This window comes from Salvia hispanica, chromosome 3 (assembly GCF_029641045.1).
Source record: "Salvia hispanica isolate PSC_SH4W2 chromosome 3, Shi_PSC_v1, whole genome shotgun sequence".
NCBI lineage: Eukaryota > Viridiplantae > Streptophyta > Magnoliopsida > Lamiales > Lamiaceae > Salvia > Salvia hispanica.
Window position 1 is genome coordinate 15,368,938 of NC_142694.1, and position 71,488 is coordinate 15,440,425.

General features: G+C 34.5%; 8 protein-coding genes and 1 non-coding gene across 14 annotated transcripts; 4 read left to right on the plus strand and 5 right to left on the minus strand.

Annotated features, from left to right (window-relative positions):
* Nucleotides 1-3,487: 3,487 nt before the first annotated feature.
* Nucleotides 3,488-8,634, minus strand: LOC125210610 (uncharacterized). The gene is made up of 6 exons (XM_048110151.2): nt 8,560-8,634; nt 6,264-6,480; nt 5,889-6,079; nt 3,925-4,029; nt 3,783-3,854; nt 3,488-3,694 (listed from the first exon to the last, which is right to left on the minus strand). Exons 2-6 carry the CDS (start codon nt 6,409-6,411, stop codon nt 3,626-3,628), a joined length of 585 nt encoding a protein of 194 aa, XP_047966108.1. The 5' UTR covers nt 6,412-6,480; nt 8,560-8,634; the 3' UTR covers nt 3,488-3,625.
* On the minus strand, nt 5,540-5,630 carry LOC125217260 (small nucleolar RNA snoR128). Its single transcript, XR_007175677.1, has one exon. It is a non-coding gene; the product is annotated as a small nucleolar RNA snoR128 (small nucleolar RNA).
* A 495-nt stretch (nt 8,635-9,129) lies between the features above and the next one.
* Nucleotides 9,130-14,144, minus strand: PDE318 (P-loop containing nucleoside triphosphate hydrolases superfamily protein). Its single transcript, XM_048112853.2, has 15 exons — nt 13,999-14,144; nt 13,780-13,913; nt 13,520-13,640; nt 13,371-13,435; nt 13,168-13,281; nt 12,751-12,825; nt 12,331-12,369; nt 12,185-12,256; nt 11,688-11,801; nt 11,087-11,158; nt 10,970-11,006; nt 10,632-10,744; nt 9,849-10,055; nt 9,534-9,648; nt 9,130-9,453 (listed from the first exon to the last, which is right to left on the minus strand). The coding sequence occupies exons 1-14, from the start codon at nt 14,078-14,080 to the stop codon at nt 9,556-9,558; spliced, it is 1,338 nt and encodes a 445-aa protein (XP_047968810.1). The 5' UTR covers nt 14,081-14,144; the 3' UTR covers nt 9,130-9,453; nt 9,534-9,555.
* A 1,028-nt stretch (nt 14,145-15,172) lies between these two features.
* LOC125212638 (14-3-3 protein 1) lies at nt 15,173-18,467 on the plus strand. The gene is made up of 4 exons (XM_048112855.2): nt 15,173-15,749; nt 16,784-16,906; nt 17,358-17,474; nt 18,236-18,467. The coding sequence occupies exons 1-4, from the start codon at nt 15,273-15,275 to the stop codon at nt 18,254-18,256; spliced, it is 738 nt and encodes a 245-aa protein (XP_047968812.1). The 5' UTR covers nt 15,173-15,272; the 3' UTR covers nt 18,257-18,467.
* Nucleotides 18,468-24,433: 5,966 nt separating this feature from the next.
* Nucleotides 24,434-28,564, plus strand: LOC125212212 (coatomer subunit gamma-like). 6 transcript variants are annotated; one of them, XM_089066915.1, is made up of 8 exons: nt 24,434-24,556; nt 26,662-26,776; nt 26,866-27,066; nt 27,162-27,266; nt 27,359-27,568; nt 27,650-27,868; nt 27,951-28,058; nt 28,131-28,564. In XM_089066915.1, the coding sequence occupies exons 1-8, from the start codon at nt 24,528-24,530 to the stop codon at nt 28,245-28,247; spliced, it is 1,104 nt and encodes a 367-aa protein (XP_088923041.1). In that variant the 5' UTR covers nt 24,434-24,527; the 3' UTR covers nt 28,248-28,564. The 6 variants fall into 6 exon arrangements, with proteins under 6 accessions (XP_088923041.1, XP_088923042.1, XP_088923037.1 ...); XM_089066916.1 differs by having other exon boundaries at nt 27,423-27,568; nt 27,670-27,868; XM_089066911.1 differs by having other exon boundaries at nt 27,162-27,568; nt 27,670-27,868.
* Nucleotides 28,565-34,735: 6,171 nt separating this feature from the next.
* LOC125211607 (cyclin-D4-1-like) lies at nt 34,736-36,903 on the plus strand. Its single transcript, XM_048111478.2, has 6 exons — nt 34,736-35,227; nt 35,576-35,662; nt 35,765-35,863; nt 35,946-36,147; nt 36,236-36,324; nt 36,407-36,903. Exons 1-6 carry the CDS (start codon nt 34,937-34,939, stop codon nt 36,632-36,634), a joined length of 996 nt encoding a protein of 331 aa, XP_047967435.1. The 5' UTR covers nt 34,736-34,936; the 3' UTR covers nt 36,635-36,903.
* A 6,872-nt stretch (nt 36,904-43,775) lies between these two features.
* Nucleotides 43,776-45,502, plus strand: LOC125208968 (uncharacterized). Its single transcript, XM_048108517.2, has 2 exons — nt 43,776-43,884; nt 44,548-45,502. The coding sequence occupies exon 2, from the start codon at nt 44,576-44,578 to the stop codon at nt 44,996-44,998; it is 423 nt and encodes a 140-aa protein (XP_047964474.1). The 5' UTR covers nt 43,776-43,884; nt 44,548-44,575; the 3' UTR covers nt 44,999-45,502.
* Nucleotides 45,503-49,719: 4,217 nt separating this feature from the next.
* Nucleotides 49,720-50,730, minus strand: LOC125211426 (zinc-finger homeodomain protein 2-like). Its single transcript, XM_048111204.2, has one exon. The coding sequence runs from the start codon at nt 50,669-50,671 to the stop codon at nt 49,925-49,927; it is 747 nt and encodes a 248-aa protein (XP_047967161.1). The 5' UTR covers nt 50,672-50,730; the 3' UTR covers nt 49,720-49,924.
* A 16,852-nt stretch (nt 50,731-67,582) lies between these two features.
* On the minus strand, nt 67,583-71,453 carry LOC125215251 (putative GEM-like protein 3). Its single transcript, XM_048116618.2, has 4 exons — nt 70,900-71,453; nt 70,427-70,528; nt 69,206-69,477; nt 67,583-68,091 (listed from the first exon to the last, which is right to left on the minus strand). The coding sequence occupies exons 1-4, from the start codon at nt 71,279-71,281 to the stop codon at nt 67,903-67,905; spliced, it is 945 nt and encodes a 314-aa protein (XP_047972575.1). The 5' UTR covers nt 71,282-71,453; the 3' UTR covers nt 67,583-67,902.
* Between the last annotated feature and the right edge of the window lie 35 nt (nt 71,454-71,488).

Genomic DNA, 71,488 nt, shown 5'->3' on the forward strand with positions numbered 1-71,488 from the left:
AAAGGAACTACATGATTTATAAGTTGCCGTCCAATAAGTTATGTTCTTGCAACTCTGCCCCTCCGGAACTAACTGCGCTGCTGCTCTTGCGGGTTCGTCCAATAAATTACAGTATGTGTTAAGAGAGGACATGGAGTTGGGGCATAAAAAAACATACACCTATAACATCTTGATTGCACGTCTGGAGGTAGACGAAAATTCCAACTCCACAAATCTCATTTTCTAAATCCATCTTGATTGTTATGTTCCTTTCAGTTTTCAAGTTATAGAAATTTGTTGCAAAACCAAATTTAAATTACGATGGACTTGAATATAAACCTTTTTACGAATATATGTTTTCATGATCGATGGTATAATGAATAAGTTCATTACAACTTTATCATGTTTTCAATAATGACTAGCATTTAAATTGAGGAATAAATGTGGAAAGTTAGAATGAATACGTTGCCACTTTATCATCAAAAAAATACGTCAAATGTTGTGCTGTGTTTTCTAAAATAGATTCATTCTAGTCTATACGTAATCTCACCACGTTAATTTGCTGAGTTTTCTAAAATAGCTTCATTTCAATATATATACGTAATCTCACATTAATTTTCTGTGTTTCTAAATTAGCTTCATTTTATTCTACACGTAATCTCACATTAATTCTGATTACTAGTAATATAATTTTTGGTTTCTTTCATATATTTCAAATTTCCACTAAATTTCATTACTTTCTATTTTGGTCACATCCATCTTTTTTATCTTTTTCTAGTTTCAACTTAAAAGTTCTGGTTTTTGTCACATCCATTTTCTAAAATGAACGAGAGTGTTAAAAAATTTCACTTGCTGAAAAAGTGGAGAAATTGGGCACAAATGGAATATATGTATAATTAACTTTTAAGGCTATGAATGAGTTATATTGTAAAAAAATGTTTTGCAGAAAAATTACATTATGCTTATGTATTAGTATCAAAATATACTTTGAAATGCATTAATATTTTTTTTTTATTATAATGGTTTTTTGTATAGACATATGATATTGATTTTTATGTACTCATAATAATGCTCTATTTAATGTCAATTGTATTGTATATCGCATAAAAATCAATAATTCAAATTCAAACCTAGTTAATTATGGAAATTAGTGTTTATATGACCATCTCTCTTTAAATGCTATTGGCTGTTGTACAAATAAGTTGGTTACATGTCAATTGCATGTATTACAAGTATCATTTAATTTGGAGGAATGAAATCTAATAGAATATCTATAATAAGTTCTTAGTTTAAAATGTAGTCAAATGCTAGTACTATGGTAGGGGGAGTGATCAATTGCTAACTCATCACTTAATTGCTAACTACAACTAATTTAAGGCCATAGGATTTTAGAAAACGTGTGGTCTACAATTTGCCACGTGTAATTTTCGTTTTTATTAATAAAATAAAAAAAGATTAAAAAAAACGCCAAATTAGGGTTTTAGATGAAAATGTCAATATAGTGTTTCGAAAATATCAACACAATGCTTTGAGAATGTCAACACGATGCTTTAAGAATGTTAACCCATTGCTTATATTGACATTCTACATGTATCATATTGACATATTTTATATAGTATGTTGACATTTCTGCTTTACGAAAAAATTGAAAAAATTTCGAATTTTTTTTTCAAATTTTGACGTCGGAACATATGCATGTATGATATAGTTAGAATCCTTATAAATTATCTTTAATTTGATATATGTTATATGAATTTAACGTTTTGGGATTTCTTTTAAAAGTTAGTTATAACTAAACATGTAGTTAATTGACATTAATACCCCTATTGATATTTTATGGAATTAATCCTATGGCTTTATTGACGTTTTTTGTTGATCGTATTGACATTTCGTGGTTGATGATATGGGGGAGTGTTATATTGCTAACTCAATACCTAATTGTTAACTACAACTAAATAATAGCCATTAGATATTCAAATTAAGGGCCTAGATCATCAACCACGAAATGTCAATTCGATCAACAAAAAACATCAATAAGGCTATAGGATTAATTCTAATAAAAATCAATAGGGGTATTAATGTCAAGTTAGTTATAACTAACTTTTAAAAGAAATCCCAAAACTTTAAATTCATATAACATATATCAAATTAAAGATAATTTTATAAGGATTCCAACGATATACTACATGCATATGTTCCGACATCAAAATTTGAAAAAAAAAATGAATTTTTTTACTGAATTTTCGTATTTTTTACGAACAGATTTATGTCAATACACCTTACATAATATGTCAATATTATGCTTGTAAAATGTCAATATGAAACTGTGTTGATATTATTATGTCTTTGTGTTCATGTATTTTATACACTGTATTGACATTATATTTCTAAACCCTAAATTTGATAATTGCTATTATCTTTTTAATATTAAAAAATGGAAAACGAAATTACACATGGCAAATTGTAGACCACAAGATTTCTAAAATCTTATGGTCTTAAATTAGTTGTAGTTAGCAACTAAGGGATGAGTTAGCAATTGATCACTCCCCTATATGAGTGCGTATATTTGAAATAAGTATTAAAAACGAGAATAAAAGGTCTTTATAATCAGAAATGGATTATAGAAAATGTAATTGGATTCATTTTTAGTGTTTCTAGAAATCAATCAGCTACATTAGCAAATAGGGTTTACCTAAACTCGTTCTAAATTCGAATTTTTAAAGAAATTTCTATCCACGCCGACTGATTTCATTTAAATAATTAATATTGATCTCAATTGTTTTATGTTTATAAAAACATGTGTCTCATTTTATATATTATTAACATAAATATAGATTCATAATTACGTCGGTGAATTTATAAAATAATAAGTGGCATGTGCATCGTGCTATCAATTTGTTGCGTAAATTGTTGCATCATGTTCCTTTATTCCAGACCATATACTGCTCAAAGAGCCTTAATTTATTTGTAAAACTTTCTCATGTTCAAGTTAGTTGCAACTGATTAATTCAAATAAACAAAGTTAATTGTAATTGATCCCTAAATTGTAAAACTTCTCATGTTTAACTTAATTGCAACTGATTAATTCAAAAAAAAGTTAATTGCAATTGATACCTTAACAAACGAGTCCTATATTTATTTGAAACATTAGATTTTATAAACCTTTATTTGAACTAAAATAGTACTACTATTTCACCCATAAAATTGGGGAGCAATAAAATTGGACATAAAAGCGTCTTTAGGTGGCTTTTTAAGGCCGTCGTCAAACCCTAGGGCTTAGCCCGGGCCAAGAGAATTTCGGGGGGAGTGGTGAAACACAGAGATCGGAAAGAACACAAATAACGTAAGTAGTATCTCGATTAAAAAAAACACACACACACACACACACAAAAAGGACATTTGGCACAAAACAATTTTGAAATTGCTTTTTGGCACAATAAAGAACATCATGATCCGACAAAACAACACAATCTTCTTTAGCATATAGAAAAAAGAGAAAAAGGCAGAATAAAGATGAAACCTGCCTTTTTATTGAGGAAATTGTGAATCCATATATACATGTAGAAGAACTAATGTCACTTATTTCACCAAACACTACAAACTAAACTGCAGAGAAATGTTTAGAGCCTTTTATCCACCTTCAGTATTAGTTGTCCGAGCCAAGGACCTGCTGCTTAAGCTCTTCGACTCTGGCGAACAATTCATCCCTGTTTTTCTGCAGATCAAAGATGAAGAACAGCTTTAACTTGCAGCAGTGACGTGGAGGAGAAAATGATTTAATAGTGGATAACGTAGTTGCATACCTTTAAAACTAGATATCGGGAGGTGAACCAGAGAGTGTAGCCAAGGCCGACAAGTTCCAAGGCTTTTGGTAGCTGTTACAATGTTAGGCTCAGTAAAAGCATGACGCGAAAAGGCAAATATGGATGGGGAATGAGTGCTCACCACCGGGATTGAATCAATGGCACTAACGACAGCAGCTACTAACCAAAGTGCGACAGCGCCACCACTACCAAAGGCGAGAAATGAATATGTTTCCTCGTAATCCAACTGAAATCGGAGTGCAAATATCATAATTAGCGAAAACAACAAGTTAACTATATACGATATAATATTAAAAACAACTTCTAATATCAACTGCAACTGAAGGGACTTATTCTCCATTATCAGATTTGATGATTTGATCAGATAATGATTGTAATTTGAAAACCAGAATGTCAGATGCTTTCTACTAGAAGAAAGGATAGGGTATCAAATTACATGCGCTCATTCTCTTTTGATATGGTCATCATCTGATTTCTCAAGGAAAGCAAAATGTTGAGAGGCAGTTACTTTTCTTATGCCCTCTCTTGTTCCTTAGCACACCAGTGACAGAGACTGGTGTACTATATGTATGTGACCACTTTGAGCAGTCAAAATTCTTCTGTTCACATAGAATTGGAGTCCTGACCTTGACCAATACCAAAAAGCTTGATACTTTTTAAACCAAAACAAATGTGTGTCACAGAAGCTTATTTTCAGTCCAAGTCAAGCAGTTATATAAAGGTGAAGTTTTCGTAGTCGCCAATATAGAGAAACCGTTACATCGGATAATGCAAGATCTAAACCACTAATGAGTCGAACAGGCAACATAAGTGTCCGCTCAATAATCCTATTCCTAGATCCATATCATTCGCCCAACTTCAAAGACGAAAACTTTACCACAAAATCCATCATTCACTAAGCATGCAAACCTGAGGAGTTCCACTAATATATAAAAGGCAACAGTACTACTGTACGTATAACTGACTTTACATGGCCACTAAAGTCATTTGCATTTACAGGTCCCACAAGGAAGCATATATTGATTTCTATTCCTATACCATATAACTGTTTTATAGTTATATCAATTAATTGCATTCTACATGCCTTTTTAATACATGATCATTTCCCATGCATTATTAATGTAGAGTATTCACAATATAAAGTATGAACAAATGGATGACAAAATCATTGGGTTCACATTTGCATAATTGGAGATTGCAAATAACGTATGGAATATAAATATAGTAATAATATTAGGACAATTTTACCAGAAAGATGCATGGTTCATACAGGTAACTTAACTTCCCAAGACATATTCATTTCTTCCATCACCGAGTTACTTCTACAACCATGATTATACAATATACTAGCAGCCAAGCTATCATCTTAGATCGTGAACACAGACTATGTTATGGAGTCAGAAAAAATAACCATGTCCATGAGTGCAGAAGCAACCTCTTGCTATTATGGAGATCCAAATAACAATACAAAACTTTGATATACATACAAGTCTTTTTAAAAAAGGAAGCCGGAATTATGAATTGCAGTTACAAATCCAAGTAATAAACATGCATCCTTTTATAGTTTTATGTCTATCATTTCTTTGCATATTTCATTTGTCAAAATTAAACTTTTAACCCTTTTAGAAGCACAGCATATTGTTAAGTAATGAATTTTGCCATGATTAGCTAGAAAAAGACATGCTTCCCCAACAGTATAAAAAAATTACAGTTCTACAAACAAAAATACCACTAGGTTGCTCAGGTAACCGCTCAGGATCGACATTCCAGTCGATGCTTCACCAAGCATTTTAGAGCTCTCTGAACTGAATGTACTCATCACAGCAACCAAGTCAGCAAAAGCTCGTAAAAATTCAGCACCTTGTTAAATCCATATTCACAGATTTGACCCAATAGAGCCTTGAATAAGAATACAAAGAGATTATGCTAATTGCACACGCGAATATGCGCTTAAACTAAACCGAAGCAACCTAGTAGCTAATCAGGCCATTCATCTGTTAGAATAACAAGCCAATTCAAGTTAAATTCTATCAAATCAAGCCATTCCGCAATTGATAAAAATAGATGGACTGAGGAGAAGGAAACCTTTATATTGAGACCCTCCAAGAACTTAAACAGCTTCAGCGGATTATCAAACAATGAACCTTCTTGTAGCTCTTGATCAAGCCGAGACTCATAATCATCAGTATTTTCATCGACTGTCTTAGAATCGTCTTTCACATATATCTCCTCCGATGTCGTTGACCTCAGAGATGAACCTCGTTGGTGCTTCAATCCTGAAAATCGTTACCGCTACAGTTAGCTCTAAAATTCTCTAGCAAAAAAATCAGAACTTTTATGAAAAAAGGGCTAATTTTCCAACAATTAACTGAAATTCATTGCCTATATTTGAAAAGGAGAGGGGAAATTTACTGAATGAATAATCAAACAGTAGCGAATGCGAAACCTAAAATTGATTACCAAAGGTGAAGACTGGGTGATTGTAGAGTAAGGGAGAATGTGTATTGGAACGGAGGAGAGGTTGAAATTGAAGGGCGGTGGGGGAAAAGCGGTTGGGGTGTAGCGGCGGAGGAGAATTGGGGATAGGTGGAGGTGTGCAAAGCTCCATTGAAGTTGGAAAGTGTGAAAGTTAAAGAGAAGACTGAGATTTGGGGGTGACTTTTGTGTCTACTTAGGTTAAGAGCACTCCCAATGGAGTTCCCTTATTTCTCCCTTATTTCTCCCTAACTCCTGCCACATCAGCGCCACATCAGCATCACATTTTATCCCCAGTTTTTAGCCAACCCCTACAATGGTTTCTCCCTTATTTCTCCCTTATTTCTCCCTAACTCAACATTTCATTTTTACATCATCACTAATTTAATTGTTTTATTTTTATATATAATAAAGCTAGCTTATTTAATTTATAAAGATAAATCAAATAAATAGTAATAAAGTTCGTTGTATTAAACACGGGTACACATTACAACGAAGAAAATTAAAAAAAAAAAAAGTACACGAATGGAAATAAAAAATCAAAAAAAAAATTCAAAGAAAAAAAAATTCAAGGGCGGTGGGCGCGGTTTCTATTTGCCCACAATTCTTCGATGATATCGTGTTGTAGTGCTTGATGGGCCTCCTTCTGGTGTATGTCCATGAACGCCTGGAACCGTTCATGTTCGTTGTGCGGTACACCCTGGCGGGCGGACTCGGTTGAGACACCGTGACTCGATGATGCAACACTTGGGTCGTTGGTGACGTCGAGGACGCCTTCGTGTTCATCTTCGATGATCATGTTATGCATGATGATGCACGCATACATGATATCGGCAATATCCCCCTGGTAGAAAAAGCGCGTCGGACCCTTTACCAGTGCAAATCGCGATTGGAGCACCCCAAATGCCCTCTCCACATCCTTGCGCGCAGACTCTTGCGCTCGGGCAAAATACCTTCTTCTATCTCCGAGTGGGCATCTGATCGTCTTCAGAAACACGGGCCATTGCGGATAGATGCCGTCAGCCAGGTAGTACCCCATGTTATGCACATTGCCATTGGCCGTGAATTCGATGGAGGGGCCTAATCCGTTGATCCGCTCGTTGAAAAGGGGCGAGGAATTGAGAACATTTAGGTCGTTGTTCGACCCGGCTATACCAAAATAAGCATGCCAAATCCAAAGCCGTTGGTCGGCAACGGCTTCAAGAATGATGGTGGGATGCGTACCTTTGTAGCCGGTAGTAAACTGGCCTCGCCACGCGGTTGGGCAGTTCTTCCACTGCCAGTGCATACAGTCGATGCTGCCGAGCATCCCCGGAAAGCCGTGGGTCCTCCAGTGCCAATCCAGTAGGAACTGGCAGTCAGCTGCGTCCGGCGAGCGAAGGTAGTGCTCCCCAAATATCTCTCGCACGCCCTGACAGAAATTCTTCAGGCACTCGTTGCCAGTCGTCTCGCCGCATTGCAGATACTCATCGAACATGTCGGCGGACCCTCCATATGCCAACTGCCGGATGGCAACAGTGCATTTCTGTAGGGGCGATAGTCCGGGCTTCCCTGCTGCGTCTCGCTGGAGCCGGAACTCGGGGTAACGCGCGGACAACGCATTAACAATGCGCAGGAAGAGGGAGCGGCGCATTCTGAACCGGCGACGAAATACATCTGCCGGATAACGTGGTTCCTCCGCGAAATAATCGGCGAACAGCCGATCGTGCGCACCAGTGTGGTTGCGAGGGATGTATCGGCGCCGCCGGCGGATTGGCCGTTGGGGGGGTGGCTGCTGCATTCGAGCGATCTCGCTTTGTATGCAGCGGGAGATATAGTTGTTGATTGGGTTGTTGGCGAAACCCGCTACATCCCATCCGGTGGGAGCGGGAGGTACCTCTTCTTCGGAAGAAGAATGTGATATTTCCTCGTCGGACTGAGCACGAGACGATGAATCAGAACTCATTTAATAAAGATGGAGAGAAAAAAGATTGAAAATTTGTGTGAATGAAGTTTGTGGGTGATGAATGGAGGAAGAGGATGAAATATTTATAGGGGTGGGATAAAATAGCCGTTCGGCCAAAAAAAAAAAAAAAAATTTTAAAAATCGCCGATTATCGCCGAGCGTCGCCCACAGTGGCCGGCGATCGCTCGGCGATAATCCGGCGATAAATCGCCACTCGGCGAAGCAACGGTAACATTATCGCCGAATTATCGCCGACTTCGCCACAATGGCCGGCGATAATTCGGCGATAATCGGCGATTTATCGCCGAGAATTCGCCACCTCCATTGGGAGTGCTCTAAGCACGCCTAAACCAGCACCGTCTTCCTCATTCATCCGTTTCATTCAAACTCACCCATTTTTCTTTACACATTTACGACCAAGAAAATAATATTTTCATTTTTTATATGTAACGATATGAATGGAACATTCTTCAAAAAAAAGCATGTCACGAAAAAAATATAATTATAAATGACTTTATAGGGTCAAACACAATGAAGAATGTTGTTGTAGCAAGGCAGAAGTACAACAACGGAAGTGATTCTTAAATCTTTGAAGTTGGATTGTCGTATAGTAGAGCTGTTGTAATTGACAATGGCGAAAGTTAACCTTCGAGATTCGGGCAGGGCTGCCGCACATCGGGGATCAACGTTTGCTCCGAAGGTCATATTTAATGAACTTTTCTGACCCTCGCGAGAAGGTGGCAAGATCGATCATACCCTCAATCCTATCTGTTGGGTGCCGGCAATGTTTAAATGCTAAATTGGTAGATCCTTTTTGTATCAACTTCAACTCGATCGTTGTTATTTTATGTACTAATATTAAGATATTTACTGTTGATATTACTTTGCCAAAATGATCTCCTAGTATACGACATTTCAAATAAATTAGTCATTTAAAAAAAAAAGGAGAAGCGATGTAGTTACACTTACATCCATGTACATAAATAAAATACTATAGTACTAGTACATATGAAGTAGTACTATGTTACAATACAAATAAAATCAAAATTATGAATTTCAATCATGTAAAATGAGGAGCGAACTTTGCGTCGTGCAAGACTCCACTCGATGATCCTTCAAAGGAGGTTGGGCTGACTAGCCGGGTCGGATGAGCAGTCCTCTCGTTTTCTTACAGTTTCCGGCCAGTCCTGATCTCGTATACAGGCAGCCTCCGGCTCAGTAGTTCAATGTCTGTAAAAGACAAGGACGGCATGATGACCGGGAAGAACAGGTTTTTGGAAACAGATTGCAACTCGTAAATATCAACTTACATTCTGTAAATAGCAGAATGCATTATGTTACAACTTCATGTCCTTCTTCACTGCTTTCGCAGCTTTTTATCCTCTCCGACTGGGTCACTAGTAGCTCATGCACTCGAGCCTTCAACTGCGCGGGACATATATTGGTTCAGATATATACCAAAAATCATTATATCCATATCCCTCTGGTCTAACAAACTGAGGTGCAAGAATGTGTAAATCCGAACTGTATGGGAAACGTCAAACGAGAATGTGTACTTCCAGTAAATATCGGTAATGTCCACTAGATGAATGATAAATTCATGGAGAAGCTTATTAAGTGCATACCTCGCTGATGCCTACTTCAGTCTTAACAGATACATGTAGTGATCCATCAGGTCCCATTCTCCGATACTTTGCTAGATCCAAACTATCGGTGTTACTATCTTCAGTGATGAATACTACCGGAGAATCAGTTAGCAGATCAGATTTAGACACGACATCAAGCCAAAGATGGTTTGCGAACCTCTCTTTGATTTCATTGTAGATGGTAAACTGTTTAACACAAGAAAAATACTCTTCAAACAAAGATAAAGAAGATAGTAATCATAATACCAGCTCATAATATATAGAAGCATGGTTTGACTCGGTTGGATGTATAAGGGTCTCCGAATGAGGGTTTTCGGAAGGCAACTTCACTGCACAACTAGGCCTTAATGCTAAATGTTCCAGATTAAAAAAGTACACTGACATTATTTTTTGTTGCTTTCAATTGCTTAACAGAAAGTTGTCAATAATGAAATTAAATAATACTGAGATCTTAATGTAACACTAGTTACATGTTGGTTGATGGAAAGTTTGCTACTCATAGTGAATCAACCTATCAGCAATCTTGTGTCTACGGTCTACCTAAAGGCTAAAGCTGATCCGTCTCCAAGGAAGAGACACTGCATTTCCATGTACTTTTCGCTTCAGTTTGATGCAAGTATAGATTAAGGAAAACCTCACAAACTCAATATTAAGGGCAAGATTACTAGTTTGGACTAGATGTAAAAGCTAAGACAATCAGACGAGTCATCTGTTGTTATTCGTAAAGTGTGAGTTTTTTTAATTGAAAACGTACACAAATACCTGATCGGAAGGTGAGGTCCCACATTCTCCAGAGAGATCATGAACAAAGAGTACAGCAGTGGGCAGATGAGAAAGAACGGCAAGTGTCAACTTTTCCAAATTATTTCTATCCTCTGCAAATCCAAATAAGTGAAGTAGGTTGAGCACTAGTTAAAATGCAACTGCATGTGATTAAAGAAAGTAGGTATTCTTATTCTACAAAAATTGACAAAAACTTAAACTTTATACTACTACTCCATATATTTTCCACACATCATTTCATAAATGATGGTAGATTTAGTCACTCATTAATGAAACCAATATTAGTCAGTAAGACAAGATGAAAGAAAGCCTCTCACCATCATGTCTCCGTAGTAGACCTGGGGTATCTGTAACCTGAAACAAATAGCATTATAGCATTAAAGATTTAAAACAGCAAAGAGACTTTGCATTATGTAAACTTGGTAAATTTGAACCTGAAAATTCTGATAGCTCAAGTTAATATGACCCATCAAAATTCCTCTCGTAGTGAATGGATAATTGCATATCTGAACCATTTAGAGCAACAAAATCAGTATCAAATGGTATAGGCAATGCGCAAAAGTTGCTCTATATTTCCTGCAGTTACTGTCATGTAGGTTTCTTGTGAAGAGAACTTTAAGAAATTTTGAAATACTCTTCTTTAATCTTGCCAGGTCAGTATTATTAGGGTTATAAGTAGTTTAACAACTAAGCTTCTGGAGGCCAGTACAGCATCAAACAAGGTAAAAATCTACATTCAACAAAAACTTATGGCTATCATATATTATTGCAATGAAATTAAGAATACTGCATCCTATTATTATGGTGCAATGGATCTATGTATAGAAAGTAAGAGATATGAAGCCTAGCAACTCACAATATTGTACACAAGACTGCCATACAGAGATTTTTAAAGGATTACATTAGAATACTCATTATTTAATCCCAATTGTCACTAATGCCAAGTTCAAAGTCAATCTCACATAAATACTAGAGAAAAAAAAGTGCTTAACTATTTTGAACACAATGTGGAATATGATTGTGCTTAGTTCATACCTCAGGCTTTCCAGTAGATAGTAGACGAACCAAAGATGATTTTCCTACGTTTGGCGCCCCAACAAGGCACAAAGTGGGTGTTTCCAGATCTACGACTGGCATTGCCCGCAATGTCTACATGCAATTTGTCAAAAACATACTTACATACACCCCCCATCGCTAAGAAATTAGAACTTTTTGCCATCATGGTAGATAGTTTAAGAAGAGAGGAGTTAACAAACTGACTTAAGTAGTCATCAACTCAATCACGTCTTCTGGTTGATAACAATTAAAATGATGACAAAATAACAAAGCAATAGAACCATACAATCATAAGATGACATATCTTCATTCTATCTCACCAATAAAACCCAAAAGTATTATCCTTTAGCTGAGAAGCATGAATCAAAAAATTCAAATATCGATTTGTTTTTTACTTTTTAAAACTACTATACACAATTTAAGGTATATAGAAAGCACGTCCAATAAATAATTTGTTTTAAACAAGGACACTTTACCTTGGCAATGTTTAATAATTCATCTACAGCTTTTCCTTCATGACTGAAAATTTCTTCTATTTTTTTTATTCCCTGCAGGATACCAAGAAATGATGAGCTAGGGACACACATAAAAGTAAAATGCAGATGTACAGAGTAGTACTAGCCTCACTCAGTCGTTCCTCAGCTTCACGCTTTGTGACTGACTGCCCAAAAGATTATGAAATGTATTCACCGTTAATTTATGAAACGTATGGTATAACAAACCCAGTACCAAAATATAAATCCTAATATAAGATAGCAAAAGATAAATCCAGATACAGAAAGATAAATTCTAATATTACATCCCCTATCAACTTGTTAACATTTTTCTGAGAACATCAGAAAAGATATTACTCACAGTTACGTCTTTATGATAACTAAGAAAACTGCGAATTGATTCTATAAAGTGTGATAACAACTAGACAAGGAGTAAGAAGCTAAGTTAATAATTCAACCATCAGCTAGACTAGTAAAGTTATCAAATCTAACTACTCAAAACTAATAATAGAGGCAGATGCACGGACTAACTTAAACAAACTTACAACCTTGGCACAGAGAGAGGCATGCTCTTTTCCAACTGCCACCACTCGCTTCCGTAAATAATCAACCTTTCTCAACACCTATCAATCAAGAGCAGGTTATACACTGAAGTCTGAACAACTTATTGTCATATAACATCTTTGGATTAATAGCAAATTAGCAAACGACATTCATACAGTAAGCCAGGACACGCCAATAGTGCTTTTAAACCATAGTGAGGTGAATGAGTGGTGAGTGGGGAGAATATAGAAAGATAGGGTCGAAGAAGATGATATATTGAGCTGGAATAACTCAAAGTAAAACATGAAGGCAGCATTAAGATTCAGCATAGACGAAACTAGGAGATGTACCATACTTCAGCAGGAAAATGTTGGCCGTGTTGCAATAGGTTAAAAGAAAAATAGAGAAGCCCTAATGCTTACCTCTTCATAGTTCCCATCTCCAAGAGTCAACTCAACTAGAGATCTTTCATATGGGTGCAAACTTATTTTTCCGGGGAAGTTCTCCGTGTACTTTCTCAACGGAACAGCTATCTCCTGAAGGTAAATACAACAGGAAGAACATTAAAAGTTCTTTTTCTTCTTCATGAGAAGATAGACATTTTATTATTGAATGAAGAAATTACCTTCATCAACGCATCAAGTTGCTTCGCACCTTTATTTCTTTCACGTTTTGCAATATTGGCAATGCCTACGGAAACATTACGCTAAACGCTAAGTTAAACTAGCTATTTCAATACCGTTTGCTGTAAAAATAACACCTTGATCGAATTACCCTTTGTAGGTGACACTCTCCTTGCCTTCTTCAATGCCGAATACAAAATATCAATCGACGGCATCACCATTGGAAGCTTTTGAAATGCTCCAACTGCTTCAAGAGCCTTCACCACTTTATCCTGAAAACAGATGACAAATCTCAAATTCTCAATCAGTCCAATTTAGCTATCTGATTGTTTCCACAAAATCATCAATTCATTCCAATTAAATGATGAGACACCAAATTTCGTGTACACCAATCTCAAAAATATGCAATACCTCAACTTTTGTTGCTTGCTTGGTATCGCCAGCGGGAACATAGCTTCCTTTCACAATTTCATAGGTTTGCGTCTGCAATTGCTGACAGAAGCACATCGTCGGAAGCAAAAATTTCGCAGGAACGAATTTCGCAACTGCAAAAACCAGCCGGAGCATGTGAACTGGTAAAAAACAAAGGCTAAATATTTATCAGCGGAGGAATTATGTGACGGAGAGTACATTTGGGAAAATCGCGGCGACGGAAGAGCAGCGAAGACGGCGGCGCGTGCAGTAGCTGGAGTCGACTCCATGTGCTGGTCATCCTGTTACGACGTCGTTTAGAGGGTTTAAACCAGAATTATGAATTTATAGCTTATCCTAATATCTTCGGCTCACTATATACATTATTTAATCAAAATCTATCGGTTTTCTATCGATTTGAATTGAATAACCTAATTAAGAAAAAAAATCGTCTCACAGTAATTGTACAAAGCAAGAAATATTAGATGGAGGAATTTGAAAATATTTTTATGTGGTAGAAAAAAGAAAATATATTACTCCCTCCGTTCCATAAAAGTTGAGTCGTATTCCTTTTTAATCCGTTCCAACAAAGTTGAGTCATTTTATTATTTAACTAAAAGACAAAACATTCAATCACTCTTACTTTATTCCATCATTTACTTTACTCTCTCTTATCTTTCCTACTTTTTCATCTCTCCTATTTATTTAATATAAATTCTTAATCTCCGTGCCTAAAAATTTTGTCTCAACTTTTATGAGACGGGGGGAGTACTTACTACTGTCAAATCAAATCCGATAAAATAATTTATCTTTTAGTATGTTATAAAAAAAGTACAGTAGTCAAAGTAGTTTTATATGTGAATATACTAAAATGATTTTCCTAAGAAATTAGAACTTTTTGCCAATCATGAAATTGACAGATAATCTAACAAGAAATCTTTCACGGTAATACTATGAATAGCCACTTAGTTTTTAAATTTAAGAAAATAAGAATTTGACTAAATTTGTAATATTTTCGTCAATTTATCATATTATTTTTTCAGAAAAATATTGAAATTTGAGAAAATATATTATAAAGATGATGATAATGCTATTATGAATTGGTTTTCAGGCTAATGTAATCATTTTGTAGCTAATATAATGAATAGTTTTCAGAGTATATAGAGATAGGTAGAGCACTTGTTTTGTCAAATTCTAAATGACATTGAAATGGTATTTGGTAAATTAAGTAAATAATAAATATACATAAAAAAAGAGAGTAAATAAATGAAGAAATAAAATACTTAAAATGGATTAAAAGGATACTACTAATTCATTACTGTATACAGTATATATACGCTATTTGCAGAAATTATAATGAAAGTGATTTGAAGATAGATTTTTTCTACTATTTAAAAAAGAGAATCTCCAGTCTTCAAATCTTCTCCTTTTTTCCCCCAAAATCACACAAATCTCAATAGTCAAAAGCCCCTCTCTCTCTCTCTGAATTTCCGATGGCTTTGAGCAGAGAGCAGTACCTCTACATGGCGAAGCTGGCCGAGCAAGCCGAGCGCTACGAGGAGATGGTCCAATTCATGGACAGCCTGGTCGTCAGCGCCGCCGGCACCGAGCTGTCCGTGGAGGAGCGCAACCTCCTCTCCGTGGCCTACAAGAACGTCATCGGCTCCGTCCGCGCGGCCTGGCGCATCGTGAGCTCCATCGAGCAGAAGGAGGAGAGCCGCAAGAACGACGACCACGTGTCGCTCGTCAAGGACTACAGATCTAAAGTTGAATCCGAGCTCTCGCAGGTCTGCGCCGGCATCCTCAAGCTCCTCAACGATAATCTCATCCCCTCTGCGGCTTCCAGCGAGTCTAGGATCTTCTACTTGAAGATGAAGGGCGATTACCATCGCTATCTGGCTGAGTTTAAGGTCGATAATGAGCGCAAGGAGGCGGCTGAGAATACTATGCTCGCTTACAAAGCAGCTCAGGTTTGATTGATTTTTTATTTGATCAATTTCTCTAAGGGTTACTTTGGTAATTGGAATTGGAATTGGAATTGGAATTATAAGGAATTGAATTTGCAGGAATTATGATTCAATTCCAAATCTTTGTTTGCTAAAAATGATTGGAAATTGAATTTATACAAATTATGCACACACACTCACATCACATGAGTGTGCAGTGTGTGTGTGTGATGGTGTGTATAACTGTGTATGCTTTAAGTGTGTAACTGTGTGTGTGTATGTGTGTGCCTGTGTGACTCTGTGTTTGTGTGACTGTGTATGTATGTGTGTGACTGCAAGCATGTGAGTGTGTGTATGTATGTGTGTGACTGTGTGTGTAACTGTGTGTATGTATGTGTGTGACTCTGTGTGAATGTGAGTGTGCGACAGTGTGTGCAACTGTGTGTGTGTGACAGTGTGTATGTGAGTATGTGAGTGTGTGTATGTATGTAACTGTGTGTGTGTGACTGCACGTATGTATGTGTGTAATTGTGTGTGTGACAGTGTGTGAGTATGTGAGTGTATGTATGTAACTGTGTGTATGTATGTGTGTGACTGTGTGTGTGTGTGACAGTGTGGGTAACAGTGTGTATGTATGTGTTTGACTGTGTGTATGTATGTGTGTGACTGTGTGTTTGTGTTATGTTACTGTGTGTGTGTTTGTGTGTAACTGTGTGTGATTGTGTGTTGTGTGTGAAAGTGTCATTTTTTAACTATTTGGAATTCCAATTTTCTACTTTTGGTATGGAATCCATATTGTGGAATTGAGAGGAATTGGAGTTGTAATTCAATTCATAGTGTTTGTGTGACTGTGTGTATGCATGTTATTCTGTGTGTGTGTTTGTGTGTAACTATTGTGTTTTGCAGTATACAACATCAGATTTGAAATTGAAAGCTCCCATTCGAATTCCATACATCCAATTCTGTGGTACCGAAAAGAGCCATAGGGAAATTTTGCGTTTTAGGTCAATTTTGAAGTGTTAATATTTCTAAATGTTGATGATGATCGATGTGAATAGGAAATTGCACTAGCTGATCTTGCTCCCACGCATCCTATAAGGCTGGGATTGGCGCTCAATTTCTCCGTTTTTTACTACGAAATTCTGAATTCATCAGAGAAAGCTTGCAGCATGGCTAAACAGGTTTGTTGAATTGTTCAATGCTTTCTTTACAATGAAATAGAGTTTTCTAATAATGCCTACATGCTTCTTAAGTTGAGACAGAGTCGAGTATCGGATTGATTTGACCGAAAATTTGATGCAATCTTGATTATTTTGCAAGGAGAGATTGTTATTTCCTTCCCTTGTGCATTTTCATGATCCGCAATCCATGTATTTCACTGTCTGCTGTCTGCTGTAAAACTGATTCCATTTCCCCGGCTACCGGTTTGAAGAGAGATCAATCATATAGTTCTAATTAACTGAAACTGGCAACTGATACTGCCTTTCTAATCCTCAATTTAAGCATTGATATGTCATGGAATAGAGTGCCGATTGTAACTATTTGGCTTTGCCTTTTCCTTTTCCTAGTTCTTGATCTTGTTGAAAAGTTGTTTTTTGCTTAGAAATTACGTTGTTTATTAATGCTATGTAGGCTTTCGAGGAAGCTATTGCAGAGCTGGACACTTTGGGTGAAGAGTCGTACAAGGATAGCACTCTTATCATGCAACTTCTGCGCGATAATCTCACTCTTTGGACGTCAGATATGCAGGTACGAAACAACTACTGTATGATTAAATGCAAGCGTGCCAATTTTGAAGTACGCAGAAGTTGAAAATATGAACGCAGAGAGGATTTTAGTATAGTTCAGCTTTTTAAATCACTTAGGCTAACTTTCTTGCTTTCATCATATTCCAACTTATTTAACGATTCATTGTCTTTCAAAATCTATATGAATTTTGTACGTGACGACCTCTCTTGTTGTGTGCTTCCCTTTCGCACTTTATTAAGTACTAGTATAATTAATTTATCCGTGTCTGCTGTGACATCTAAATCTTCTTCTGTACTCGCATTATGGCCATAAAAGTTGTATGAAAAGATTTGACCGTCGATGATACAGTCAGTTGTTTATTCACCTAGAAAATTAGCAATGTTTTTCCTTGGAAACAAATACTGCATTTTCTTGAACATTTCGATAATGCATACGCCTACCTATTAACTTTACATAAAAGAAGTGTAAGGCAAAAAAGGCCTTTTGCATATACATCTTTCATGCTCATCCAATACTTGCCATGTTTGCTTCTATAGTTGTAATACTACTCTTAAAGGCAGTTGCAATTTGCTAGCTTCTCCACTAGGCAGTCCTATAAATTTTTATTTTTTTGCTTGTTTATTCATAATAAAATGGAAACCTCATTTTTTGTCACTGGCTTGCTTTCTTGCTGATAGATTCATACCTTTGTGTATTCAATATCTGGCACCTAATGCAAATCAATTAACTCGGTCCTATCGTTGTTTTGATGGGATTTGCAGGACCAGATCGATGAGGCTTAAACGAATGGCTTTATCTACTCCTCAAGGAGGTGGGCTTGAATGTCATAATCCATCTGTAATTTGCATATATAGCACCTGAAAAGGGGTTTGAAGTTTATAATGTATGTCGAGACTGATTTTATTCATTTCTGCCTTCCGAATACTTGTTAGTAAAATGTGATACGATCTAGTCCAATACAAGGTCGTCACACCTTTACGTGATGTTATTTTCCCTCGTGTCTTGAAACCTTTTAACGCGAAACCTATGCTACTCATGAGCCCGGAAATGAAGATGAATTTTCATTTTTATCTCTAGGGCATGTTTGATAAGTAGGATTTCAAAGGAAAAAGGGTCATTTTGTGGTCAAACACCATTCTTTGATGCCCGTGTGAGAGTAGTAGCTTTTCTTTCATTGTGTTGAATCTAAAAAGAAATACTAATGAAAACAATAAAACAATATTGAGAAGCAAAAATAGGAAGAACTGCAGTATAGAATATTAAAAGTTGAACAATGGACAAAAAATTCAAACAACGAAACACTATTGCTCATACCCAAGATTTGCATTGTTTAAAGTCTGAATCTCCATACATGCCTTTTTATAGAATGATGATAGTGCATTGATACATATGCCCATCAGGTTTCAAGCCAACCCTACTTGAGCTGCAGGTTAATTGGATGCGGGGTAATCGGGTTGTAGTTTTGAATTTTTGTTTGGGTTTTGGATTAGCCCGGTGGGCTAATCGAGCTGCTATCAATTTTAAAGTAACACGTGGTCATTTCAATGTACATAATAACAAAAATTAGTCATATTTGTAGAGTGTAAAACGTTTAAGTATGAAAATTTGAGATACATGTTTAAACTAAAAAAATATTTAAATACTACTAATTTGAAACATGTATAAATATAAAAAATAAACATATTTTGAGAAAGATTAATGATATTTTAGAAATTAGAATATTTCTTATAGTTAATTTGATTTTTTAATTTATTTATCTATTATTGTATTAATAAAATCATGTTTAAATGCATATAGCATTTCAATACATAACTACGACAAATCCTACACAATTAGATATTAAAATGAGTGGATGAGATTAAATCTCACAAATTTTAATAAATAGTTGATAATATATAATAAAAGGGTAAAATTGTCAATATGTCATAATATGATATGGTTTCTCTGATATCAACATAGTGTACTTAAAATATCAACAAAATGATATAGATATTTCAATACGATAACATGAAAATTTCAACGGTGGTATACCTTGACCACTGAATACTATCTCGTTGATGAAAGAAGTCATCTTCACCATCATCTCATACGTCTTTTGGGCCTCCACTAGCTGTTCCAGTTCCTTTTTCTCCCGAGCCTCATTCCAAGGAAAGGCTATTACGATGAATGCCGGTACCATAGCCGCAACCAATTGCTCGACATTGAGGTTGCCTACTTTGGTAGTAGGCTTGATCCAAAGGATTAAAGCCAACAAGAGAAGAACACTAGCAACCACCCGAGATGACTTGAAATTCACATGACGCTTGTGAATCGAGCTTAAAAATTGAAGTCATAGATGGACAATGGATTTTGGCCATCTAACATTGTTTAGGAGGTGAAAAAGATAATTTAGGGGACTATGGATTTTTGGATTTTGACCATATGATTTGAAATTTGCATGGTGCTTGAAATTCGATTGATTATAACTGCTGATACGTTACAATGCGAATTTCAAGTACCGTACGAATTTCTATAACCGTGCAAATTTCAAGCACCTTGCGAATTTTAAATCAGAATGTTTTGGTCCAATATTAACATTCTCCGTTAAATTTAACGGTCAAAACTCTTTTAACACAGCTGGTAAAATAATTTATTATATTTGATCAATACCAAGTTTACATAATTCAAACAGTTAAACACACAATATCTTATTGTTTACAAATTAATTCAAACGGTTACACAGACAATATCCTAGTATTAATTTCAAACCGTAAAACACACAATATGCAATATTTATAAACAAATTCCAATCCATCCCTAATAATACTTCAATAATCATCAGCTTCGGTATTTATGCCCAACCCTAACACTTGTTCGTTAATCAGCATCATCATCACTTGTTCACTGTGTATTAAAAAAAGTTAGAAAATGAATAAAATTGAAAGGAAAAAGAAGTTAAAAAGTAACGAAATTGTGTGTACCGATAAAATCTGTTCAAAGTAGGTGAGCATTTTCACTATCATATCATTCGTCTCCTTCCTTGATTTGTCGGTCAATCCGATTCTTAATCCATGTTTCAACAAACGGCGCGGTCAACCCGACAATAGTTGGGATAACAGGCGAAGCGGCTTGCTCGACGTGTAGAAAGCCTATTTTGGCTGCAGGTTTGATGACAACAATCAACATGCACATGACGATTGCAAACGCCACGGCCAGTGCAGTGTGACAACAGTTTCTGATCCATTGAGAGTTTGCCAGTCCTCGTTCGGATTCCGCCAGCGGTGTGATGGTCATCCTCTTTGCACAGAGTAACTGCACCATCAGCTCTGAGTTGTTGTTACGCAAGTAGACATGCCCACGGTTCGTAAACCGGCGGTTTCGGTTCGAAACCGCCGGTTCCGGTTTCGGGAAATGTGGAACCGAAACCGAACCGTGAGGCTAGGTTCCGGTTCCGGTTCAAAAACCGGCGGTTTTTAATGGTTTTTCACGGTTCCGAACAGCCGGTTTTCGGCGGTTTTTCACAGTTTCAGCTCGGTTTCACGGTTTTCCGACGGTTTTTCACGGTTCCGGTTTGGAACCGTCCGGAACCGACGGTTCCGGCACGGTTTCGGTTCGTAAAATTTGAAACCGGAACCGGCCCACGGTTCAAAATATGGCGGTTCCGGTTCAAGAAAAAAGTCACGATTCCGGTTCGGAACCGGAACCGGCGGTTACGGCTCCGCGGTTAACCGCCGGAACCGAAAACCTTGGGCATCTCTATATGCAAGTGCATCACTTGCGCCATCAGACGGGAGTTCAGAGTGTTGTAATGCTGCACTTCGTCTCTGATTCGTTGAAGTATCGTTGCGGTTGCCACAGAGGCTTGCAAACAGTTCCTCGAACGGTGCATGTCATCCAACATCCGTCGGTTCTCCAGAAGTCTCTCCGCGCGAGTGACCATCGCACAGAAGAGACGGACCTTCCTAGATTTCTTTCAATGCAATCGAAGAATAATCCTCTAATTATATCATTATACATCTCTAATTAGATTTCTTTCAATGCAATCTAAGAATAACCCTCTAATTACATCATTATTCATCTCTCTTTGGCAGCCCTACCATTTATGACGCAGTCAGGGGCGGACGCAGAAAAAATTGACTGTAAAGGCTGAATTTCAGTATGTATTTTTTCACGGTCAACATAATATATAATAAAATTATACTCCTACAATTTAAAAACCGCAAAAACTGTAAAATGCATATATATTTAATACGAAGTAGTCCAAAATATATCTAATAAAAAGAACACGTCATAGTTGCGGTTTTACATCTAAAGCGGTGGCAACTGAATTCTACGTGTTCTCATCAATTGAGAAGTACAATATTAGTTTATATACATAATTTCATAAGACACTATCAACACTCACTAATAAAAATTGTATTCATACGACAATCACAAATATTATCTTGCAACTAACCATTGTTATAACTTTTATTAGTTTGTAACTATTCTATCAAAATTTTATAAAAACTAAAAATAGAATATAAAATTAACAACTTTAATAAACTCCTTACCTCACACTTTGTGTAGAATTTGAATATTAATTTATCTAAAGTTTCAAAGACTCAACCCCACTTTTACAAAATGGCATTGTTTCTGTATCGCCGCAGAGGCCGCTGTAAACTTCAAATTGACAAAAACCCTTCTATTTCTCTTTTTTAATTTTTTAAAATCTTAAAAACGTAGTGCCAATTAAAATGTAATTTCCTTTTTTACTAAAATTTAATAACAAAAACGTGTGTCACTTTAAAAAGTGACAATTTTAGAGTATATAATCTTTTTTAACCAGTTACGAACTGGTCAAAGCATTTAAAGTGGGGTCCATGTGACTTTTACTTTTTTATTAATTTATGTATGAAAGTACGGAAATGGATCCTCTGGAGTGCAGGATTCCACAGCATACAATGTTGTGGTCAAAACGCAAATTTTAAAGCACCAAACGCAGTCCATTTTATTACTCCTAGTTAGTAATTGATTAATTCAAAATGCATATTTTAAAGAACCAAACACATGCCAATTGTTGATTAGTTGATTTATATTTTGAGTCTGCTTCATTTTTATGTACCCCACTATACCATTTATAAGTTTATTTCACAATTTTTTTATTTCATTTAGATAATTATTTTATTTTAGGGATTACTGTAAATTAAAATTTATAAGTTTTTTTTTAATTTATAGAGAGAGCTCATTTTTATGATTGGATTTGTAGTAGTGTTTTCAATTGAGGGCTAAAACTATTTAAAAAAATGTTTAGAAATATAAAAATAAAGCTTTTGTGACATACTCTACAATTAAGTTTCATGCACAACATGTAAGAAATAATGAAAACTCTAATAATCCACTAATCAAATAACAAAATATTTGCGTTTGTGCTTTAATATTTGCGTTTTGATCACAGCATTATGCTGTGGAATCCCCCACTACAGGGGATCCATCCCCGTGAAAATACTCTTCTTCTCCTTCCTTATGCTTCTCCAACGCCATGGTTATTTCTTCTGCAAATTTTTAAGTTTCCTTTCTTTAATTTTCAGCCCCATAGAGTTATTCATCCAAGATAATTTGTTCTTCACTAGCATTATTTGGTAAGGGCTTTAACATAATTTTTTAAAGTTTTAAAAATTTTGAAAGTAGAAAATTTAAAAACAAAAAATTGGGTAAGGGCTTCAGCCCTACCCTATATGAACGTGTGTCCGCCCCTGGACGCAGTTGTTTGCAACGACGACAATAACGAAATATTCACAACTGTTCATATAATTTGGGGACTGTCGATTTTTGGATTTTGTCCATCTGATTTGAAATTTGCATGATGCTTTACGATGCGAATTTCAAGTACCGTGCGAATTTCAATAATCGTGCAAAATTCAAGCACCGTGCGAATTTCAAGCATCGTGTGAATTTCAAATCAGAATGTTTTGGTCAAATATTAACATTTTTCCGTTAAATTTAACGGTCAAAAATCTTTTAACACAAACTAGTAAAATAATTCATTATATTTGATTAATACCAAGTTTACATAATTCAAACGTTAAACACTACAATATCCTAGTGTTTACAAATTAATTCAAACCGTTAAACACTACAATATCCTTCGTCCATTTGTCGTTCGTACTCCTCATCACTACTACCACTAATACCACCCACGTTACTCATTTCGCGTTGTTGCTCTTGTACATAAATTAAGAGAGAGAGAAAACTCGTTAAAACAAGTGGTGCGGATGAAAATGACGTGAAAATCGCGTATATATAGTATTTCGAAAATTTAATTAAAAAAAAATGCGCTGACCGATCGTCAGCCTACAATGGCGGCGAGCAGATCGGCGAGAGCCAGCGCCCGGGAATCGGCCAGCACTCGCCGAAATGGCCCTCGCCGATTGCAATGGTTCGGCGAGCGGACCGGCCATCGCCGAGAATCAGCTAGCCGGTCGCTCGCCGACCATTGTGGATGCTCTAACATAACAATTAAGACAACGAAAAAGTAAGAGACCAAGAATTGGTAAAGTGACAAAGATGAAAAAGAAAAATGTATAATTTGTAATTTACTATTACTATTAACTCATAAATAAATTTGCTGATGATATGCTTGGTTTGATTATAATTGTAAAAAATCTATATGATTCAATAATATAAATAGTTAAATCTGTATTCTTTTAAGAGTATTCATTTGCTGATAATTAGTAAATAAATTTATATTATTTAATTATTAAATTTATTCATAAATTTAAAGTATTACAAATTAAAAATGATTATTTAAAATTGAAAAATAAATATAGAGTAGTATATTTGAATCAATCTTTCAATAATAAATGATTTAGCTAAAATGTAGAAATTTTAGAAATAATGATAAATTTTGGTTAAAAAATTAATAATCTTAAAAAGTCAATACAAGAAAAAATAAAAAAGATAAATTTTGTATTGTAAATATAGTCACAAAGAAAATGTAAATTGCAAAAGAAAAGAAGAAGTGACAAAAACGACAGCGTATGGTATACAAATTAGCACCGGCTCCAGCCGCCGTCGCCACCGCCGTCTACCTCAATGCCGTCGGCTGTTTTTATAACTCACCGGTAAACAACACACATTCAATTTCCTTCTCAGTTTTTTATAGCCTAATTCAGCATCTGCATCGCGAAACTTCAAATGATTTGCTTCATACTAATATTCAGATTCAGAAACTAAATAATGCGATAATTTGAGCTGTATGTTTATACAATCTATTATGCCTTTTATTAGCTTTTGAATCAATTGAAACCGCTTCATTCCTGTGTTCTTCCTTTGTTTTTGTTATTCTCAATTTGAAATTAGGTGCTTATTTGGGGATCTTGTAGTGGATGGAGGATTGTGCTTGTGATTAGTGTTTTACTATATCATATCTGTGTAAGCTACAAGGATTCTTCAAGTTTATTAAAAAGGGTCATGTTTGTTTGTCGGGAAAGTAATGTTATTAGAGAAAATGATTAGGATTTTGATTTCTAAGATTTTAATTTCTGGCATTCTTGATTTTTAGGAATATGAATTCTAGAAATATAATTCCAGGAAAATATGATTTGGAAGAAAATTACAAAGAAAAATTGAAAAATAACAAAAAATTGCTTTCTGCAATATGAAATTCAAACACGAGAACCAAATATGCTTGCAGTTTGCAGCATTATATATGGTGAATTCAGATCAGGATGAAACTTACAATAAATTATTTATACAATCGGCGTATGAATTTGCATAGTACCACAAATACATTATATATGGATCGATTGAGGACTTAATTAAGATAAATCTCTTGGCTAGTTGATTGAAGTGTTGGAGCTATAACGATAAGCGTCAAAGAAAAAGATTGCAAAAAATTGAGATAAAAAGGTTTAGCGGGATTGAGAAGAAGAGAGACGGACGGGAGATGAACGTTCTTTCAAAATTACAGATTGGGGAAAAAGAATACCTAGGTTGAGTAGAGTAAAAAGAATCCTTAAATTCATACATAACATTCCCTTATTTTAGGAATCAGATTCCTTTCCTTATTTTCTTATAATTTCAAGTAAAAACTCCAAAAATTGATCTTGAGGTACTATTCTTTCTATAAATTTGTTGTTTATATGACTTTTATTTCATCCATTTGTGTTTCTGTTCTTTTCAGATTTTTTTTTATCAATGGTGAGATTATCCATTTGATTCCTTGTGTTTATCTCCATAAGAGTTCAGGATCTAATTAAATTTCTTGTGTATATCTCCTCAAGATATTAGGCTTTAAATTTCAGGTTGAGTTTATGTAGGATTCATGCATTTAGATTTACTGTGTTTATCTCCTCAAGTTATCATGCACAAGGTTATCTCCCTAAGAGAATAAGGTCTAATTTAATTTTTCGTGTTTATTTCCTCAAGGTATTAGGATTTAGTTTTCAAGTTGAGTTTATGTAGGATTTGATCAGTATCATATAATTAGGTGTAGTGTTGTTCATTTTTTGAATCAGCTACTTTCTTTGATTAGTTTAAATTGTCTCGAAAAGTTTCGAACGTGTCCTTGGATAGAAGTGACAGATTGTGTTCGTACAACTTGTATGTATGTTTTGGCCTTGTCTTCTGAGAGTGTCAGTGTAAGTTAAATACAATGCGGCGGCAGATTGTGAAGAGAGACGGTGATCATTTTACTGAAAAAGGTTGATTAATTCTGTATATTGTTTGATTTCGATTTAGTTCGTTTTATTTTGAAATAGAAAAACTAAATTTTGAATATTTTAATGTTTCTCCAGATTGCTCTTGGTTTGTGGTGATTGAGAAACATGCTGTTTTAATTGAAGTGAGGGGTCTTGGTGATCCCTATATTGATAAAACAAGATGTTTGCATGTACTCTTTTCTGCAATTTCAAATTTAATATAATTACAACAGTTTTTAGTTAAAATTGTATAATTATTTCGGTTTCTGTCTGCTTTAGATCATCAAAAAGCTTCTGTATCTTCTTAATCAGGGTGAAACATTCACAAAGGTCTCTTTCTCAACTTTGGTATTCGACTTAGTTCCATTTTGTTATTGGGCAATTGAGATTCATGAAACCCGAGAACTATTTATGACCGTGTTGCATATCTAACTGCACACAACATTCCATCCGAGAAGATGTTTTCAATTTTCACGTATGTGATAGGATTTGGATAGCATTTGAATTTAGTGTAATATGTTTTGTAGAGTGAAGCTGCAAACTATACTTCCTTCTGCTGTTAATGTGTATCGTTTCCAATATGTTCATTTGAGAAGATTGTTTCATCTAATTACAAGGGATCTTTGCCCTATTGCAGATGAGGTTCACATTTCCTCTTCTGTTTTACATTTACATGTTTCTCTTCTACCTAGTTAGGGGCTAATTTTTATTTTTTATTTTTTTCTAATAAGGTTCCCCTAGTCACTAGTTCGTTACTTAAAGACGTCAACACTGGTAATGTTGCATATCGGGCAAATGCTATCCGTTTGCTTCGTCATATCACAAATGACACATCCTTAAGTAAAGTCGTGAAATTCCTCGATGAGGCTCTATGTGACGACAATCCTGTTCTTCAAATTGCTTCCCTTGTGTGTGCAATCAATCTGCTAAAGGTATTATAACACCATACTCCATTTGAGGAATTACAAAAGTATCACCTAGCTAGTAGTTGAAGTCTTTATAGTTTTATAATTGTATATTCTTATAGAGAGATCCAAGGATGGCCATCACACTCAATCAAGTATACCATATATCAACTTTCTACGGAAAAGGAAAACACGTTCAGTTCCATGACATATATCTAAACTTTGTGGTAAGAATATGTTTCAATGGGGTACAGATGATGGCACTATTCTTGATTCGTTGCTCATTTTCATGTCTATATACACAAATATGTATGTATAGTTGGCATATCATGCATCATTATTGGGGTGGGGCCGTTGGATTTACATGTTACAAGAGCATGCAGATGGAACCAGTATACCGTCAACTGTTCATTCAATCAAAATGTCTCATGTTTACATCGAGCATGTTTCAAGGTGTAATTTTTCCGGGCATTCTTGTTGGTCTTCTTCACCGTTGGTGCCTTTTATCCTGGCTCGTGGTATTGCTCAGGTATCGTTGCTAGTGTAAAAATAATATTGATGGCAGGGGTGGTTGTCTCAAGTGCTGATATACATAGATTGAGATATGTAGAGCTACTATGTCCCTGATAGATTTACTAGAGACAAATACATAGAGTCTTGTATCCATGATAAAGATGAAATGGTGGCAATAGAAGGATTCCGGTCACTGCCAAGGGTGGTAGGCATGCGTAATAGTGATGTTAAAAGCGCCATAGATGTTATGCGCCTAATTCTTCATGATTCTCACCGGCCTGTGTCGAGGTTTAGTGCTGTCATGGCATTGCACAAGGTTGATTAATTATCTCTGTACATATATTCTCATTGCTAGTAAATCTTTGCTGATTAAGTAATGAATTTGATTTCTGATGTAGCAGGTGGGGATGGTGCATAATGTGGTATGGACAACTCCGGAGGATCATATAGCAATTGGTTTGGATTTGAATGTATACACGATACATATGGAGCAAGTCGAGCATCAAGTAAGTCATCATATTTATATATAAGCCTAAGTCTTAGTTAATGTGAGTATGTTTTTGTAACATGCTATGCAGGATAGTGAGGCAGAAGCTGAACAAGCATCTCGAGTCATCAAATCTCGATCATGTTCGTATAACATGCATGATGGCGACCCAGAAGCCGAGCAACTATCTCAATCATTTCCAGTCTAGGAAGCTGAAGCTGAAGCTGAAACCCATCACGTAAGCATTAGGAGTAGGCTCCTGCAGAAATCGTCCAACCAATTGGTCACGAGATAAATATTTATTTTAGTACAGTAATATATAGTGGTCACGAGACCACTATATGTTACATTATTACTGTACAAATGGCGGGCTTGTGATTGTTTACAGTTGTTTTTAATCCATTAATTTGTTCTTAATTGAGGATAACTCAATGACAATACAATTTGATTAAGTCACAACCTGATTAACCCGCATCAGCTGGCCGGAACCAACTCGGCTGGCCCGATATGCTGCCGGTTCTATCTTGATCTGCGATTAATTGCATATTTTTCCAGAATGCTATAATGCAAGGATTAGTGATGTTAAATTCAGTTTTATGTTGTACTACTAATTATAAAGATATGCAGAGACTAGGTAGTTAATTGTCATCTTCTTGAGCTGTGTTTTGGACCACTTTTTAAAATTGTTTTCTGACATTATATCGTACCAATTTCATATTTTGTTGAATGATAGTACTAACTTTCTATATTTTGATAATTGATGTCTCAAGTTAATGCACTATTTTACATACAAATAGGAGATGGTGTTTTTCTTACATAACGACAGGCATTCCCTATAGTGTAAGGATGCTTAAATTGAACCAAAAATATTTCCAAGAACCTTTTCTATTACTATGGCCTATAATTCTTCTTTGAAAGAAATTAGTCGGTTTTTTCGTATGTCGAGAACTTTGGAATGAAAATTTGCTATTGGTTGGAGGGTAACGTTTTGCCAACTAAGTTGTGTTTCGTCGTTGAAAAGCACCTGATCAAAATTTCCCATGGCATCTTCTCAATTTCAAATTTGGCTAATTGAGCATTCATTCCAAGAGTCATGGAAATGTCACTAGAAACTTGTGAATGTGAGAATATACTAGTTATTCAAATTAAATTGTACCAAAATGAATTCTATTAATATAAAATGATACTCCTTTAGTTATGTACTTATGTGCTATTTAGAGGCATTTCTTTTGAGTGCATATGAATTATGTAAGAGAAAATTATTGAGTTAAATTGAGAAACACTAAAGTAGAAGACAAAAGAAGGTAGGAGAGATAAATGGTTATTTCCATAAAAAAAAATTAATTGAGTGAATTACTCGAAAATGAATACGAACAGTGAACCTAGGATAAAGGGAGTATTGAAAAGTTGACATTGAAGTCTTAGAACATTGACACATATGTTTATATTTTTGTATATATGTTTATTTCATCTTAGTTTGGTGTAGCATATTAAATTATTTATATTTTAAGCATTTTGGCAGGTGAAATATATACATTCAAAAAAGGCATTATGAATTATAGAAAACATAATAGAACATGATCCAAAGGCTGTCAAAAAACCATGATTTTTTAAATTTTGTTTTTGGTTAATATCAGCTGCGACTTTTTGGAATTATATAAAACAATTCTTGTGTCAACTATTTATACTAAAATTGATACAAGAACATGTTTGTACTATCCTTGTCTTCTATATCCCCTACTTAGTTTGAATAAATTTTCTTATTTATATTAATTACTTGTTTGTCCTTTTGCAAATATTGAACGTAAAACACGTGAATTTACCCAAGAAATTGACCAAAGATAGTTGTCTTCCCCCCAAAACGTTTGTTATATATGTAAATTAGCTAATTTTTAGCATATTTTATACACGCTTGGTTGAATATCTTAGAGTATGAAATTCAATATCATTTTTTATTAGTGTAATTAACAAATTATGTACTAGAGTGTCCGTTACTACAAATGCTAATTAGTGGGAGACAAATGGTTCCTCTATCTGCCCACGACTCGAACCCCGACCTACTAAATGGATGAGAAATGTCTTACCAACTAAGCTATGCTTCATCTTCAAACTATCAATTAAGGTTTGAATCACTACAAAGTACAAATCATAATTAATGGGAGATATTTTAAACTCTCTAACTTACTATTTGATGTATGATCATCTTGAAGAAGCTTCCAAGTGACTATATCCTAATATAAACTCATAATATGTAGTCCAAATGAATTGAAAATTCATGAATTTGAGTGAAAATGAAGGAAAATGGAATGTCTATTCGATTTCCAAATCGTTTTTTTGCCGGACTCCAATTGTTTTCTCTAATTTTTCCCAAATTTTCTCATTTTTTTGTTTTTTCGAGTTCTTTGGACCAAAATCGCTAAAACCAACACGTTGGTTTCAATTCAACTCATAACAGACAATTACAGTCCAAAATTTGAATCATTAGACCAATTCACTACTGAACCGATGATTCTAGTTTAAGTATGCATCCCCCCACTTCGTGGTCTAAGGTGGGAGTGTGTGAAGAATGGATTCTTTGAAAGCTCGAATCTCAAACATTACAATAGTAGCGACAATATAAAAGAGTGGGTGAGGATGGAGGAGGACCACCTCAAATATGCCCATTTCTAACATACAAATACAGCAATAGATACCATTATTTATACTACTATTTTTTATGTAATACATGTGGGAGTGTAAACCCAATAATTCTTGATTAAATTAGCTCAAAGAAGGCTGCTCTAAAACTTTGTAGAAACACGTGACATGACATGGCTCCCTTCCATTTTCTATATATATAAATTTGGTGTGGTCTAACTAGAATTTTTGGGGGTAACCCCCTCTCCCTTTAAAGATGGTTTGTGAAAGTAGATGAAGCATGCATGTTTCTTTACATATATGCAACCTTTGTCTAAACCCAAGCAAGATTCCACAATCAGTATCCTAAGCTCTTTTCACCTTATCTATATCACACAACATGTTATTTTTCATATGTTTTCGTGGCCTCGTTCCTAAGAATAAAATTTGAGTTTGGTTTGATGAAATTAATTTAGGGTGCATTTGGTAAAATAAATTTGAAATTGTGTCATACTTGTAATTTTACTTGTAATTTTAAAGCTATTATTTGGCAGGTCAAAAAAAATAACTAATTTTTAAAAAAATCTCCGTATTATTTTGTTGATATTTTAAGTTGGGTGTGCAAGTGCAAAATATTGTGTGTATGTCGTGCGAATGCACGCGTGTACAATGTGTGTAGTGTATTTCTTTTACAGCTATTTGGAATTCCAAACATATTATTGTAGCTATATATATATAATTCAAATTATAGAATTAATTTTTTTTATAAATTATAATTCAATTTCAATTCCATATAATTATAATATATATGGTACTCTCTCTGTCTCATTATAAGTGACGCGTACAATGTATGTATCGTGTATTTTTTTTACAGCTATTTGGAATTCCAAGTATATTATTGTAGCTATATAATTCGAATTATATAATTAATTTTTTTTTATAAATTATACTCCTTCCATCCTACTTAAGATAACGCGTTTTCCTTTTTAGTTTTTTCCAACTAAGATGACACATTTCCTTTTTTGGAAACTTTCTCTCTCCAATTAATACACTCAACTACTTTTCTCACTCATATTAAAATATTCTATCTCTCTTTCTCTCTCTATTTTAATACTTACACCCACCTTTTCTCTCTCCAATTAAACACATTAACCAATAACTCCTAAAATCCCGTGCCGACAGAAGAATGTGTCATCTTAGCCAGGTCGGGGGGAGTATTTCAATTTTAATTCCTATAATTATAACATATATGTTACTCCCTCCGTGCATTATAAGTGGGGCGTATTCTTTTATAGGTCGTCTCACTATAAGCGAGACATTTCCTTTTATAGCAGAAAACAACACTCTATCTATCTTACTTTATTCTTTCTTCTACTACTTTTCTCCCTGCTTTTTTTCACTCCTAAAACTTATGCCTAAAAGAAATGTCTCACATGTAATAGGACGGAGAGAATACTAGATAGTGAATTTGGAATTTAACACTTCAATTTGAAATCTGAACATCCAATTTCACATAGTACGTAGTACTCACTCCGTTCCACAATAATTGTCACTATTTTCCATTTCGGTCCGTCCCACAAATAATTGTCACTCTTCATTTTTACTATAAATGATTGTAAGTAGGTCTCACATCCCACTAACTCACTTCACTAACATTTTATTATAAAACCAATATAAAAAAGTGAGTCCCACATTCTACTAACTTTTTAATTAACTTTTCTTTATACTATTTCTTAAAACTCGTGCCCCAAGAAGAGTGACAATTATTGTGGGACGGAGGAAGTAATCTTTTTGATAAGAGAATCCACTGGTGGACCATTGACTATTTTATATACTCCTCATTTGTAGATATCTCTATATCTAAAAGGGATCGATTACTTAATTACCATTTGACTAATGATAGATGATGCTCATATCGCTTGACCACATCCCGTATCACATCCCAACTATATGCACCTTTATTGAATATAGGAAAACGAACTTATTCAAGCTACCCTGGACCTTAATCTACTTGGTCTAGTATGAACAATGAGGTTTTAGAATTAATTATGCAAAATTTAATATTCATCCTATTCAATCCTTGCTACTCCAAGTAGTTATAACGGAAATAGTATTAATAGTTTTTTTCTAAAGAAATTGGGTTTATTCCATCCATAAATTGACCTATGGCTATGAACAAGCAATATTTTGGCATCAGTGATAGAAAAAAGTTAAGACATCCTAATTAGAATTCACTAAATTTTGATTAAAACGTGTTAATTTTTAATTAGAATTTATTAAAAAATATAATTAGAAAAGATGCATCAGAATTAAAAGATAATCACATGACCAAATAGTATCCGTGGTTATGTTGTATTGAAATTTAAAAGTACTCTTGATAACAAAAAGAAAAGTCATATCAAAAGTCATTAAAATCTGTTATCTTTATTAAATAAACACTTATCTATATCCTTTTTTTATTATTCTTTTTTCAATACTCTCTTATCTATATACTCCATATTCTTTAACGGTAATATTATTTTCTATAAACCAATTTTATGTTTAATGACAGCTTTTTAGTCAGTAATCCGACTAATTGTCTATCTATATTCTTTCCCTAATTCGTTATCGATCCAATTTCAGAAATAAATTGAAAATGGGATTGCTATAAATTTATAATGGTCAAGTAATAAATTGATATTTTCCATTCTTTTACTCCCCATTTAATACAGACGGCCCCAAAGCGAAAGATGAGAAGATAAGAGAGAAAAGAATAACACAATATAATTAGTTGTCACATAACATTAATCACAATTGTCTAATTTTAAAATTCCAAGACTGGTATTTGTTCTTAGCTCTATATTAAACAATTATTTGAATTTATTAAAATACTCGTATATGTAAAGGGCCATAACAAAGCTAGAAAAGTAAAAATGGGAAAAATAAGGTAATGTTGAAATTTCTAAATAATTCTATCATATTTCATTATTTTGCAATTCTCTATAGATAATAAACAATAATCGGTGCATGAATTGAAAATAAAATCACATTATTAGCAATATTTCTGATCGCTTCCATAAAATTAACTTTCAATTTAACTATATTATTAATTAGTTTGAAAATTCCGAGTCGCCTAATATATGTTGAATTGTATCTGATATTAAATAATAAATAAATTAAGAAGTTGGCCAATTATCTTATTTTTATCATTTTGGTTCGTTCGTTGTTATTCGTATCATTTCACGCATTCATTTATCTTTTCTATATTTACTATAAATAATATAAAAGTGCAATTGACGTCACTTATAACTTTTTCTATCCGCATTTATTAAACCTCGAACTTCTTAAAAGATGACGTCTATTGGCGAAAGTGCGGAAAAAGTGTCATCAACTTAACTTACAAAACATTAAAATCTTGTATGTTACCAATATCATTTATGTTAATCAATTCAATTGATAAAAGTTCGTACGATCTTTGTACTCTTTCGCTGCGAGCATCTTATTTAATTGAAAAATACATAACTTGTACGGATGCGGTTGTTATAAACACGCCCGCAACGTTTCATAGTAATACACGCTAATAAATACATTTGTCGTCTAGTAATAATAATAAACTCAGATCACCAAACTCATTTTATTCATATTTTTTAAAACTAATAATGTCTACAAAAATAAAAAACTCACAATTCTTTTTATTTTCTAACTCACATTTTAAAAAACTCATATAAAAAAATGAGACTATAATTATAATTTACAAGTAAACAAACAAAATTACTTACAATATTTGCAATCCAATCACCACGATTCATTGCTGTAATCCATCAATTATTTTCCAATTAATCACCATTATCTCAAAGGAAATATTGTTCATTTCACAATTACAGTATCTGATTTTTGTTTATACAGATTTTCACTGTCCAAATCCCTTTGAATCTAATTTATTGTAACAATCCCACTGGTAATAAGAGTATATACTATTATCTTGCAAAAACAAAAAAATATTTTTACAAAATTTCCACAATTTAATTTTTGTCCTCTTGTGTCCAAAAAGAATTCTCAGTCTCCTCTTCCCTTTACCCTAAAGACAAATGTTAATTTCTACACAAAGCTCCTCCTCCACACGACAGTCTATTCAACATCCCTCTCTCTCTACAAATACTCACAATCCCCTTCCCCTTCTCTCCCCACATAAATGGCAGAGGCATAATGCCAATCTTTACATGCACATAGAAGCCAATAAACCCCATAAAAATCCAATCTTTATGAGGTTTTGATATCTTTGCACTCACATTTCTATTTCCAATGGCTGAAAACAGACGCTTTGACTGTGTGGCAGCATCAGACCTGCTGCTCTGCGATGAGGGAACCAAAAGCCTTTGCTTTGATGATGGAGATTTCGTGGAAACTCTCAATGATCAAACCGGATCAGATTCAGGCCCTTTCACTCCTTTGCCGTTGCTCACTGAGGAGTGTGTTGATTGGATGGTGGGGAGGGAAGCACAGCATTTGCCTAGAAATGATTATCTCAGGAGGCTGAGGAGTGGGGACTTGGATTTGAGCTTGAGAAGGGAGGCTCTTGATTGGATGATTAAGGTTAATTCTTTGCCTTTTTGGGGTTTAATCTGATTGATTTTTATGTTTCTGGATCGAATTGAGTTATGTCTTGCTTTTGGATAATCTTGATTTGCTAATTCTGTGTTTGTGGATTTTACTTTTAAGGGGATGTTGATGTTCATCCCCTTCCCTTTTAAATGACTAATCTTTATGTGGAAATGGTTAAAGATTGAGTTTTTAAGTGAATTTCTGCATTTATGTTCATTCATTAATGGTTTGTTGAGCAATTTAATAGCAATCTATGGCATTCTTCATTGTTCAGTCAATGTTTTGGATTGATGAACTTATATGTAAGTTGAATCTTTCTTATTCTGTACAACTTTGCAGGCTTGTGGTCATCACAACTTTGGAGAATTTTGCTTGTATTTGGCTATGAGTTACGTGGATCGGTTTCTGTCAGTGTATACCCTCCCTGTATGTGATCGAAACAAGTAACTCGAAATTCATACTTTCATTGATCTGATTGGCCTTTTGTTTTGTAATGGTGATTGATTCTTTTTCTGTTGGCATCAACAGAAGGGCAAGCATTGGGTGATTCAGCTGATCGCGGTGGCTTGCTTGTCGTTGGCTGCCAAAATGGAAGAGGTTAATGTGCCATCTCTAGTTGACATACAGGTTAAGTTTATTTAACATTTCTGCGTTGTTTTGGTTATGTGTTGTGATCTCGTTTTGATGACAATGTGGGCTAATCGAGCAGGCAGGGGACCCGAAGTACTTGTTTGAGGCGAAAACTATCCAGAGAATGGAGATGTTGGTGCTGAGCTACTTGAAATGGAATGTCAAGCCTTACACTCCATTCAACTTCATTGAGTTCTACCTCAGGAAATCGTGCAAACCTCAGACCCCACAAGGGCCGTTGCTAACTAAGTCGACACAGATCATCCTGAGCATGATCAAAGGTACTGATCTTGATTCTTGCAGCATTGTGTAGCTAATCTTATTTGTGGATCATAAAAATGATATCTTTTGGTTGGGAACTGAATGCAGGTATCGACTTCTTGGAGTTCAAGCCGTCTGAGATAGCTGCAGCTGTGGCATCGTACGTCTCTGAGGAAGCGGATGCTACACAAGAGAAGGTAGTAACTTAAGGCAACTAGTTTGTCTACCTTCCTTGCTTTCTTGATTTGTCGCGTTTACTGATATTGGGATTTGGTGTAGGAGGGGAGAGTGGCGAAATGCCTCGAGCTGATTCAAGATTTGATGCCAATAGGCGGGATTGCTGCCCTTACTGGTTTTACTGCGATGAGCATGGCTTCACGTTCACCATCATCGTCTTCAACACCATCACTGCCCTATAGCCCGAACGGGGTGCTGGATGCTGCGTGCTTGAGCTACACAAATGAGGAGAGGTCTTCTCCAATTAGCAAAAGGAGGAAGTTGGATTAAGATGGTGCTTCTTCTTGATCCTCCAACAAATGGGAAATTCTTTTACTTTCTCACAACCACACACACCCACACTAGGTTTCTGGTGAATGGGATTTTTGGAGTGGAAGTGTAAAGTTTTAGCTACATTTTTATATACTATAAATCAATAAAAAGAGAGAGGGAGAGAGAAGATGATGGCTTTGGGGATGCTTTAGCTTTCATGGACAAAATATGAACCTCTTTTTCAACCAAAGGTTTACTCTTTATTTTATGATATATCTCTTTTATTTTGTTGGAACTTGTCTTGCTATATTGGTGTTTTTGAAGTTATACTATCAAGGTACTGTGTATCATTTCGCTCCGGTGTGTCGTCCCTGGATATTTCGACCGATGTTTTAATTGTGTCGCAAATTCGGCAACACGTGTGAATTGCACACACCCACGCTCAACGAGCAACATCCCGCTTAAATGTTGATCCTGTGTGTCTTCAACAAAGCAGCTATCACGGAATCTGGATGCGACCAAGTGACGAGTGGAAAACAATTCCCAAAACCCTCAAAGGTCTGTTCGAATTGCTCTTCATGTCTTTAGGTCTATCCAATGCACCTCGTGCTTTCATGAGATTTGTGAATCGAGCTCTTCGCTCTCTTATTGATGCGTGTGTGTGTTGTCATTCATTTGGACGTCATTCTTTCTATCGTCGCACCCCTTGAATCGAGCTATTTGTTATTTTATGCGCTTAGAAATTTTATGTTATCTCGTCATAAATGCATTGTACGTCGATATAAATCTGTTTTTGGAATACATATATTTGCTCAAGGCATTCGCTAGGGTTGACACTGAAAAACATACTTTCGAGGTTTTTTATGCATAAAGAAGCAGAATTAGTGAGCAATAAGTCTAAAAAAGCACCTGCAAAACAGCTAAACTAATCTAAAAGAAAAGCCAACAAAACAGAAAAATTAACATGAACAATCCCTATCAAAAAATGACACAGAGGTCAAATTAACAAATGAGAACGTCTTCTACATTGTGGAATAAATGTGACATTGTCAATGATGGATCATTAGCTAGCTTCTTACGGAAGCACTAAGTTATTCATAGCCTGAATAGAAAAGGATAATCACCAAAGGAAAATATCTCAGAAAATTGTTACTGGTATTTTTTAATATATGTACGTTACATTGAACATCCGTTTTTAACTATAGATAGTGGTAAGTAATAACTAAAAGTGCTTCTAAGAAATGAAAACCAATGTTTAAAAAATCAGACTAGACTAGTCGGTTCAATCACTTTTACCATTAATTGATACCTTGTCTCTTCCGATTCGAACATAACTAATTGATATCTTGTCTCTTCCGATTCGAACATAAGAAAAGTAGGAAAAAATGACTCGTTCACATGTGAATTAACTACCATAATGTACGCATATATTTGTTACAATATTATTAATCCGATTAGTTGAATCATAATCATAAACTCATAGTTTTATTTTTACTTCCATCGAAGAAAATCAATTTTAGTTAATTTAGAAATAGGAGAAAACGGTGTAGGGTAGTAGGGGCGCAATGATTACATGTCATGCCCTTTTGGGGGATTTTGAAGTGGGCCAAGTGGGCCACAGCCCGGCCCACAAGGCCTTTTTGTTTTGACTGTTTCGTGTAAAATCAGGTATGACCACTTAATATTGTCCTTTTTCATTTTCTTTCTGAAACAAATATATTAATTATTTTCTGTAGCACAAGAAGCCTATAGAGTGCAATGTGGGGACTGATTTATTTAATATTTCTAGATATAACCAACTCGGATTTAATATTTGATCACATTATCAAAATTCGGTGGGGCTTGCGAAGAAGAGAGTTTTGCGATGTCTCATCTTTGCTGGTTGCGCTATAGTTAGACAATAATCGGAAAGCGAATAAAGACGATGGTTAATGCACATTGCCGAACTTTGGTTAATTTTGATGTTGTTGAAGTGAGCCACATTCATTGTGGAGACAACTTTATAACGGATTTTATGGCTTGGATTATTCTTTTTTTGCGGCTTGGCTTTTTGCCATTTGTCTCAACTCTTTGCTCGCAGTTTGTCGGCTCGAGCCTTTTTTTATTTATAAAAAAGTGGCTTGGATTATTTCCGATACACTTATTGATTGCTAAATTCTCTGCTGGCTTCGTTTGTCTTAACTTAAAAGAAATGATAAAACAAGTTCAAATTTAATTAATCCATCAAATGTATGGTGCATTTATTTATTTGTTGTTTTATATATTTATCATGTCATTTAAAATAAATTTCCCTAAGAGGGTAAGACAAAAAGCATTGTGGTTGACAAATATATATGTACTTTTTCACTATTACACTATTGATTTCACTTACATTATTGTCATTATTCTTCATGTCTATATAATTAAAATTGAATTTCACACCTATGTAAAAAAATTTAATTTCAATATATATGGGTGAGCAAAATACTCAAAAACTGAATTTCAATATATATGGGTTAGCAAAATACTCAAAAACTGAATATTCGAATCACAAATGAAATTTAGTCAGATTGTTTTTGGACTCAGTTTGATCCAGTTTAGATTTTGGCATATTTCAATTTTCAATTTGGTTCAATTTGGATATATAAAAACAAAAACTTAATAAAAAAATTGAATATAATAAAATATTAATATAAAAATATATACCTATTATTTGTGTTGGTTTATATTTTATGAAAACTGTAATTGTTTGAATATGCTAACAAGTTGATTTAATATATACTTTTTATCGAAATTATATAAAAAATTAGGATGTTTTTTTCTGTTGTATGGAATATATTTGTGCAATTTTGAACATTCAATTTGCTTTGATTTTTCGTTGTTTGGATTTTGATTTTCGGGTCAACCTTTCAGATAATTCAGTTCAATTCAATTTTGATTTAAATTTTTTTATTTTGATTTTTCAATTTGATTCAGACAACAAAAAAAAAAAAATTTAGAAAAGCTAAATACCCACTCTTAATAATAATAACACTAACATGTAAAAACATTGAAGAAAGAGGATGGTGATAATATTTTTAAAGACCAAGACCTTAACCACCATCACTGCAAAGTGCCACAGTTTGAATACCAACAGAAACTTACTTGTAAATAGTAAAAAATGTGTTACTTTTTTTGCCTTGATAGAATAGAAATAACTCTATTCACCAGTAACAACTAAGCATATGGTCAAAACAAATATACTAAGTAAAAACTTTGGCCATTGTAGCCATCTGCCTATAAAAAGGATCCCAATAACATGCTTTTCTCTCTCTCTCTCAACGCACACAAGATGAGGATCAGAAACAAGATTCTTGAAAACTGTAAACAAATAATTTACTTTCAGCATAGAATTAAATGACCCATGAAGGCATGAACTATGAGGTCTCCTCATATTTATAATTTGGTTGATTGTTATTTATTAACCACATAGAATTTTTATTATATTTTTTTCTCATATCATTGATGGTCATCACATGATTCTAGCTACCTATATGCAACATGATATGATAATTTGCTTATATCAATTACTTAATTTTGATTTATCTCTTACTACCAAGATAAAACTTTGTTTTAGAGAATATGTTAGGAATTACTACCACCATCTAATGATATGGAACGAAAAATACAAACATGAATATAGATCTGAATTTGTGAAAGATATTACGCATTGAACATTATTTAAATAGAATCGATGGAAAACTGACTTATTTTGTATTTGTTTCCACAATTGATCGAATCCAAGTGAACCCACTACTTTATGTGGATGTATCCACATGTATTCCAATCTGATGTACGAATGATTCTCGATACAAAGTTGAATGAAAGAAAACTGAAAAGATCTCTTATTAATAGGTAAGTATACATTAACTTCACCATACACTAATACACTATATATAAGTCCATGAACTTGTATTCTTTTGTCTGCAATAATTATTAATTAATTAATGTCAATTAAATATCATAATTTGGTCCAAATATCTTTCTAATCATACTGTGATATTATAAATGTTACATCTAAGCTAAAATTATTGTGATATCTCCTAATTTAGAGACGTAATTATTTGCGCACATAGAGCTAGTATGTTGCGATTTATTGATTTTCTTTAAAAGAAAAAAAGGTATATTAAGGGGTTTCTACATTTAAGACAATTCAAATATGAGGTCCATAAATTCTGGTGCATTCATTTTGTTAAATCATAATTATAATTAATAGTAAATTTAAACCCTCAATTAATATACCCTAATTAGGAATAATAATCCTAGTTGAGAATTATATATAGTGGATGCAAAGCAGTTATAGAATGTACCATATAATTTGTTATAATCTTGATCCACACAATAGATTAAAATCAAACTTTAATAATTTGGTCACAAGAATAACAGTAAAAATTCAAATAAATGATTGAAAAACTTAGAAATGCATAGTGAAAACCAGCTAATATGTGCATGAAATCTTCATTTGTCTCTCTCACAACATCACTTACTGTCTCTGCAATGTTTGGTTTGGTTGGTGAAGAAATAAATCTCTCTCTCAGGTTCTTTTGTTTTTATCTTTCTCATTATTTTTTCTTCTTTTCAAAAAAAAAAAAATTGATAATTAATAAGTGACCAAATAATGGGATCCATGCATACATTTTAACAACTATTCTGAAAAAAATGTCTTCCAATAATAGAACTAACTCTCACCATTCAATTAATTTTCAGAGTGCCAATCTGTTTCATCATTTATTTCTGATGGAACTCAAAACACTATTCAACGTCAGAAATGGGAAGAATAAAAAAGTGACAAATTCAAATATCTTGCTTTTATTATGGAAATAACTTGTTTAATTGATTTCTGATATATTTGGATTAAAACTTAGGCCCATTTAGAATTATTGTATAAACCAAGATGGATTAATTTGGTTTCAAAAGGAAAAGTTAAAAAATATTTCTAAATAATCTTGTCTCTATTATTGCAGTAGATTTAAACGAAATTAAAATAATAGGAGTATGCCCAATAAAATTATGCAACTACGTTATGGTTTGCCACACACAACTATTTTCTTAAATATTCATAAAACTAAAATAAATCACAATAAATAAATAATTTTACATACTTTCCATCTGACACCAATTCTTAATAGAGCTTATGCTATTAATTTATTTAATCCTTATTCTTCCCACCAAAATATTCAAGGCATCAATTAACATCCTATTTTCTTGATATGTTATAATACTCAATTTATTAATAACATAAAATCTAAACCTTTAATTCTATTATACAAAATTAAAATCTAAAAAAGGAATTGAATTTTAAATTTTATTGTTGCGCATGCGACCATGATATTAATATTTGGAATCACAGTTATATATTGTGCACAAGTGAGTGTGTGTGTGTGAAGAGGATTGCAGTTTAGAGAATGAAGATGGGTATTAAATTGGGGTGTCATTCTTGAATTGAATAAATATTAAAAGCATCAGGTGCAATGCCAGCATTTATTTGACTACTTGTCGCAGTTCCAATTTTTTTTAATTGGATTTTCATGTTGAAGATATAAGATATTCATGTTCCTCCTCTTGTTGATATAGTTCTCGGATCCCATTTCGATAAGTTTTTTTAGCTGTATTGTTTTGTCTTATATTTTAACAAAAAAATATGCATATTTTATGCTACAAGAAGAGCAAAGTGGCACATATTTTGACTCAATTGACATGACTCACCGGATGTCAATATTGTATAAAAAGGGCAAATCAATAGTTAAGTAATTTATAAAGATTTAAAAACTAATATGTAAATAACACTAACAAATATTCCACTTTAAATATCTTTTCTTTGTGTTCCTACCGTTTCCTTATTTTCTCTAGTCTCGTGCTATATTGTGACGCTTAAACTATTATTTGAATGATTCAATATATAAATATTAAATTTTAGAAAATGAGAATATTTGACATATGTAACATAGTACTAGTGTAATATCATCTTGCCCGGCCCAAGCCCATAGGGCTAACGTATGTTTCAAGCTCAGGCCCATAACTTTTCAAGCCTACAAATTAATTTATAAATTTACATATTTACCTAACAAATTCATGCATATTCTATGTCGAATTCATGATAGTTTATAATTTAAAAAAGGTTTATAGTCAAACCCTTTTTTTTTGAACAAATAAATATAAATTTAAAGACCACACCATAGTATATTCGAATCCAAGACTTTTTAGTCTCATGCATTTTCAATTGATCTCTCCTATTTTATTCCTCCCTATTCCCTAATAAGGATTTGTCTCTCTACCTCGGAATTCTCTTCAACTATCCAAATACTTTGACAATCCAAAATCTATCAAAATATTAGTACATCTTTACAGAATCATGTCTAGGGAGCAAGCTTAATCGAACACTATTCTGTAAAAATTTTTTATTGTTGAGTATGGAGCCTGAAAGGAAGTTGATTAATCTCCAACAACAGTGAAATCTTGGGCTATCATACAGTTATATTTGAAGCCCAATTTGATTCCTATCTCGACTAAGATTAGATTTATTATTTGTTGTCAATATATATGTAACTTTTCTTAGTGAAAATCTCTGGCTTAACACACCTACGAACATAGATACACATCGTATTGAACTAAAAAAAATTCTTATGTTTCGTTTTCGGTATTTGTGATATTAGTACTATAAGTAAAAAAGAAAAGATAAGGAGACATATAAATAACATGATATGAATATAGTAATTTCTATCAAATCCGATTGCTTAAAATCCATTTCCACCTTTTAACGTCAAACATGTGAAGATTTCCCTTGTAATGCTATGATTGTGCTTTAAGACAACCCCAACAATTATCGATTCCTTAGAAGTAAAGCACACTGACAAAACATGAAACACAATGCACATTATTTATATTCTTCCCAAAAACAAAAGGGCCATAATTTGTGAACATAATAGTCATATGTGGGGTGAGACATTTGACAGAAAATCTTAATCAGTTACTGTAATAACGACATTAACCGTCGTTAGTTTATAATGTTGAACGTCGGCGTCATTACAACTAGATAGGGAGACAAGTGATTGGTCGATAATCCCATCAGTCCTTGTCATCGTCGTGCTCGTATCTATATAAAAACTTTGTTGATCGCATGAAAGATAAAGGCATAACTTGAAAGAGTTGTACGTGAAACTCTAGTGTCTTTCTAGCAAAAGTGAGAGTGATTCTCTTGTGTTGTCTCTAGCAAAGCTATTCGACTCAGACTCGACTCGACTTGAACACTCGTGAGTTTACTCCATTTCTGTTGTATGTTCGTTACTTCAGTTTTTTTTTTTGGTGGGTGCTCTGTAACTGTAACTGCATTCGATTTTTCAATTTTAAATCCTACATGCGTAACTACAAAAATTTATCTTTTAGTGACACAAAAATTGAAACACAATTAATAACGTTTGAATTTTTTTATAATTAAGAACGCAAAAAAAAGTGTTCTCAAGTTGAGGCAAATTATTTTAATCTTTTGCCTTTTTAAGAAGCTTCTATTTGTGTCCCCTAATTTTAGTTGGGACACTAACAATAATGATACTTTATGAAGCATTGATGGTATATTGGTGGTATAATTAGACACACAAATTTATCTCCTTAATAACATTAAAAAGTGTCCTTATTTGATTTTTTTGTTGTTGTAGTAGATGGTAAAACTTTGAGAAAATAAACGAAATAAAGATTTATTTGGGCATTTTCAGGATTATATGATTTTAATTGCAATTAATGAGTTTAAAGTTAAGATTCATTAATCCATACTTAAAAAAAGTTCTAAGTTTAATATCTAGAATATAATCTAAAGACAGAAATAATTATTGTAAATTTAACTACCTTAATCTTCAAACATTAGAATTTCACTCTTTGTAACACTAAAAACATGACTATTAATCATTATCTTGTTCTAGGGTGACGAAATTCTCAACCGTTCCAAAAATGTCGTTGGAGGAGAGGAAGATTCGAGAAGAGCTAGAGAGAGAAGTGGAAAATGATTTGGAGAGAGAAATTAAAGAGGGGATACATGACTTAGCCATGAAATTGCACAATTTGCACCTACACCGAAGTCATAAACAATCATCCAATCAACAAAACAAAAAATTAACAAAGAAAACAAGAAAAGGATTAGTGACTGAGGTGAACATTAAAATAAAAATGGAGGGAGGAATCACAATTGAGATTAAAGAAAGCAAGAAAGAAGATTGTGGGATTAATCCTAATTATTGCACTAATCCTAAACAAATACCTCGTAGAGTCAAGTTCGATTGGACACAAAGTCTTCGATCAGGTTCCCAAAAATATAGCCATGAATCGAAAATTGAGGGTAAGACTGCAATGTTGGAGCTTGGTTGGAAATATTAATTTGAGTTGAGTTAGTTAATTTAAGTAAATTTATGATTGTGTTTATATATGTGTGTGATAGTTAAATTATTGTTGTGAGAGGTGTGTAATATATTAGGACTTGGTTTATTGGTTTTGTGAAATGGAGATGGTTCGTTTGTCCCTTATAAAAGTCTCAATCGGTTTCGGTATGAATGAACATATTGTGAGTGAAGAAGATGACAGTCAAATCGGAGGTTCTTGATACTCAAGTGGGCAGATGGATTAAAAGATGAGAATTTGATCCAAATCCACGTGCAATGGGTTTGGGCCCTTGATTGTTTGGACTATAAACCCATTTACAGAAAATTATGATCTTACATTTTATTATATAGAATTATTTAATGGGCTTGTTACATTAGCCCTCAAAGTTGATTATCGTTTTCATTGATTTATGAGTTCTTTGTACTATTTTAAAAAAATGCTCTTGGTTTTATTTCACCTTTTATCTTATTGTTGTATTTATATATTATACATTTAAAAGTACAATATTAAAGTATTTGACTTAAACAATGTTATTTTTGTCTTATAAATAAACTAATCTGAAACATAACTACTTATAAGTTAGAAGGTGTAAACCCTAAATTGCTGAATAATTTTTAATTATAGAGTATCTTCCTAGAATTATTTCAAAATATAATTTTCATTGAAAAATATAAGTGGGCCTATCTGTCATCTTTAGATATAAGTTGTGATTTTAGATTTGAGGATGGACCACTGTAGCATGGACCAATCTAAAACAATTAATTTCTAGGATAATACGTTACATTTCACTCTGTCAAGTTAATAATACATTTGTTGTCCTTTACAAAAATCAACTTACTACTAATTAATAGTAGTAATATGCTAGCTATTAGAATGAAGGTATTTAACAATATTTTTAAAGGCAAATAACAAATATAGTACTGACCTATTCAGAATATAAATCTAAGCATAAATAATTTTCCAAAGGACACATGATAATGACATCCATCATGTTTTTTTTTTCATGTACAGATATTATATGTCATTGTCAGCCTTAATACACTGTAAATCTATAGTTTAGTTTCAAATAGTACAATTGTACAAATCTTGCACGAAATTCACTGTGAATCTATAGTTCCTATTCAAATTTAAGGAGTAACAATTGTATGATTTATAATTTCATTATCTTCTTGGATCACCCCACATTCTTAGGTAAAAACTAGAATTATTGATGATAAATTGATAATCAATAACTAAGCACGTGAAGAATATTGCAATAATTAATTAGTCCTATTTATAGTATGGTTTTATTATGTTTAGAAAATCCCCAAAAAAGTACATACAAATCCAAATTCAGATTTGGTCCCAACCATATGTGGACCATTATAATTTTAATAAATGTATTCAAAATTAATGAATAATTATTTGACTTGAGCTCTGATCACACGTTGGTTTGTTTCTTATTTCTTCACTAACATTATTATTTGTTCGTGCAGTATTAGATCTGAAAAATAGATCATTCTACAACTTTTAATCGGCTTCATTAATTAATCAAAATAAATATAAAAAAGTTATAGTAAGTTCATCTAAATTCGTTTTGGTCAACCGATTTTTTCAGTGATTAACCATAAAATGATGAAAAACAATAAAACTTTTGCACATATAACATATTCCCAGTAGAATAAGAGTCTTACTAAATGATGTACTTAGTAAATAAAGCAAAACAAAATTTATAAAATAATTATATAAAATTAGATAGGTACCTGACCTCTCCAACACAATTTAATTTAGTTTAACTACGCATTTTGTAGATTAATCAAAATTCGAATTTGACAATAAATACCTTGCGATTATATTAACTAATTATATATAGAGGAAGACGTGAGCTACAATTTGATGCCATGATATCCAATTATAACATCATCATATTTACATGCTTTTCAAAGAAAATTTACATTGGTCTCTTGCTTTGAAAATTTTATTGATATATGTTGGTGTTCGGAGATGGATTCATTTTCCTTCAATACTATGATTTTGGAGCTAGCGAAGTCGATTTTAATGTATAGAATGGCTTATTGTGTCATCATTGCTTGAATTTATTGTGGTATGTTGCTGATGTTGTTAGTTTAAATCGGCGAGTAAGTTCGTAACAAATATTACAATGTTTCGATTACATCACTCAGATAAATTGGTTAAGTCCTCTTAGGTTTGGAATTATTCAGTTGTAGATACCGTTTTCATGTTTAAGTAGCGAGCGCTTAAAATTTTTTAGTGACGTGATTATGTTTGAGTAGGCGGTGATCAATTTAGAACTTGGTTAAATTTTTATTTTCCTCGATAGATTCTTTGCTCTAGTGCAATTTGTGATCTAATTCATATCTCAATTAATGGTTTTCCATATTTCTATTCGCTTCTCTAGTCTATCGATAATAATTAGCTTCTAGGTGCAAAAGTTTTGAGGGTTCGAGCCCTAATTTGAATTTGCTTCTTTAAAGCATATTAATCATATAAGTCTTCATCATATGTATATATATTTGAGGAAATAGTCTTTAATTTACTACTCTATTTATACATCCATCATTATAATTTAATGACCGTTAAGAAAATACCCAAGTATTTATACATAATATTATAGTAAAAGGACTTTGCTAATTAAAAGCCTAAAAAGGCGCACACACACACAAAAAAAGATGGAAGCCTTGAAAAAACATGAAGATGGGAAGAAGAAAATTAATGAAAAAATTTCAAACAAAAATGATTGAATTATTTGACAAAAATAAGGGTTATGATGTGGACCACAATTATGATTTATCATATAGATAAGCAGCTTTAAGTGATACACAGAATCATCACCCAGAACAGCAAATTTGCAGTTGGCAGGTAAAAGCATGGGCTACACCACATATTTCAAATTATTTAATTTGAATTTCCCATCTCCAAACAAAGGATGAACACAACATGACAAATTCTTACACAACTTACTTTCTTTAGCCATATATTTCAAAAGCAGAGGCCATTCCATTACTATCCACAACTAGTGATGCATAATTAATCCAATTCCACATACTTGGTCTTGTTACCGTTCCAAAAATTTTGAACCAAAATTGGCGGTTAATCGGCGATTTTGGCTCAAAATTGGTTGCAATCGGGAAAAATCGTTGAAATATAGATAAAAAAACGGGTTTAGAATTGAAAATCGGTACTTACAAGATCAACATCGGAATCGTGAATTTACTTGCTGGGATGGTCACAATTCCAATTTCATTAGAACTAGTAACCAGGAACTTGTGACCGGTGGCATTACTATCAATGATAATTTCGTAAAAATAAAAGAAATGATTAGAAATTTAGGATATAGAGTGCCGTGTAAAGGATTTTTCAAGTAATTTATAATATAAGTGAAATGATAAAATATTTGGGTGAAAAAATCATTATCTACTATTCATAAATTTTACAGATATTATTTTATTTTATCTTACTTTATATGAGAAATTAACATTAGATGAACAAAAAAAAGTGCAATAACAATTTTAATATAATAAATACAGATATAATATTTACATATCTCTACTACTATCATTTAAACACTCGAGACCAGTTCAACTGTTGCCACCATTATCATGAACATAAACAAACAAACATAAGCTCAAACAATAAAAGAAATCTAAACAACCTCATCAAGATTCTTGCATATTTAAAAAGTGCAGTTTTAGTGCAACAACTCACAAATAAGGGTATGTAACACATATTAAAACATCACACAATATAGAAAACGAAATAAATCAACATTTTAATTATAATTTTTTTTATATTGACAACATTAATAATGATTTTAAAGTATTAAAACCAAACGCGGACTGAACGCAAATGATGTTCACGGATGATGCTCAAATAAACATGTTATTTAATAGCAATGACATTGATATGGTTGTATATGCATATGTTGGTGAAAATTGAAGCATTGGTGCTCCATTTCAAGTGCCCACATGTTCCCCTTACAACATCACAACCACAACAAAAGTTGGAATATTAAAAGGAGGAGACTGGTAAGAATTTTTTTTAGATGGAACAAAGCCTTGGATTCATCGAACATCAACCTTCCAATTGTAGCACACACACTCACACACATGTATACACACTTGGGAAGTACTTGAGTAGAGATAACACTATTTGGAGAGAGAAATTGACAAAAGGAGAAGAAGACAATGGTGGTAAAGAAAACAAGTCATGGAAAGAAATACACCATCTACATGTTTCATTTCTCTTTTAATTTCCTTCCCAATGTGCACACCCTTCTATGATCAAATCAAACACTTTTGGTTCCTAGCTAACTTCTTCATTTATTTTTCCAATATGCATGCACAAGTTGTTACTATCTCAATTTAATTTACACACACCACATTTCATTCATCATCATAGAAATTCATTGAAGAAGAGCACATGAAATCAGATGTGGAACAGTGAGTTTGAACCCCTCAAAAACAAAAATGGAACCTAACCCAGAAAGGAAATTATCAAATTAACCACAAACAGATAGCATAAGATAGAGATAGACATTGTGTGTGTGTGAGAGAGAGTGGAAAAACTTGAAACCCTATACCCAATCATAATAATGTACATCAAATAACTCACTTCCAATTTCATATATGACTCAAATTGAAGATGAATTGAATCAAGATGAAGTAAAACAAAGTGATTCACACCCATAATTCACCAATTAAAGCAACAACCAAGAAACATTTTAGGCCAAAATGGGGAAAACCCTAATGGATCATCATCATCATAACATTAGCTAAGCAAGAATGTTGAGGAATTGAAACACAATTTCCATACCCTAATATTACAAATTAAGCAAGACAAACACCTACACACATATATATATATAGATGGATAGATATTGAGAATTAAACAAAAAAAAAAAAAAAAGGATAAAATAAAAATTGACTAGGTTTTCTTACCAAGAGTGTGCTTGTTGTTATGCATCCAAACCTTAAGCACATGTCTCTTGATCCCCAATTCATCACAGAAGTGCTGCACAATCTCCTCATCCTGCTTCTGAATCTTCCACCCCAACCTCTCCGCGAAGCTCAGCATCTTCTCCTTCTGCTCCTGGCTGAATTTCGTCCGAAACCGCTTCTTTTGGGACCCTCCCCCGGGCCCCGAGTAATAATTATACTCGTCCGCCTCCTCCCTAGACCCCCCTCCCCCAGAGCTAGAGGGCAGCGCCAAAAGCGCCGCCCTCTGCTGGGGCACATGAAGGTACCCGCCGCCTGTACCTGCGGCGCGGTACCCAAAGTGCCCATGATGGGCCAGCACCAGCTGCTGGTGATGATGCTGATGCTGCTGGTGCTGGTGCTGGAAGGGGAAGAAGGCGGCACCGCCTGCGCCTGCGCCGCCGCTTGCGCCGTCGGATGCAACTTCCTTGCGGTGGAAGTTGCGGTGGCAGGCGCAGGCGGCGCAGCGGAGGGAGTCGAGGGAGCCGTCCTCGCCTGCGGCGATGAACTCGCCGCAGCCGTCGACGGCGTGGCCGCCGATCCCCACCGCGTGGTTCTTGAGGCACTCCTTGTAGCGGGACTTGCGGAGGGGAGACGGAGATGGCGCCGACGACGGGGGAGAGGCGGCGCGGGTTGACTCGTCGTAACTCGGGATCTCGCCCTCTTGCTCCTCTTCTTGCTCCTCTTCATACTCCATCCTTTTTCTTTCTTTACTTTTTCTTTTTCTTAACTTTTAAAATTCACCAACTTAATCATCATCTGTCTCCTATATATAATGACTTAACAATTTTTGTCAGATTTTTTGTGTATTTATTTTTTATTTTCGAGCAGTACTTAGGTTGACTGTGATGGAAAATGGACAATGCAAAATGAAAAATAAGTTTAATTTTAATTTTTACTGAAAAAAATATATTTAAATTTAGAGTTTAAATGTAATTTTGGTACTAGGTTTTACTTTTTGGAGTAAAGGGAGTTACTTTCCTGTATTAATTATATATGACATCACTGTGTAATTACTCTTTAGGTTAATTATAGAGTATATATATAGGTATATGTGCATACCTCATTGTATTAGCTTCACATGTCTACCTATCTTGTTAAGGATAAGTACGACATATCTTATGTAGTTATAATAAGATATATCAAACATATTTAAATGATTATTATATGTACCTTTGTGTCTTGTGTAAACATTATTTTATAGTAAGCAGTAGTAGGGATGTAATCAATTGCTAACTAATTATCAATCCTAAATTAAGATTAATTTTCAATTATTAGATGAGAAGATCTTGTGGTTAATATAATGCCAAGTATAATATATTTTAAATTTAAATAATTATTAATTAAATTAAAAGGGTATTAATGTCAAATCCTATAAGTAGTAATTATAACTAACTATTTTCTCTCTCCTCAAAATCATCTCAAATCTTTAAATTTACGTAACTCTCTCAATTTAAATTATTTTTTCACAAAAAATATATCAAATTAAAGATAATTTAATAAGGATTCCAACGAGATCTCAATTGCATATGTTCCGACGACGTTCGGATGATGAAATTTGATATTTTTTATTTTAGTTTTCGTAAATGTTGATACCCAGATTTTTATCAACAAATACATCAAAAAATCTCAATAAAACTATGTAAAAATCTCAATAAATATGTGTTGATATTTTCTTATACTAATGTTGATATTCTTATATCATATTGTTGATATTTGTAATACACAATGTTGATATAAAAAAACACCCACGAAAATTATCATATGATAACATAATGACGATATTACCCTTTTGTTGATATTTTGTCTACTATTTATTGAGATTTGTGAACTTTAATCTCATCCACTCATTAAAAAATCCAAGGATGGAGATTTAGTCTTGATTTTGGATTAGGGTGCTATAAGCATTAGAATAAGACCCAGTAGTAGTATTATAAATGTATTTTATATATACTTAGTTTAATTTTAATTCATTAAAAAGTGTTATTTTTATTTTACAAATTACATAAATTTAAAGTTCCAATCGTTATGATATTATTTGGAATTTAAAGTATTATAATTTTTAGATATCGATTGCAAGAGAGCTTTTTTTTATTATTGTTGAATCGAAAATATTGAGTGACTTGTAATATCCTTTTTAAAAAGCTGATGGGAAGTGAATTTATAGAGAGTTAAATTTTTGGGCTAGCATTTAGAAAGAGATGTGGTTTTATCTTTACATGGATTAGGAGGAGCCCAAATAGTGTTATGGCACTAATCATCACCACGGTAAAAATTATGGAGGCGGCTCGTATAATGGATGGTTTAGTTTTAGGTGTTGCTCAATCGGCTATCGTGATTAGCTAACAACCACCGTCGAGAGGTACTTTAATGCTCAACATGTATAATAATTTGGAACGAGGTTCGCGAAGGGCGTTTGGTGGAGGATTACTTCGTGATGATTTAGGAGCTTGGAGAGATGCGTTCGTAGCTAATGTTCGGAGCTGCTCTATTTGTTGAAAAATTTTCGTATATATATCTTGTATGGTCTCCAATTGGTATTGAGTTTTCGGAAGTTAGATGTCTAGAATGATATTTTTGTCAGGTTATCACTAATATTGGGACGTTTAACGTGTCTTTTAGTTGTTGATTTATTGTAGGAAATGTTTGCTCATTACTTCATGATCTTGATTTCATGCCCATTCATTCTTTCGACATTCATTATGTGTACATGGAAATTTTGCTACTTATCATTTTTGCTTATAGAGGACCCATGTGTGGTTAACATCTAATATAGCAAAGTATATATACACCATTTTATGTGGCAAATAAAATACTAAATTTATTGGAGTTCAAATTTAAAGTTAATTTTACACCCTTATATATATCGTTCCTTATATATATCGTTGTTCTTAGCCTATTTGTTCTCTACTATCACAAACGTAGATAGAAATTTGATATTTTACACAAACTTAAAAGTTGGCCGCGAAAGTCAAGAACTTAGACGCTGTACGTACTGGATTTCCCAAAAGTTCAGTTTGAATGTAGAAAGTCGAGTTTGTGTTTTGGTTGAGGATTTTTTTAACATGTTATGTTCAGGATAGGCCTTAATGTGTTAGGTGTTATTAGATCTAATAAGAACTTAACGCGCACAATTTTCTAGCAATAGTAATTCTCAGGATTTTAAAATTTGGTCGCAAAGTCATAAATTTGTCCTTGGAGGGGATAACTGTTTTCTTGGGAAATTCACTGCAATATCTAAATTCAAGATTTTGCTACCAATTTAAATTCTACTTGGAAAATACCAAATTTTAGCTAATGGAGTATTTATGATTTAGAGACTAATACCCCTAATTAAAATCCAAACTTACATAATTGAATACTAGCATTAACTCAAAGCATACCCAACATTTCCTTGAGATTTTGGATAAATTTGTAGTGTATGTCCAATTGTTGCGGGTTATATTAGACTTGTCTTTGTTGCACACTATGTATATGCACACAAAATTATACAACAAGCCCCAATATTTATTCATACTTATATCCAGAATATATGTGTTTGAAAAGAAGAAATTAATAATCAATTATAAGCACACCACACAGTGAAGATATAAGTGGGGCAAGTAACAGTATAGTTGTGTACGCAGTTTGGAGTCTGGTTTTACGTGTTACAGTGGATTATCTGAATATGTACTGCATCAACTTTCATAAATTTGATAAAAAAAAAGTTTGTGTATTAAATTCCACATTTTTATATTAATTTTATAAATAATTAAATTCAGTGGGTCCAAGTGAAAAGGTTGAAAATAGATCGTAAAATCGTATAAGAATTTTGAAATTTAATTATTCCAAGTCAGTTTGTGTTATTTATTTATTGTATGTTGCTTACAATTGTGGGATGTTTGTGACAAATGTGATATTCGAATCAATATGCATAAATGACTCATTTATTACAATTCCTGAATTGATATATCAATATATGAAACGATTTTATTTAATTATTTTTGTTTGGAAGAAGTGAAAATTTATTCCTTTATAATTAAGAACTATACGGCATCTTTTTCAGTTATTAATTTGTCTTCAACAAAAAAACAAACCACAAAACTCCAAACACATCCATCCCAACATGATCGAATTTTGCAGATCCCCTTGAGAAAAGTTAATTTTTTTTAATTAGTTTTTGTTTCCCTTTGGTAAAACGGAGTAATAAAATATGCTATTTATGATCTATGGGGGCTCACAGTTCTGGTCATATAGAATATTGGTAATATATAGCAATTTTAAATTAAATATCTATAAATTTTAAAAAATATTATTTTAGTTGAATTATTTAATTATTTAGAAGCAGTCACGAATTGATGTGAAAATTTGTTATGAATTTTTCAAATCACTGCTTTTGTATTGCTATACAATAACATAACTAATAACAAAATTAATTTGTACCATAATTTAATTAAATTTAGGAGTATTACATGTGTATAATTTATGTACTTTTATCTTTAATTTTTTAAAAATATTTTATTTCTTTTCATTTCATTTTTTTGGTATCTTTTTTTTTTTACCAAAATCACGTCGTTTTGAGTATCACGATTCTCGAGACACAATTGAAAAAAATAGTAACTGTATAATTTAATATATAATATTTAAATTGTGGAGTAGTACTAAGTGTTATGTTGCTCTATTAATTTGACCTTATTAAATTGTCCATTTGAATTGATTATCAATTCAATTCTAATTTCGGCCGACATTGAAATTTGGTCCGACAAAGTCGCAGGTGACAAATGTCACCTTGAAAACTACTTTATGTTTGCATTTGTTATCTTTTCAAAACAAATGTTGCTCGGGTTCTATCCAACAATGTAATTTCAATTTTAAACTATCATGTTTAAGTATGATTAGCTTGCGATTAAGTTGAGAATTTAATTTCAATTATAATATACTCCCTCCGTCCCGCTTAGAGCATCCACAGTGCCGGCTAGCCAACCAGCTAGCCGATTCGCGTCGCTAACCGGTCGGCTAGCCGAACCATTGCAAGCGGCCAGCCCGATATCGGCGAGAAAATCGGCGTGGACTAGCCGAATGGCTGGCGCTGGCCGATGCACTGGCCGCCATTGTGGCGTGCCGATCGGCCAGCGCCCTTTTTCGTTTTTTATTTTTATTTTTGAAAACCTATATAAACGCGATTTTAATTTCATTTTCATTTGCACCACTTGTTTTAACGAGTTTTCTCTCTCTCTAAATTTCTGTACAAGAACATCATCGAGCGATGAGTAACGCGGGTGGTAGCAATGGTGGTAGTGGTGGGGATGCTGAGGAGTACGAACGGCAGATGAACGAGGCTATGGAGGCCTACATGAACCGCGAGATGGAGCGGTACATGCGAAGGGTGGAACAGCAAGCGATACCTCGCCCTCCACCGGTTGTCCACCGCCGAGCAGTGATTGATCGGGATCACCTAGCTGCACATCAGCGGCTATATAACGACTACTTCGCTCCGGACCCGCGGTTTCCGGCAAACATGTTCAGGCGGCGTTTTAGAATGCGCAGGGAATTGTTTATGCGTATCGTTGACGAGTTGGAGCGTCGATATCTTTATTTCCACTTCAGGCACGATGCGGCTAGCAGACCCGGACACACCCCTATTCAAAAGTGCACGACGGCAATCAGGCAGTTGGCCTGCGGAGGCGCTGCAGACATGTGGGATGAGTACCTCCACATCGGTGAGACGACTGCTCTGGAATGTCTGAAGTTTTTCTGTCAGTGTGTGATAAACATTTTCGGTGAGTAGTACCTTCGAAGCCCTACTCCCCAAGATTGTCAGAATTTGATGCAGATGCACGGGAGCAGCATGGGTTCCCCGGGATGTTAGGCAGCATAGATTGTATGCATTGGGAGTGGAAGAACTGTCCGACTGCCTGGAAGGGGCCTACACGACCGGCTACAAGTCAAAGAATCCCACGATGATCCTCGAGACCGTAGCTGATTACCGGCTGTTGATCTGGCATGCGTATTTTGGGGTAGCCGGGTCGAACAACGACCTCAACGTCCTCAATTCGTCGCCCCTCTTCAACGAGAAGTGTCAGGGCATCGGTCCAGCCGTCTCATTTGTGGCCAACGACAACCGACATGATATGGGCTACTACTTGGCGGATGAGATATACCCTAAGTGGCCCGTCTTTGTGAAGACGATCAGGCACGCGGCGGATGACAAGAAGGCCTACTTTGCGGAACGACGGGAGTCGGCGCGCAAGGACGTGGAGCGCGCATTTGGTGCGCTCCAGTCTCGATGGGCGGCAATTAATGGTCCAACGCGTTTGTGGGATATCAAATGCGTTTCCCAAATAATGTACATCTGCATTATCATGCACAACATGATCGTCGAAGACGAAGGCGTACAACTGATTAGTTGGGCCAATGACGATGAAGCCGGTCCAAGCCACGGAACGACCACCCCTAGCGTACGACGTGGGGTACCTCTCGATGAAGTCGGCCGCCTCAAGGAATATGCCGACATGCGCCAAGTGGATGCTCATATTCAACTCCAAAAGGATATAATTGAAGAGTTGTGGGCACGGAGGACTGCACGACGATAGTTTTTTTTCTTTATTATGTAAAATTTTTTTTTATCTATGTACCTTTTTTAATGCAATTAATGAATTTTCCCGTATATGTCTCGTAAATTTAATTCCGTAATTTAATCGTAATTTTAATTCCGTAAATGTAGTATTTTTTGAATTATTTGTATTGCGGATGGCCTATGGCTGGCCTAAATCTGATGTGGCAGGTGGATTTTTAGTGCTGCTGACGTGGCAGAGAGAGAGAGAGTAGCTGGCCTATGGTTGGCATATTGCCATTGTGGATGCTCTTAGGCCATCCGCAACGCTATCTCTTATCCGTCTCTTAACCGTCTCATCTCTTCACTATTCATAGGCCCCACTGTACTTTTCAGCTCATCTCTTAACTAAGAGACAGCACCTGCAACCCTCCATCTCTTAACCATCTCTTAACTATTCATTCAATTTCATTTTTTATTTTTAATTTCAACAAATTCAATTAATAAAAACACACTTCATTAAAATAAAATAAATATTACAACTTAAAAGCCTAAATACTAGAAAAAAAATACATAATTTAAAATCCTAAAAAATAAAAAAAAGTACATAATTTAAAATCCTAAAAAATAAAAAAACTACTCCACCGGCGAATCATCATCCCCCGAAGTCGGCGGTACAACTATACCAAGTTGAGCTCTCATATACTCAATTCCGGCCATATGGGCTGCAACTTGGCCAGGATTCATTTTTGAGAGGTCCGCCATCGTGGCGACTAGTTACATGGACATTAGGGTGTGCGAGCCCGTGCCCGTGCCGGAGCCCGAGCCCTCGCCCGCCTGGCTTGGTCCGCTGCGGCCCATCCCTCTCGCTCTCGCTCTCGCTCTCCCCCTGGCTCTAGCCGCCTTCACCGCCTTGGTCCCTTGCGGCCGACATCGTGCAACGGAAGAAGACCCCCCTACATCATCGGTTGGCGTGCCCTCACGTGAGGTGTTGCCTTCGCCGCCATCACTAGACGAGTAGTGGCCACGCGCCGTGCGCTTCGTGCGTTTCGAGCCCGACTCGACACCGCCAGCCCACCTATCAAGGTGGTGGACTTGCGACCAAACATCGACAAGCTTGAAATCTTTGCCGACGTCGTCTTTGAAGACCCGCAACGCCGCTCTCAGAATGTCGGCTCCACTGGCTCCGCTCTGATAATTCGCCTCTTCTCCCCTGTATATCGCGCAAAAAATTTTGACATCTTTGTCGCTTCGCTCCCAATGACTGCGGAGCATCTTCACGTTGCGGGGAACGGTATTCGTCGGCCTTCGTGCGTTGTAAACTTCGGTGACTTTTAGCCAAAAACACTTATGGGTTTGTTGATTCCCGACGACAGGATCGTACGAGACACTGATCCAAGCGTCGTACAGAGCCAACGTCTCGGCTTGGCTGTATGCATGACGGTTGCCGTCTCCACCAGCCGCTGCCTCCTCTTCCTCCTCGGCATTGACGCCGAGACTGAGGTTGATCCTGCCGGAGCCAGAGCCTCCACCAATTGGCCAGTCGGGCAAACTGCGTTCCGGCGCCAAAAAATTCTCCGGAATTTGGGATAATCCCGGCGATTCCCCGTACCTCTGGGGGGGGGGGGGAGGGACGATAGTATGCATCCACATCAAAATGTGGTGTTTGGTACGCCGGCGGGGTGGTCGAGCCTTGGGTGCCCGGCGACGAACCGGGAGTACCCAAACAGTTGTACATGCTCGCCCAATCGTCGAACGAGTTCAAGTCGAACCCGACGGAGCGCGGCCTGCCGGAGCCGCCGCCGCTGGAGTTTCCATCGCCGGACATTTTTTCAACAATTTGAGAGTAGTGTTTGTGTGTAAAATGGAAGAGGAATGAGGAATGAGAGTTGTGTTTGTGTGTAAAATGGTGAATGGAGTATGGAGTATATTTATAGAAGAATTAAAAAAAAAATTGAAAATTCGACCGTTTGGTCCCAACGGTCATTTGACCGTTTGATTTTTTTTTTATTAAATTCGAATTTTTCGAATTTATATAAAAAAATAAATTTATTACGTCATAATTACGACGCCCACTCGCGGGCGTCACGCAACGCTCCAGCGCGTGCCACGTGGGCGCGCACGTCGTCTCGCCAGCTCGAGGCCGGCCTCGCCGGGTCGCGTCGCGCGACGAGATGTCTCGTCTCGTCGAGACGAGACGAGCCTCGCAAAGCTGACTCGATGCTGGCTCGTCTCGTCGAGACGAGACCGAGCCAAAATTGAGCCCGCGTTGCGGATGCTTTTAAGGTGACACATTTTCCTTTTTAGTTTGTCCCAATTAAGATGACACATTTCTTTTTTTTGGTAACTTTCTCTCTCCAATTAATACATTCAACCACTTTTTCTTACTCCTATTAAAATATCCATCTTTTTTTATCTCTCTACTTTAATACATACACCTTCCCTCTCTCCAATTAAACACTTTAACCAATAACTCATAAAATCCCATGCCGGCTAAGCAATGTGTCATCTTAGCCGGAACGGAGGGAGTACTAATTTGTTGGACTAAGAGTTGATAGTTAGTGACTTAGAGTTTAATCGAATCTAAAACAAATTTTATAAATTTGGATTCATGTTTAAAAATCAATTATTATATTCTGAAATATAGACTACTTTTATTTTAAAATAACATAACATATACATCGAATCATAACCAATATTATTAATTATATACTATAATTAATTACTAATTACAATCTAATGTACTCCATAAATATAAATTCTACTAGTATCTAGTTAATTGCTCTATTTTAATAGAGTCATTTAGAGAACTTCATCACTACCTACACCTAATTGTATGCAATTAATTTCAAATAAATCAATCATATTTTGGTTCTTCCAGTAATCTTATAAACTGACTGAACAAATCATAAATTTAATATTTTTTTTTCAATTTTTTCAGGAGTATAATTAAGTTGGGTAAAATTATATGATGTGACATTCAAAAAATTCAACAAGAACGAGACCGTTAGTGAATTTTATATTTTTGGAACACACTTAGTACACAACTCATTATATTATTAATTTGAAGCATGTAAGTTTCAAATTAATAATATGAAAATCAGAATACTTAATCAATTCATTTAGAAAAAATGAGAATAATGTTACAATTCATTATTTTTACTACTGATTTTTTATACACTATAAATTTGACAAAATTCATAATCAAATAAGAACTTGATATGAGTCATACTAGTATCAATTTAACATGCAAACTAAGCAACAGAGCTATAACAATTTTATTTAACTCGATAATAATTATCAAACCAAACCAAACCAAACCTTATTTTCAGTTTATTTAACTCGATAATAATTATCAAACCAAACCAAACCAAACCTTATTTTCAATTTATTTAACTCGATAATAACTATCAAACCAAACCAAACCAAACCAAAACTTATTTACAATTTATTTAACTCGATAATAATTACCAAACCTTAAATTTTTACTAATTCATCCACTATATATAATTCTTCAACGGTGGAACCATTTATTTCATCAAACGCTGACACTACATAATAGAGCCACGTCACCATTAGTTGACAGTATTGATTTGTGATCAGAATATAGGCATCTCCAATAAAGCGAAAATCCTTGGTTGAAGTCTCAATGAGAATAATTTTTTTATATGGATACTACATCTTACTTTCTACTCATCAAAATAAATCTTTACAATAATTTATAAGATCTATAATTTTACTACTGATTTACTTTTTAATCAAATCAATTTCTTTATACGGAGTATAATTTATTTAGCTATCTTTTCTTTATTCTTATTTCATGCGTAATTCTTAAAATACTTTATGAGTTCCGTACTTTTACTAATATTAGTTTTTTTTATAGCTAAATATAATTTTCTATATATTATTTATTCTAAAAATATTTTACTTTTATTATTCCACATTATATCTTATTCAATGCATATCAAAATAAACATTTAATATACTCTATGAGATCTTAATTTTTATTACTTTACTTATATTATTTGTATTTTATTTTTAAATTAAAATCAAATTTTCAAATATTTTTATTTATCCAAAAATAATTATTTGTATTAACATATGTTTATGATATGAAATCTATATACAGTGGTTCAACCGAGAACGACAATTGTATATTTACCTGTGGTTAAAGGTGAAAAAAGTAGTACTACATGCTCGTTCACTTCTATTGATTGCACTTCCTACAAAATTAATTTTTGGATCTACCACTGATCATCAGAGCGGACGATAATGTAAGTGGACCATGAACTCGAAGGGTTCAATTTCGTTCTGCCATCCATTATCAGCGATGACCGCTTACCGTCTCTACCCTCTAACACGTTTGATGATTAATTGAATCCAAAATTGGATGTAATTACTTTTCCAAATTGAAGAAACATTGAACAGAAATAAATGGAAATGTGATAAGTAGAGAGAGAGAGAGAGGGAAAGGGGCCCCGGTTCTTACGGTGTTCATGTGATTCTTTAAAAGTAGGCTATGGAGATGGAGTGACGTTTGAGTTGACGTCCTGACACACACACACCACACACTTCTGTCAGCTCCAAGGAAACCACCATTGCAATTTCCTCTATTTCCCCTGCCTTCCAAAATTATTGGATTCTTTTCTTTTATTCCATGAAATGAATAAATTCTTTTTAAAAGAGATTATATGGAGTATACATTATCATCATAACAATGATGGATATTGTTGTTGAAAAAGAATTTTGAATTTTTGATTCAAGATATGCCATCCAATGGTGATTTTTGTGAGATCGATCTATTAGGAAATAAATGCGCAAGGATAATCTTGAAAAAAGTGAGAATAGTTTAACCAATTCGATACAGTGTGTATGTTTGAGGCGATGTTAAACCAAATATTCGACTATATAATTTTCGGATGAGGACAAGAACCACTATATTTATTGGTAAGTTAGAGAGCCCTAATCCGGGTAGGAATAGGAAACTTACGAGGACCTTTTATCATCGCGATTGTAGACTGTTTTACTTCATTTCAGGCCCTATACTTCAACTATCTCGTGTGATTTTATACTGGTTGATGGATTTTACGGAAACTAGTTACAATTCAATTTATTCAAATACGTGAGTCGAGATCAACCAAACCCTAACGATATTTTATCGCGAATCGATTTGGTTGGTCAAGTTTTTGTCATGTTTAATTTCTCCATCTTTCTCAGATATTTATTTTATAGGAGTAGTACTTATAAAATAAAATGTGAAAAGTTAAATTGTGGAAGTAGAATATATAGGTAGGTAAAGCATGCATGCATGATGAGTGAAAAATAGGGGTAGGGAAAGATAGCTCTAACTTTAAAAATGTATGATCAAACATAAGGTATAGTGTTTTTTGTGCGTGGTTTCATAAAGTGAGGGAATTGCGGGAAAAAGATAAGCTAGATAGCGACTACACACACCACACCTACCCCCCACGGTTAACCTTTTGGGCTCCACTTAACCTATGCCATCCCATATCTATTGGTTCGATCCGAGTGTCCAGGGGCGGAGCCAGGAATACAAATGGGACGGGGTAAAATATGCGAAGAAATTTTGAGAAGAGCCATGTATGGAGAAATTTAGAAAAGATTTTCCAAATTATAAAATAAAATAGCATTTGTCCCGAATTATCCTAGTTTTCCATTTTATAATGTCTCCACTTCATTCGTTATATGAGGCATCTTATAACAATTTTGTCATTTTATCTTCATTATATTCACCGGAATCCCCAACGATTTTAATGTTTATGTACATATATTATCCATAATATAGTTAATCTAGTATCACTGCAGGTGGCTTTCAAATTGGTCTTACTGCAGGTGGCCACTTATCTCCACTAACATTATTGAGTTGCTCTAAATATGCTTAAATAATTGATATTTGTATTTTGATTTAAAGAATTTGGTGGTTAATAATGTACTAGTTGGATGACAAATCTACTAGAGCTTGCAGATGTCCTGATTCCTGAAATCAAGATAATTTCTTAGGATTTATGGCCTTGCATTATCTTCTTGAATGTATTATATATTTTGCTAGCAAATGCAAACCATTTTGATTTGATGGCTGATATGATATGTTGAAAATAAAAACAATATATTGGTCGACAATAAATGCAATTTATTCAATTGTTGAATGTTTAATGCAATTATTCACTACTTTATCCAAGCATTAATATCAACAACTACCCTAATAGAGAAACTAATAGAGAAAGTAGTTCAATTTCATTTTAATGTCTAGCTTAGGTTTAGGTTGTGACATTCTAAAAAGAAAAATATATCATTTAGACGAGGACGAGAATTATATGTTTTTTAAATTTCCCACTTGATATATACGTGTCTCTCCGATATTGCATGTGTCTCTTTTAAGGCCCTCAAACTTTCTCATTTCATTTTAGCTATATGCTTTGACAAGACATCAAGCAAATGCTGAATATGATTTTGCAAATCTTGCTCATCATCATAGGGTTTAGCCTTTTTTTTGAAGGCCTACCCTTTTTATTTCAGTAGGAACATGCTTTAGTGATTTAAATAATTGAAAGGAAAAAAGGTTTAGATTGATCTATAGTTGAATGTTATAATGTGGTTATATATTTTGCACATAATGTTGGCTTACATATGACAAGAATTGTTGTGGCCTGTAAACTATAGGACTATGTAATTTTATAATTTCAGTATGCATTTCAAATTCATATGTTGTGTTTTTTAATGATCATAATTAAATAATAATACTAATTTTTCCAATTTGGCTCATTTCTTTTCACCAAAGTATTTAGAAAAGACGAGAAATTTGCAAAAGCTTGAATTTTGATCAAATTCTGGTCTTGTGACCTTAACAATTAATCATAAAATTTAGAAGTATCTAATGCGATATACAAAGAATTCTATGTGGACGAGACCTGTTGATAAATTTTATCATTTTTCTCGACACACATAGCACATGTATAACTCAGTCACGTCATCAATCCATCGTCGGGTGTCGTCGATGTTAAATTTTTCGGATGTTACACTAGAGACAATTTCACCCAAATTATATATCATGGTAAATTTGAGAAAAATGTTAAAACTCATCATGGTAAAATTGAAAAAAAATATTAAAATCAAGATTAGTGATAAGAATGAAAAATAATGTGTGGCTCATATATTACACGTATACTATAAAGTAAAGTGATTACAATAAAATTAAAAATATATACCATGTCAAATAGTACAATTAAAAAAGAAATATGTCAAATCAAAAGGGACAGAGGAAAAAACACTAGTCATAGATATAATTTAAACCCAACACATTATTAAACTAGCAATATATTTCTAAGCTTTTTATGAAAACATATAGATATTGAGTTGCATAGACATCTAAGGATCTATGGTACTCCTATAATAGTACCATAATATCAATAGTAAAGTAATTCTATGTAACAGTGATAGAGCTGTGTTGTGAAATATTTGGTCAAGAGCTACTAGCTATAGTCAATGGTTTGATCGATTTAAAAATGTTTGTCAAAGAGATGACGTGAGACACAACGTGCTATTAGTGTCTCGTGTCTACGTTGTTGCTATGTTGAAATATATGTAAAACATACTACCTCCGTCCCCCAAAATTTGCTACACTTTGACCCGACACGGGTTTTAAGAAATGTAATGAAAAGTGAGTTGAAAAAATTGATGGAATGTGGGTCCTACTTTTAAAGTATTAGTTTTATAATAAAATGTGAGTAGGAATGAATTAGTGGAATATGAGGTCCACTACCAAAAATGGTAAAAGTGAAGTGTATCAAATTTTCAGGGACGGACCCAAATAGTAATATGTATCAAATTTTCAGGGACAGAGGTAGTAATTGAGTACATTTTGTTAATAAAATTATTACTAATGATATTTATATAGGTACTCCTACAATTATACAGTACTCTCTCCGTTCTATAGCAATGGAAGCGTTTCTTTTCGGTACGAATATTAAGAAAAAATGTATTAGGTGAATTAAGTAAAGGAAAAATAAAGTGAAAAATGAAAAAGGTAGAGAGATGAAGAGAGTATAAAATAAGAGAGAGTAAAATAGGTGTGAAAAAATGTGTTGACTTTTACTAAAAAAGAAAATGACTCTATTACTATATAACGTACCAAAATGACAAAATGAATCTATTACTATGGAACAGATGGAGTATATAGAAATGTGAGTGAGATTATGTAATACTAGTATCTAAGTGTTAGCTGGATTAGTGGCGGAAGGGTGGAAATGACCACTAGGGAAGTTAATTGGGCTAACTGTGCGGGTTGTCGGTCTATTCGATTACTGATCATTCGAAATACTTACAATTTTTTCGGGTCAAAAACTGCCAACAATAACTCTAAATCTTTGGATTTCAGGATAACCCGAGGGTCAATTGGCCTCGAAAGTTATTATACTCCTTTCATCCCACTTAAAATGACACATTTTCCTTTTTAGTTTGACCCAATTAAGATGACACGTTTCCTTTTTTGGAAACTTCTCTCTCCAATTAATACACTCAATCACTTTTTCTCATTTCTATTGAAATATTCATCTTTCTTTCTCTCTCTATTTTAATACTTGCACCGACCTTTTCTTTCTCCAATTAAACACATTAACCAATAACTCCTAAAATCTCGTGCTGACAAAGGAATGTGTCATCTTAGCCTGGACTGAGGGACTAATTTCTTTTAGCATATGTATAAATCGAGTTTATGTTAAGTTTACTAAGTATTTATGTCAATTGAATTGGACGTAAATCTTTAAACTATCTGCGAATTATGATTTTCCCTCATAATTTTACAAAAATGTTGTGTAATTGCATGCATTTATTCAAACTTCGATAAAATCGATCATCTTTTTCGATTGACTATTATTTTCCACGTCACTATTACTTATCCCCCCTCCATCTCATCAGATTATAGCCCTCTTCTTCCACAATTTTGATTTGGTGGGAAATATCGAAATATGCCAAAATTGATGTGTTTACAAACTAGGATTAATTCAATTGATTATGTGAAGAACATAGTTTGTGAGCTCAATAGCCAATTACTAGAATATACATTAATCAATTGTGGATATTGACTTAATAAATTGCACTCCTACAACGGATAATTTTCAATGACGTAATGATTGTTTAATTCACAAATATATTCTCTATTTTAATTTTGGATTCTTTTTTGCTCCCTCTTTTCCATTTTCCTAAATCCAAACAAACCAAAAATGATGATGCCTATGTCAAATAATTATACCACCAATTTCAGCATTGCAATTCCATGAGACAGTTGGAGCATGTGACTGTTGCAGAGAAACAGATTGAGTACTTCATTAGATTCTTGGATGCTTATCTCTCTGATCTTTAAGTGCTACCAGTCAAAATAAAACTGATTTACATGTCCCATTTATTTAGTTTTAATTACCATACAAATGATACAATACAAGTCACTCCTGATCTTCATCTAGACATGAGTGATGAGTCTTAACCAAGTGTTACAATAGACAAAATATAAAAACACATTCCAAAAGACTAATCTATCATTGAAAGCAAGCTTGTTTGATTTAGTATTCTTAATAAATCGATATACGATAGTGGAGTTCGTAACAATTGACTCCCTTTAAAGGCCAACGACCTTGTTGGTCACAACTGGCTCATATTTTAAGCCATCACTTCGGGTTGCTTCCAAACATCCTCGTTGGTATCCCAAGGTGAGAGAGCTCATTTGGTTTGTAAACCACCCATATGTTGCCTTAAACAACGGATGCACAACATTCGAGTACATAACAATCGCCCCACAACAGAGGACAATGTGCTGGTCACATGGCTCTTTTCTCATGCCACCACTACTAGTTGAATTCCAAACGCCCTCGTTAGTATACTAAAAGACTAGCCTATCGGGTGTGAGAGAGAGCTCATTTATGTGAGAGTCCATTACAATCGCCCCTAACTCTCTATTTAAGGGTCTACGTCCTCGTTGGTTACTATTAGCTCGTTTCTTACACCACCATTCTGAATTGGCTTCCAATCATCCTCATCTAGTCACAATTAACTACTTTACCAGACTGCCACTTCGTGGGCCATCATGACAACTTGTTGGACTTTTCAATGAAAGCACCAATGTTACAAACCATTATAGAACACATTCCAAAAACTAGTTTATTGGGATAAGGAGTTCATTTGTTTATAAATTTTAGGTCACTTAACATAAAGAGTCGATTTTGAACAACACTAGATCGCAACTTAGCATTTGTATTGTCAAAAACGATAATTAGTGGCTTTAAAATTTAGCAAACATAGTGTTTGGGATACCATCATTAAATTTCCTGATCTATAGCTTATGGCATGAACCTTTGCTAATATTTAATCAATCATTGATACACATATTTACACATAGCTTTTTCTAAAAAATAGGACATAAAATAGAAACCCCCTAACAAAAGAAGGGTCCCCTCTATGACAACATTTACTACAAAGCTAAAATCTTGCAAAGGCTGCCATGTTTGTGCTGACAGCCTCTAGTGTTTCCCTCATCAGCATCAAGATTGCACTCAAAAGGAAAATTTTCCATTACCATTCTAATTCATTGTTGTCAGATTAAATAAAGAAGAAGACACTTTCCCTAATTCCTCATCCATTTCTCATCAACCAATCAAAATATCTGCTTTTCTTCAGGCCAAATCATTTGAAGAGAAATGATACTGTCCTTTCTTACACTTGCATTTTTGAAATAAAGAAAATGTATATGTATGTTTGATTATTAAGATTTAAATTTCTATAAGCCCATAATCAAAAACCAATACGAGGTGTTGGGTGGTGTACAATCTCTGCATATGTAGTCCATTTCTATCAAATCCAAGAACAACTTGGGCCAATACATTGAAGGAAAAAAGAATCAAATTTGCAGAAAATGTCATTTCATATTTCAATGTGATGTTTGGCTCTGTCATAATATGACAGGACGTTACCAATGTCGTGCACATTCAGACCAATAAAAAATGAAGTGTCTGAAATTAATTTGGGTGTACAAACAAGAGCCCAATAATTGAAGACAAACACCAGACATTTCATCAAGTTTTCAGCAAAAATACTAAATAGTAGAAGAATCCAGCAAAATAGTGAAGCCCTTCGAAATATGTAAATGTGTCATGGGAGAGTAGCACGAAATATTGATCATAACGATGTGATAGAAAAAGCATTTCAGGAGTTAAATAGTATCTGTAATGTGCAACTTGAGAAGACATGTTTAACTATGGTAAAGCATGACTCCCGGGACCTCGCCTTTCAGTTTTCATAGTGTGCAATTAATGTTTGACCGAACCAAACACATTGCTCGTATGAGAGAGAGAGACATTTCGGTGCGATGAGGAGAGGGTGATGGTATTTTACACTGATTGAGCGTCGCGGCTGATAAAGGCTTGCTCGAGGCATTCAACTGCACTGTTGTAGTTTAAAAAACCCATGTACCAGAATTCATGGTCATCGATGGATATCACCTGCATATACTTTTCGGCTGGATTTGTTCTGCTTGTTGAAGGGTTGATGGCTTTGAGTTGATGCAACGGGATAACAACCTGCCAAAAGGTGCCGTTAAATTACCTGATTCATATGGTTTATAAATCATCTAAACACATGTGGCAAACTGGTACTTTGCTTAGCAATGACAAGGCAGATGAGATGAATTCAAACAACATTTTTTGTTTAGTTTTATAAAATTGGTCTCATGATTACTTAATAATGATCTTTTTCTTCAAGATCATCACTATAAAGACACAAAAGGAAACTATTGGGATGATTGGAAACCCACAACCAATACAGAATGACGAGTAGTTATATCTAACATGTCACTACATGCTCATAAAACAACCACAAATTTGAAATACCCTCTTGTCATCCAGAGGCTACAATAAATAGTGCAAGTAAAAATAGTCCGGATTGAATCTATGTGACTGTTAGCTTCAAAGAGTTAACAAAATATCCCACCACGTAGGATAATGAATGAACACAATCAAGCAACTAGTTATTTCATAGTCTCTGATATATAAACTCCAACTAGTCATCCATTACACTTTGTTTCCAATATTTTCTAGAGAGATGTTGTTTCTCCAGCCTGATAACTTTTTAAGAACTTGAAGATGATGCATGTACTCACAAATAATAAGGAATTAGACAATATCAGAGTCCAATCAAGATACCATAAACTGTAAACTCTGAGATTTGGTAAAACGATTAGGTCAGTGAAGCAGCATAATGCCAGACAGACACATGGGAATGAAAGAAATGACTAATGAACTTTGAGGCCAATAAAATATCTTCACAACTCGGTTAGGAGAGTTATTTATTAGTTCGAGCTTTAGGAAGTTTACAATCCGTCACTGCCATTACTTCTGTTTCCAATATATGATGTAAACAATATACTTCCATCATTATCTCTTTAAAAAGTTACAGAGTCTGGACATTGAATTGTTATAACATATTTGCAATTAACAGGATATGTAGGATGGAATTAAGAGGTGAAGAGAAGGATCAAGAATGACAGAAGGTTGAACTTCAAAGCAGAAACTAGTCTAATTCTATGTTACTCACGTGTACAGTCTAGTTTCATAGGATGAGAGTCTTTTAGCGAGTCTTCATTTGTTCAATATCAGTCAGAGAGAGCAAATATTATGGGGAAACATTCAGACATACCTTATAATAGCTCCATTCAGTTTTATCAGAACCTTGATAGGAAAGTGGAGTGTCACTACAGAATGCAAGCTTTGCAGTGGAGACATACAAAACACCCATGACAGGACCAGCTGAAGTGGATAAGTAACATGCAAATGAATTTTTTAGTTGCTCCTCTGGAACAGTCTCAAATGTTTGACGAAATATTTTTTCATAACCGCCTTCAGCTAGAACCTTTGTTCCTTGCGCAATTCGTCCTAAGGCAGCATCCGCCATGCTTGGGCTTGTTTTCACTATATCAACAAAAGTAAAATTTGCATAATTTTGTTACAAAATGCATGCATTTATCCTATGTATAGCACATAACATATCACCAAAAGAAAAACAATTCCAGGAATACATGGATCTCATGCAACAATCTGTTTAGTGGATATGCAAAGAGCTGTTATTATCTAGTAAGAGATGCTCTTGGCTTTGTGGTTTACTTAATTCTTACTTAATAATTATCAATGTCTTTCAGAATTTCGAAGTGTCTTGAAGTCACCACTGTCAAGCATGGTAAACGGTTGTAAATATTTCCACAAAAATTTTATCACATAAATCCATGGATTTGGAAACCTATATATGAGTCAACAGCCACTAGTCACTTCCAACAAGGCCAATCCAACATTTTATAGTTAATACCCTGCATCAAGACCTCAATTTCAGCTAGTATTGCAACTTACATTGGCATTGTATTCATTTCTCCCTAATGCATGTTTTTACTTAGGGGGTGTTTACTCGAGTGATAGGATCCATTGATTGAAAAAATCCAAGCTAAATCACTGTTTACTTTGATGGGTTGATTATTTCCAAGCTTGTCTCACCATCTTATCCTTCAAATAGTCAATCTCAAACTATTTTCAATCTATCCTATCACTCTAAGAGTCAAAGTAAACGCCCTCCAAGCTAGATTACTTTGATTGGTTGATTATCCCTGATCTTGTTTTACCATCTCATCCTTCATATAGGCAATCTTGTATTTAATCAATCTGTCCTATCACTCAAAGTAGCCCCTCTTAGTGTGTGTTTGCTATGTCTACAAGTCCAAAGTGCCATCGATCAAGAACCAAGTACTTTTGACAAGCGTCTTCAATCAAAGGAAAAATAAACATTCAACAACACATGCTTAGCATTTATTAGTTCTTATATTTATTAACAGTGAAGAAAGTTTGTGATGTTTCCAGCAAAGGAAATGCTTACAGTGCTGCCAAGTGTTCCCAGCAAATTCCTCAGCCTTTTGGGATGCTTCTCCGACTTTCTTCCTCCATCTCCCCAGCACATCTTTCACGCTACCCATAGTTTCTGAAAACCAAAAAAGTCCTCATTCGATCTGCCCTCACAAGCATAAATTTAGCTATCCACAACCACTCAAACAATTTATAACACTTAATCCAGCAGAAAATTAAACGATTGTACTGGAAATTACTATAAGCCAATGGAGTACTTCAGAATAGATCGAAATATATCAATACAATTATACATAAACCACCTTACTGCTGCTATATCTAGGGTTTCAGTTTTGTATATGGAAATAACTGAAAAAACTCAAATTATAAAAACGTGTGTAGTGCGGATTCAACCTCTATTTCATCGAAAACTAATGCGCAATATCCAATTGAAAAAATCCAATCACAAAAATCCAACATATGTGCAAATCAGCTCCGATTCCAAACCTTTGAAATTGAATGACGAGGAATCATGCGCAGGCGACGGCGAGTAACTCTCGTAGGGATTGGCGGATCCGCGATCGGAATCCCTAGGCACCAGCGTCTCCGTCACCAGTTCCTGGCTCCACCGCACCGATTTCTTCGCCCTCACACTCTCCGCGTTGCTCTCCTCTGCTCCACCAGTACTCGATTCCTTCAAATCTGAATCACCGACACTAGCTAGACCTCGGGCATCAGTTTCGCCATTCCCCGCTGGCTTCGGGGGGGCGGCATCTGGAATCGGGTGGGAGGCGGGGGGCGAATCCTTCGGATCCGGATCTAATGGTACCGATTTCATTTCGTCGCCGATTTCTTCGACAGCGTTCACATTGATCTTCGGCAGCTCCATTTTTCCGGAAATGGAAAAAAATCCGGAAAAAGTTCAAATAAAGTGCGAGAAATTAATTACGAAACTATAAATTGCGGCAGCGCGTGGGATGGCGCGTGCGGCGAGGTACGGGTGAATGAGAAAGGTTACCGGTTATACCGGTGGCGGTGGGGTGTGAGTGGGAGACGGGGTAACCGGTGAATTTAACGCGGGAATGAATTAATGAAT

Coding starts and splice junctions, on each gene's coding strand:
- LOC125212638 (XM_048112855.2), top strand. CDS start 15,273: ATGGCTTTGAGCAGAGAGCAGTACCTCTACATGGCGAAGCTGGCCGAG. Junction 15,750..16,783: donor TCGCTTACAAAGCAGCTCAG/GTTTGATTGATT, acceptor CGATGTGAATAG/GAAATTGCACTAGCTGATCT. Junction 17,475..18,235: donor TTTGGACGTCAGATATGCAG/GTACGAAACAAC, acceptor TGGGATTTGCAG/GACCAGATCGATGAGGCTTA.
- LOC125215251 (XM_048116618.2), bottom strand. CDS start 71,281: ATGGAGCTGCCGAAGATCAATGTGAACGCTGTCGAAGAAATCGGCGAC. Junction 70,529..70,899: donor CTCGTCATTCAATTTCAAAG/GTTTGGAATCGG, acceptor TTTGGTTTTCAG/AAACTATGGGTAGCGTGAAA. Junction 69,478..70,426: donor TGGGAACACTTGGCAGCACT/GTAAGCATTTCC, acceptor TTGTTGATATAG/TGAAAACAAGCCCAAGCATG.
- PDE318 (XM_048112853.2), bottom strand. CDS start 14,080: ATGACCAGCACATGGAGTCGACTCCAGCTACTGCACGCGCCGCCGTCT. Junction 11,802..12,184: donor AATTATTAAACATTGCCAAG/GTAAAGTGTCCT, acceptor AATTGCATGTAG/ACATTGCGGGCAATGCCAGT. Junction 11,007..11,086: donor TGAGCTATCAGAATTTTCAG/GTTCAAATTTAC, acceptor TATTTGTTTCAG/GTTACAGATACCCCAGGTCT.
- LOC125211607 (XM_048111478.2), top strand. CDS start 34,937: ATGGCTGAAAACAGACGCTTTGACTGTGTGGCAGCATCAGACCTGCTG. Junction 35,663..35,764: donor TGTCAGTGTATACCCTCCCT/GTATGTGATCGA, acceptor TGGCATCAACAG/AAGGGCAAGCATTGGGTGAT. Junction 36,148..36,235: donor CATCCTGAGCATGATCAAAG/GTACTGATCTTG, acceptor AACTGAATGCAG/GTATCGACTTCTTGGAGTTC.
- LOC125211426 (XM_048111204.2), bottom strand. CDS start 50,671: ATGGAGTATGAAGAGGAGCAAGAAGAGGAGCAAGAGGGCGAGATCCCG.
- LOC125208968 (XM_048108517.2), top strand. CDS start 44,576: ATGTCGTTGGAGGAGAGGAAGATTCGAGAAGAGCTAGAGAGAGAAGTG.
- LOC125212212 (XM_089066911.1), top strand. CDS start 24,528: ATGCCGTCGGCTGTTTTTATAACTCACCG. Junction 27,067..27,161: donor GTGCAATCAATCTGCTAAAG/GTATTATAACAC, acceptor ATATTCTTATAG/AGAGATCCAAGGATGGCCAT. Junction 28,059..28,130: donor TGGAGCAAGTCGAGCATCAA/GTAAGTCATCAT, acceptor CATGCTATGCAG/GATAGTGAGGCAGAAGCTGA.
- LOC125210610 (XM_048110151.2), bottom strand. CDS start 6,411: ATGGAGCTTTGCACACCTCCACCTATCCCCAATTCTCCTCCGCCGCTA. Junction 6,080..6,263: donor TCACCCAGTCTTCACCTTTG/GTAATCAATTTT, acceptor AACGATTTTCAG/GATTGAAGCACCAACGAGGT. Junction 3,695..3,782: donor CCCGATATCTAGTTTTAAAG/GTATGCAACTAC, acceptor TTTGATCTGCAG/AAAAACAGGGATGAATTGTT.